Here is a 72,089-nt window from a genome sequence, read left to right on the forward strand (position 1 = left end):
CCTGGAAGACTCCCACCTCCCAATCCGCCGGATACAATCCTCACTCAAACCCCACCTGGCGGCTTCCGTTGCCGCCCCAATCCGGAAGGAGTGAGACCCGTATTCACTTGGCTCCTCCCCCACCCGAGCTAAGGCCATCTTCAGCACCGCAATGAATTGGTAACGCGACAAAGCCAATCCGTCCGCATGCCGCAGTAAAACGCCAGGGTAACCTCCTCGCACCTTTAAAAACTCCGAAACCTGGACCACCGGGCACAATTGGTGTCCCGGTAACGCAAACAACACCACTAAGCGCCCCCGCCCCCTCTGATCCGTCTTCGAAAAACGAAGCCGACATTCCACTCTATCCTCCCCCAGCATTACATCCTCCATCATCAAACCACCCATTGCTTGCTTAGTCGGGCTGACCAATTCACCAATGCGAAAGGCCCCAAAAAACGCCAATACAAAAGCTACCGAAAACAACCCCCTCTCAAAAGGAGACGAACACAATTCCCCCAAACATCCCACTAAACGCCCCAACAAAGGCAATGACACCGGCCGCCTCATGTCACGCGACTGGGCCCCTTTCCGAAAACCCTTCATTGCCTGCCGCACCAGAAAATCCTTAGTCGCATCCCGGACCCCTTGCATCTGAAACAGGAAGGCCAATGCCGCCAGCTTGCCACCCATCACCGAAACGGACCGACCTGCCGAAAAATCCCCACTAATTAACATCAGGACCCCCAACACTCGGTCTTTGTAACCCGACTCCACGAAGTCCCTTCTTTCCAACTCTGACCATTCCTTCCACCCCGCCTGATATCGGCACCAAGTAGCCTCAGACACCGATCTCCTAATCCCCTCAAAAGCTACACCGATGCCAGGTCCCACAGCCCGTCCGGGCAAGGTTCTCCATCCGCGTCCGCTCCCGGCACCAGCTTCCTGAACCTGCAAAACTGAAACTGTGATAGCGCGTCAGCCACCTCGTTTCGAAACCCTGGCACGTGCCGAGCCACCACGCAAATGTTCAACTCCAAACAACGCAACACCAAGTGCCTTAAATACCCCACAACCGGCGGGGATTTTGCCGACAGCGCATTGATGGAATGCACCACCGCCATGTTGTCACAATGCATGCAAACCCTTCTTCCGGAAAAAACGGGGCCCCATAACTCCACTGCTACAATTATGGGAAACAATTCCAGCAGCGCCAAATTCCTCACCAGACCTGCTTCCACCCAAAGCTTTGGCCATTTTCCAACACACCAGTGCGTCTGAAAAATTGCCCCAAAACCTGTCGCTCCAGCCGCATCAGTATACAACTCCAACTGGCTATTGGACAAAGCCTTGCTCATCCAAAGAGTCCGACCGTTGTACCGGTCCAAGAACTTCTCCCAAACCAACAAATCCCCCTTCATCACTTTTGTCACTCTGACAAAGTGATTCGGAGCTCTTACCCCCGCGGTTGCACTTGCCAGCCTCCTATTAAATATCCGCCCCATCGGCATGATGCGACAAGCGAAATTCAATTTCCCGAGCACTGACTGCAAGTCCCGCAACCACACCTTCTTGGCCTGATACAAAAACCGCACCGACGCCTTCAAATCCAGAAGCTTCCCCTCAGGCAATCGGCATTCCATTGCCAGTGTATCAATTTCAATACCTAAAAAACATAGAGCAGTCACCGGCCCTTCTGTTTTTTCTTTTGCCAACGGAATACCCAGGCTCCGCGCAATCCGCTCTAACGTAAACAACAACAAGGAGCAAACCGAAGAGCCCGCCGGACCCACGCAAAAGAAGTCATCCAAATAGTGAATCACTGAATGGACCCCTGCCACGTCCTTGACTACCCATTCCACAAAGGTACTAAATGCCTCAAAATGTGCACACGAAATGGAACAACCCATCGGCAGGCAGCGATCCACATAGTATTCCCCATCCCACATACACCCTAAGAGATGAAGACTCTCTGGATGCACCGGAAGTAAACGAAAAGCTGCTTCCACATCCGCCTTTGCCATTAGGGCCCCCCGCCCGGCAGCCCTTACCAGCTCCAATGCCTTATCAAAGGATACATAAGAAACTGCCGACAACTCTGGTGATATCCCATCATTCACCGACAATCCCGCCGGATAAGATAAATGATGGATGAGCCGAAATTTGTTCGGCTCCTTCTTAGGCACCACCCCAAGGGGGGAAATCCTTAAATTGGAGAATGGCGGGTCCTGGAATGGACCCGCCATCCTCCCCAACTCCACCTCCTTTTGCAGCTTTTCCTTCACCACCGCTGGATGTTCTTTTGCGGACCTCAACCTCAAATTCCCCGGGCGAAACACCGGCGCCTCAGATTCAAACGGAATCCGAAAACCTTCCGTAAAACCCCGTGCCAACAATTCCGCCGCTCTAACATCCGGGTACCTATTTAGATAGGGAAGCATCGCCTCTACCCTCACTGGCGTCCTCCCTTTTTCCAGACCCCTCCCCCGCCTTTCCTTTTCCTTTCTTAAAGCACCTTGCCAGGGAGTGAGAACCTCCACATCCGGAACACTCATGTTTGAAACGACATGAGGCCCCGAACTTACACTGGCCCTCGTTATATTGCCAACAAGCCCCCTTTTTCTGTCCAGCCGGGGACCCGCCGCTCGCACCCGGGCTCCCGGCACCACCTCGAAAGGGCTGAGCCGGAGCCATCATTAGCCGCATCCACAAAGAAATATCTTTGTCTCCCCACTGAACACCAGGCCGCAGAGCCTTCCGTTGCCGGAACTGCTCGTCATATCTTAACCACCCTAATCCGCCGTATACTCTATACGCCTCCCCTATCGCGTCCATATAACCAAATAGAGCAGAACAATGCTCCGGCTCCTTTTCCCCAATCACGCTAGCCAAGATCGCAAAGGCCTGCAGCCAATTGGTAAAGGTCCTCGGGATCAACCTATACCTCCGTTTTTCCTCGTCCTCCTTCTCCTTTTTTGTATCACTGGGCTTCACCTTATCCAAATTAAACTTCTCCAGGGGAAGCAGGGAAAAAATTTCCACATACTCCCCTTTCCAAATCTTGTCCCTCACTTCCTTTTTTAAATGAACCCCCAACTGACCTTCAAAACACACATAAATTTCACTCCGCGCCCTTTCATCCAACCGCACAACCTTATCCTCTTTCTCTTTTTCTTTTTCCGCCTCTTTACTCGCACCCACGTCAGCCGCCCCACCGGCCGCCTGTCCCGCATCTACCGCCGCGGTAGTGTCCCGCGCCGCAACCTCACGCACCGGCGCCTCTGTCTGCACCACTTCCGAGGGGGACACCCACGCCCCCACCGGGGCCCCAGGCCCAATCCGACTACCCCGTTCCGCCGACAACCCCTGCAACACCCCCAAAAGCTGCCCCCAAAACTCCGGGCCCGGTAGACCAGATTGACCGACCGCACTCGCCCCTTGCGCAACACTTCCCGCGGAGGAACCCCCTCCCCCGCCCGCACTACCCACAGCATTAAACATTTCTGTCCCTCGCTCACCAGGCTGCCGTGGCACCGACGTCGGCACAGCCGTGCCCCGATCATCCTGCTGTCGCTCCGTCCGACCTGTCGCTGCCATCGACTCTTCATCCCCTCCGGAGTCCGAGCTGCCGCTGCCGGCCACAGGGGGGACCAGCGAGGGGACAGCCCGCACCTGGCGGCCGTCGACCCCCACGGTCACCGCACCCCGCTCCTCCGGGCGCCTCCTGCTGGACCTCAGTCTCTTGGCACGACGTGGCGCCGTACCGCCGTCCATCCCTGCTGGCCTCCGGTATCCTTGCTGCGCCGCTGCTGCGTCCTCCCTGCTCATTGGGCTCCCTCCCTGCCGACTGCGGGATCGCCGTCCCGCCTCTGACAAACGCCGGGAACCCCCCCCAGCACGATCCTCGCCGGAGGGGACCGTAATCCGGGACCGCACCATGCCCACCGGGCCACCGCACTCTTCTCCCGCTCGTCTCTGCCCGCCGCCGCACTCCACCTCCACTATCCGTCCTGAGTCGCTCCCCTGCCGTCTGCAGGGAGTCTCCACCGCCAATCCGATATGCTGGGCTCCACCCCCGGCCCGCACATCACCGGGGGTTGCCGCTACTCCGCTCCGGGACCTTGCAGGCCGAGGACCGGAAGTAGGCCTCGCCGAAGCTCCGCCCACCTCCGACCCGCGGGATCTCCGGCGAGGATTCCTCCCGGCAGCCGGCAGCTCCACTACAGCAGACGCGGGGCTCCCTCGTGCCGGAGGGTCCCCGAAGGGGCTCCTTGATCTCCTTCTCCCCCCTCCACTGGGGGAGTAGCGCACCGGCGGCCGTGACCGCCGAGCACGTAGAACAGGCCCGGGCGCAGGATCAGCAGGAATCACCGCTCCAGCACCGCAAACCGCCGCCAGCTGATCCCGCAGTACGTCAGCACCCGGGACCTCAGCAGCCCCACGCACTAAATCCAGTAAAGCGGCCAGGTCAGCCATCGCAGTGGGCTGCAGCACAGACGTCCTGGGGCACAAAGTTCAAGCGACGAAAGGGGAGGTAACACACTTTACATTCTCTTTATACCTCAAACTACGCCCCCACCCCTTTCTTGCTCTCCACCAATCCCCCCTGCAGTACCAACCACCAATCCCATGCCCCCATCTATCTCCCTCATCCCCAACCAAAACCTTTAACTCCTTACTACCCTGCACCCTCCCGATCGTCATGGGCCTGCTCACCCCTATGGGGCTCACTGCCCTTCTTTACTATGGTAAATTGAGATACTTAGCACACAAAAATGGCCAGTTTTATGTGAGCCAAACAACCAACAGCAAGGTGACTTTTTTTTGTTGGGTCCCAATTAAGCTAATGCCTCTCTTTGGGTTAAAGAAACAAACGATTTAAGGGCGGACAAAAACCTGCAAATGGAGAATTAACATTGCCTAAGGCTGAAAAGCAGGAGTGCTCAATCAGAAGTCATGACCCTGTTATCTAAGAAAAAGTCTGATGCCACATCCTACCTTTCTAATGTGAACAGGTGCAAACTGAACATGAAACATAGTGACAAAAAGGAGACAGTTGCACTCTGTAGTGCTATGATATATGGAACAATGAATAAGTTTATATAGACATGCATTACTGCTATGAAAAACATGTAAAAATTGAATATCTCTTTGGGTTAAAAAACCTACTATGTTTCATGTTCAGTTTGCACCTGTTCACATTAGAAAGGTAGGATGTGCCATCAGTAATTTAAAACTAAAAGTACAACAAAAAAAAGTAATGGCTCTTAGAAGGGTAGGAAAAAACTAGTGCAAAAATGAAAATTGGTTGCTGTGTGAAGGCATGAAGGTATGAAGTTTGTATTTTGAAGTCTGGGAAGATATATCCTTTAGGGCAGACCTGGGCAAAGTATGGTCCAAATGGGGAAAAAACAAGAGGATGGAAATGGCACCACAACGTGTGTCCCCCCCTAACCCCGACCACCTGCCTGGCATCTTAATTTCACTGGTATCTGCATCTTTAAGATGCAGATACTGAGAAATACAATTGTGTAGGAGCTGTCGGTTTCCTCTTTCACCATTCAGATTGTTCGTATTAGGGTTTGATTGCTAGCGATGTCGAGCGCGATAGCACCCGCCCCCGTCGTATGTGCGACCTTTGGTGATCGCTGCCATAGCGAATATTATCGCTATGGCAGCGTCACACGCACATGCCTGTGCAGCGACATCGCTGTGACCGCCAAACAATCCCTCCTTCAAGGGTGAGGTGCTTCCTCACTAAGCGGCCATCCAATAGAAGCGGAGGGGCGGAGATGAGCGGGACGTAACATCCCGCCCACCTTCTTCTTTTCTCATTGCCGGTGGACGCAGGTAAGGAGATGTTTGTGTGACGCCCTGGGCAAGCCAGGGGTCACAGGTCATGACACCACCACACACACCCCATTCCCTGCAGGAACACCAAGGTCAGAACACAAAACCCTTGTTGCCTTCCTCCAGGGGCTGATGTCCACACCAGGGGGTGGGCCAGGCGGTTGGCTCCGCCCACCAAGGAGTTCACAGTCCTGGAGGCGGGAAAACCAGAGCAGATTAGTTGGAGCTGAAGTTGAGGTTAGAGTGAAGTGGTAGAGGAGCTAGAAAGGAGTAAAAGTGGAAGAGAAGGTGACAGCAACAGAGCCTGAAGTTGGTCCGGGTGTGTGCCCCGGGCTGAGACAGCAAGGTTGGCAGACGGCGGTGACCGTCTGCAGGAGAGGCTGATCGGAGGTTGCCGAAAGGACCGTGGACGGGTGGTGGCCCGGCGGTACCGGAGCGGTATACGAAGAGAAGCCAGCACCATTGGCAGGCGCCTTTCGGATCCCGGCAAGGCTAGGAGTCGCCGTGAATTTCCCAAATCCGTCAGTGAAGGGGACCTCCTGGGTCTCCCAACAGCCAAAGTCCCGATTGAAGGCAACCGTCCAACCATATTGGAGAGACACCGCCACCGCCAAGGCACCAGTTTCTCAGGGCCAGGCCTGCGGGCAAAAGAGGGGCTCCTCCGGCTCATATCCAAGCTGGGGAGCGGGTTACCGGTGGGAATCCATCGCTACCAACAACCGTATTTAGGTGCAGGAAAGAGACAGTCACCGCTAACTTGCAGAGAACATCAACACCGCAGCCGTCCGAGGGAGCCGTCCAACCAGCCGCTTGTTTACCATGAACTGTGTCATCATCCTTGGGCTGTGTGAGTACCTCCGTGCCGTGCGGCACAGCGCTGCCCCTGTGCCCCTGCACCTCAACAGGCCCCATAACCCGCCTGTCAACCATCCTAACTCTCCATCATCGGGCCCCGGGACCACCAACCCCCCTACCCACGGAGGGGAGGGCCAACATCTAGCTGCTCCATACCATCACTCCCGGGATCCCCATACAGAGCAGCGGTGGTGTCCACACAATCACCACAACCATGGGTGGCGTCACGGACAATAAATCCCCCCAAAACAAACCCCCCCTTTTCACTCACGGGTGAGGAGCGCCGCTCGAGTCCCCGGGATCCGGCCCATCGCTCGAGCCACCGAGCAGCAGAGGCCGCAGCAGCAGCGGCAGCCGGACCCGAGCAGTGGGAGAGCGCTGCGTCCCCTCCTCCGCCCGCGACAACTTGGCGTCATGAACAAGATCTTACCGCTCTGCCGTCTGGTAGAGGTGCGCCTTGTTACCGCCGGAGGTGTCCGGCCGCAAAATTTCAGAAGCCGCCATCTTTGGCGCGAAAAGTCCCCGCTCGAGCGTCTTCTCGAGTAGTGGAGGCGCGAAGGCCAAAACCCCGCCCAGATAGAGGAGGAGCCGGAAAAAGGCTAAGGGGGACGAAATGGCGACTGGTCGCATGTAGCCGCGGCTATAAAAGCAGGGACGCCAGGACTCTGCAGCGATATTGGGTTCCTGGAAGACCTCGTCACCAAGATGCATAACCCAACTCCCAACGAGGAAGCCCCCGCGCCCGGCACGGCGACGTGGTTGAGGGACCGGACCGTCCCGCTGAGTAACCGTCTGCAGGCCCACATGCAACTCCTCCTGGAGGAGTGGGAGACCGACATGGCGGACGTGGTGGCTGCTATGCGGAGACGCGAGGTGGAAGAGGATTTGGAGGACCGGGTAAGAGACCCACGCCCCTGTATTCCCGAGGGATCGGCCATTGAAGCTGAGGAGCCCGGCCTGCCTCCGCTCACCCTGCCTCTCGCCCCGCTACCCGTGTTAGCTGCTGCCGCTCCGCCACTAGGCCCGCTACCTGCCCAACCGGTAGCGATACCCTGCCAATCCGCCCCGGCGGACCAACCGGCTGCAGACACTCAGGACGTCCCCGAATCGTTCCCGGGGGAACCGCTAGGACCGCGGCCCCTTAATAGAAATGTGCCAGAAGTCCCGGCGGTGATTGCGCCCGACCCCGAGCCCGGGACCGTAGCATGGATGAAGGCCCGGGTGATTGCGTTCCACCAACATCAACAGGATCAGATCTTCCGGATGATGGAGCAGTGGACCAACGAGGTGGAGATGCTGATTACCACTGCCCCGATGTACGGGAGGGGAACAGATGTAATAGAGTCGACTGGTGACCCACGTCCCTATGTCCTACCAGGACCGGCCGCTGCAGCTGAGGGGCCCGGCCTAGTCTCGACCGATGCATCACCCTTGCCGTTACTTATGGGGCGCCTCAGTGTTTCGCCTGACCTGCTGCCCCGTGCTACTGCAGAAGGATCTGATGCGCTGGATGTTGGAGGCCAGGAGGCTGCGGCAGCTGGCGGCAACCCGCCTGACGCAAGAATAATTGATGATGACTCCGGCCCCGGGCCCACCGCTGAGTTTGAAGGGGCAAGTGAGCGTCCCCGCTATGAAGGAGACCCAGTGGTTTTCTACACCCCGCGCACTGGTGGGAATGGGTACCGGGCACCCCTGTCACAGCAGGCATGTCAGTGCATGTTTGATATGCTGGTGGCGGAGGAAGGATCCGCCTCAGCTGAAGAATCAGAGTAAGGCAGCAGCAACCGTTGAAATGTTACCGTGACGTTTAAGCAAAGTGCCTCCCGCTGTGGGATGATGTTACTATACTTGTATGTCTTGTTTTTCTTATCTTTTTCAGAAAAATAAAACCGGTGTTGGACGGGAAGCCCGAGGACGGTCTGCGTTTTGCTAAGGGGGAATGTGACGCCCTGGGCAAGCCAGGGGTGACAGGTCATGACACCACCACACACCCCACATTCCCTGCAGGAACACCAAGGTCAGAACACAAAACCCTTGTTGCCTTCCTCCAGGGGCTGATGTCCACACCAGGGGGTGGGCCAGGCGGTTGGCTCCGCCCACCGAGGAGTTCACAGTCCTGGAGGCGGGAAAACCAGAGCAGATTAGTTGGAGCTGAAGTTGAGGTTAGAGTGAAGTGGTAGAGGAGCTAGAGAGGAGTAAAAGTGGAAGAGAAGGTGACAGCAACAGAGCCTGAAGTTGGTCCGAGTGTGTGCCCCGGGCTGAGACAACAAGGTTGGCAGACGGTGGTGACCATCTGCAGGAGAGGCTGATCGGAGGTTGCCGAAAGGACCGTGGACGGGTGGTGGCCCGGCGGTACCGGAGCGGTATACGAAGAGAAGCCAGCACCATTGGCAGGGGCCTTTCGGATCCCGGCAAGGCTAGGAGTCGCCGTGAATTTGCCAAATCCGTCAGTGAAGGGGACCTCCTGGGTCTCCCAACAGCCAAAGTCTCGATTGAAGGCAACCGTCCAACCATATTGGAGAGACACCGCCACCGCCAAGGCACCAGTTTCTCAGGGCCAGCGCCTGCGGGCAAAAGAGGGGCTCCTCCGGCTCATATCCAAGCTGGGGAGCGGGTTACCGGTGGGAATCCATCGCTACCAACAACCGTATTTAGGTGCAGGAAAGAGACAGTCACCGCTAACTTGCAGGGAACATCAACACCGCAGCCGTCCGAGGGAGCCGTCCAACCAGCCGCTTGTTTACCGTGAACTGTGTCATCATCCTTAGGCTGAGTGAGTACCTCCGTGCCGTGCGGCACAGCGCTGCCCCTGCGCCCCTGCACCTCAACAGGCCCCATAACCCGCCTGTCAACCATCCTAACTCTCCATCATCGGGCCCCGGGACCACCAACCTCCCTACCCACGGAGGGGAGGGCCAACATCTAGCTGCTCCATACCATCACTCCCGGGATCCCCATGCAGAGCAGCGGTGGTGTCCACACAATCACCACAACCGTTGGTGGCGTCACGGACAATAAATCCCCCCAAAACAAACCCCCCCTTTTCACTCACTGGCGAGGAGCGCCGCTCGAGTCCCCGGGATCCGGCCCATCGCTCGAGCCACCGAGCAGCAGAGGCCACAGCAGCAGCGGCAGCCGGACCCGAGCAGTGGGAGAGCGCAGCGTCCCCTCCTCCGCCCGCGACATTTGTCGTTCCTGCGGTGTCACACACAGCGATATGTGCTGCCGCAGGAACGACAAACAACATCGTACCTGCAGCAGCAACGATATTAAGGAAAGGAGCGACGTGTCAACGATCACCGTTTTTGGATGATTTTGCGATCGTTGATCGTCGCTCCTTGGTGTCACACGCTGCGATGTCGCTACCGGCGCCGGATGTGCGTCACTAACGACGTTACCCCGACGATATATCGGTAGCGATGTTGCAGCGTGTAAAGCACCCTTAAGTCTCAGTACAGCATAGTGCACATACTAGAGCAGCGCTTTGGTGCAACAGGGCTGGGTAAGTAGTTGAATTTTAATTTTTTTTAATTGTCAGTCTGTTGTTGGGGTAAACTGTAGGGCCATCATACAGTGTGTAAGGACCTGTGGGTACATCATTCTGTTTGAGGAGGCTTTCTATTATGGTAAATCTATACTTATTTAGGGATAAATATCAGGAGCACTATGATTTGCAAACTTTATAGAAGCAATAAACTACATTGTGTTAATTATCTGCTGCTGATAAGAATACATACAGTATTAAGGCCCAGTCACACTAAACAACATCGCTAGCAACATCGCTGCTAAGGAACAACTTTTGTGACGTAGCAGCGATGTTGCTAGCGATGTTGCTGTGTGTGACATCCAGCAACAACCTGGCCCCTGCTGTGAGGTCGTTGGTTGTTGCTGAATGGCCTGGGCCATTTTTTAGTTGTTGCTGTCCGGCTGTGAAGCACACATCGCTGTGTGTGACAGCGACAGAGCAACAACTAAATGTGCAGGCAGCAGGAGCCGGCTTCTGCGGACACTGGTAACCAATGTAAATATCGGGTAACCAAGAAGCCCTGTCCTTGGTTACCCGATATTTACCTTCGTTACCAGCCTCCGCCGCTCTCACTGTCAGTGCTGGCTCCTGCTCCTTGCACGTGTAGCAGAGTACACATCGGGTAATTAACCTGATGTGTGCTGTAGCTAGGAGAGCAGGGAGCCAGCGCTAAGCAGTGTGCGGCTCCCTGCTCTCTGCACATGTAGCTACAGCACACATCGGGTAATTAACCCCATGTGTGCTGTAACTAGGAGAGCAGGGAGCCAGCGCTAAGCGGTGTGCGCTGCTCCCTGCTCTGTGCACATGTAGCTGCAGCACACATCGGGTAATTAACCCCATATGTACTGTAGCTAGGAGAGCAGGGAGCCAGCGCTAAGCGGTGTGCGCTGCTCCCTGCTCTGTGCACATGTAGCTGCAGCACACATCGGGTAATTAACCCGATGTGTGCTGTAACTAGGAGAGCAAGGAGCCAGCGCTAAGCGGTGTGCGCTGCTCCCTGCTCTCTGCACGTGTGGCTGCGTCCGCTGGTAACCAAGGTAAATATCGGGTTGGTTACCCGATATTTACCTTAGTTACCAAGTGCAGCATTGCTTCAGTGCATCGCTGCTGGCTGGGGGCTGGTCACTAGTTGCTGGTGAGCTCACCAGCAACTCGTGTAGCGATGCTCCAGCGATCCCTGCCATGTCAGGTTGCTGGTGGGATCGCTGGAGCGTCTGACTGTGTGACCTCTCACCAGCAACCTCCTAGCAACTTACCAGCGATCCCTATCAGGTTGGATCGTTGTTGGGATCGCTGGTAAGTTGTTTAGTGTGACGGTACCTTTACAATAAGCCCTATCGTATCTTGTATTAGCTGTAGTAGTTAGTCAACATACTTAATTCTGCTCAACATAAAAGTGATACAAACAATGAGCTGAATTAAGTTTGACCCTCCACAACAGTCACCATCTCTCATGTGGCCGCTTGGGAAAATTAACAATTGCCCACTCCTTCTTTAGGGAATTGTATTTTTCAGACTATAAGATGCCATTTTTTCCCCTCAAATTTGAGAGGAAAATGTCAGTGTATCTTATAGTCTAAATGTACCTGGCTCGCTGTGGGGGGCGGCAGCAAAGGTGGAGTGGAGTTACAGGAGGCAAGAGCAGTGAATAGTTGTTTCCCCATTAAAAGGACATTAATTTTCACTGCTCCTCATACCCATAATCAACACAACTGTGAAGCACGGGGGTGGCAGCATCATGTTGTGGGGTTGTTTTGCTGCAGGAGGGACTGGGGCACTTCACAAAATAGATGGCATCATGAGGAAAGAAGATTATGTGGCAATACTGAAGCAACATCTCAAGACATCAGCCAGGAACTTGAAGCTTAGGCGGAAATGGGTCTTCCAAATGGACAATGACCTGAAGCATATGTGTCGCCCTGGACAAGCCAGGGGCCACAGGTAACAACACCACCACACCCCACACTCCCTGTAGCAACATCAAAGTCAAAACACAAAATCCTTGTTGCCTTCCCCAGGGGCTGTTGTCCACACCAGGGGGTGGAGCCAGGTGGTTGGTCTCCACCCACCAAGGAGTTCACAGTCCTGGAGGAGGGAAAAACAGGCAGTTAAGCTAGGGAAGTGAAGGAGTGAGAGTCTAGTTTGGACAGTGAAAGTGGAAGGAGGAAAAGTGAAGTGAGAGGAGAAAAGTGAGAGCTAAGAGCCTGAAGTTGGTCCGGGTGTGTGGCCCGGACAGGACAGCAAGGTTGGCAGGCGGTGGTGACCATCTGCAGTGGAGGCCGATTGGAGTCTGCCGTAAGAACCGTGGACGGGTGGTGACCCGGCGGTACCGGACCGGTATACAAAGAGAAGCTAGCACCATTGGCAGGGGCCTTTCGGATCCCGGCAAGGCTTGGAGTCGCCGTGAATTTGCCAAATCTGTTAGTGAAGGGGACCTCCGGGTTTCCAAACAGTCACGTCCCGACAGGAGGCAACCGTCCAACCGAGAAGGGGAGACACCGCCACCGCCAAGGGCAACCGTCTCCCAGGGCCAGCGCCTGCGGGCAAAAGGGGCTCCTCTGGCCCACGTCCAGGTCGGGGAGCGGGTTACCGGTGGGAACCCATCGCTACCAACATTGAACTTAGGTGCAGGGAGAGACAGTCATCACCAACCTACGGGGAAGAAGCAACCGCAGCCGTCTGGGGGACCCGTCCATCCAACCGTGTGTTTTACCGAGAACTGTGTCATCGTCTCAGGCTGAGTGAGTACCCCCGTGCCGTACGGCACAGCGCTGCCCCTGCGACCATGCACCTCGTCAGGCCCCGCAACCCGCCTGCCATCATCCCTACCTACCCCATCACCGGGCCCCGGGACAACTAACCCCCTACCCACGAAGGGGAGAAATAACAACCAAGCTGCTCCCTGTCATCGCTCCCGGGATCCCCGTTTAGAGCAGCGGTGGTGTCACCAATATCACCACAACCGTGGATGGCTTCACGGACAATATCCCTAAAACCAAACCACCCTTTATCACTCACTGGCGAGGAGCGCCGCTCGAGTCCCCGGGATCCGGCCCATCGCTCGAGCCACCGAGCAGCAGCAGCCGCGGAGCAGCGGCAGCCGGACCCGAGCAGTGGGAGAGCGCAGCGTCCCCTCCTCCGCCCGCGACACATACATCCAAACTGGTTACAAAGTGGCTTAGGATAACAAAGTCACTGTTTTGGAGCGCCCATCACAAAGCCTAGATCTCAATCCTATTGTAAATTTATGGGCAAAGCTGAAATGACTGGTGCGAGCAAGGCGACCTACAAACATGGTTCAGTAACACCTGTTATGTCAGGAGGAATGGGCCCAAATTCCTACCAACTATTGTGGGAAGCTTGTGGAAAGCTATCCAAAATGATTGACCAAAGTCATACAGTTTAAGGGCAATGGTACCAAATACTATTGAAATGTATGTAAACTTTTGACTTTGCAGAAAGTAATAAAAATGCCTTAAAACATTCTCTCTAATTATTTTGGCATTTGAAAAATATAAATAATTTTGTTTCCTAACTGACCTAAAATGGGAAAGGTTTATCCTGATTTCATATCAGATGGTGAGAAAAACATGCAGATGTGTCTTTTTAGATAGTGTATGTAAACTTCCGATTTCAACTGTATATATCAGGAAGTAGCCCAGACTGGGGAACATATATACCAGGAAGGGGGACATATATACCAGGACGGGGAATGTATATACCAGAATTAGGGATATATATATATATTTTTATATATATATATATATATATATATATATATATATATATACATATATATATATATATATATATATATATATATATATATATATATATCAATCAGGAAGGGGCCCTGGTTAGGGAACATATTGCCACGGGTGAGTAGCGCATGACAGACAGTCCTGTAGTTTGTGGCTGTAGAAGGTCGCAACGTTTGACTACACAAGGTGCTCTCTGACTTTCCCTTTTTCTCTGCTTGGAGTTATCCCCTTCTCTTTAGGACCTTGCAGATTTCCTCACCTTTTCAACTGTTAATGTTCAACACTTTCCTTTATGTTTTTAAATACCCATTGTCATGATCTGGGCCAGGCTCAGGCACTGCTGAAATTTCTCCACAGGGTTACAGTTCAGGGGAGGGGCTTATTCCAATCTGCCTGGAACATGTTACTGGAACATCGCCAATAATAGTTCCTGCTCTACAGCACATGAGTCTTGCTCCCGTGAGTGCTCCCTGATCCATCCTACATCCCATACTGACCTGAACCCTCCCTGTACTGTCTGTCTGCCCAGCTCCTCTTGACTTCCCAATCCCATCCCGTGTCTCTCCTGTTCCTTCATCTCCCTATACCATCTGTCTGCCCAGCTTCTCTTTACTTCTTGGTCTTGACTCTCCCGTCCCTGTTTGTAGCTCTGATCTCCCGGCCTCTGACCTTTCTTTTTTGTACCTGAATTCGGCTCCGCTTCTTCCTTCTGGCATTGCCATTACTTCCTGGTTCCTGACCTCTGGCTAGCACCTGACCACGATTTGCTTCTCCCCTGGTTTTTACTTGACATCTTGGTACTGACTCGGCCTCCTGAGTATTCTATTGTTTTTGTGCCCTCTAGTGCGTAGTCTGCTAACTGCATCTAGAACAGCTTCTCTAGTGTTTCTCAGTGCCCCACTAGTACAGCGTGACACCCACTTTCCCTCTTTCCTTGTACTAGTGAAGGGTCTAATACCCTTAACAAGTCTTCAGTGCAAGCAGTTGGCTAGTATTCATCTGGAGAAACTTTGCTGTTGCAGTTCCTCTCCCTGAGTCATCTAGAGATAAGTTATTTGTTTACTTTCCCCAGTGTGTTCTTAGAGCTTAGTGGGGCTGACTAAGCTCTCCATCCCATCTGTTCCCTACCTAGGACCTATGTCAGGGTCAGCCAGGTATCCGGTTCAGCTCATAGGTGTGGAAACTATCTAGTATGGGGAGGGAAGCCAATGCCACTGGTAGGTTGGGTTAGAGGTCCCCATCTCCTCCTTCCCTAGACATAGGGTTTCCATTCCCTACCCTTTGTTGTTTGCTTGGTACGTCCCCGTACCTAGCGGAACACATGTATAGCAGGATGAGGGACAAATATACCAGGAGCAGAGACATATACAGTGCCTACAAGTAATATTCAACCCCCTGCAGATTTAGCAGGTTTACACATTCGGAATTAACTTGGCATTGTGACATTTGGACTGTAGATCAGCCTGGAAGTGTGAAATGCACTGCAGCAAAAAAGAATGTTATTTCTTTTTTTTATTTTTTTTTTAAATTGTGAAAAGTTTATTCAGAGGGTCATTTATTATTCAACCCCTCAAACCACCAGAATTCTGTTTGGTTCCCCTAAAGTATTAAGAAGTATTTCAGGCACAAAGAACAATGAACTTCACATGTTTGGATTAATTATCTCTTTTTCCAGCCTTTTCTGACTAATTAAGACCCTCCCCAAACTTGTGAACAGCCCTCATACTTGGTCAACATGGGAAAGACAAAGGAGCATTCCAAGGCCATCAGAGACAAGATCGTGGAGGGTCACAAGGCTGGCAAGGGGTACAAAACCCTTTCCAAGGAGTTGGGCCTACCTGTCTCCACTGTTGGGAGCATCATCCGGAAGTGGAAGGCTTATGGAACTACTGTTAGCCTTCCATGGCCTGGACAGCCTTTGAAAGTTTCCACCCGTGCCGAGGCCAGGCTTGTCCGAAGAGTCAAGGCTAACCCAAGGACAACAAGGAAGGAGCTCCGGGAAGATCTCATGGCAGTGGGAACATTGGTTTCAGTCAATACCATAAGTAACGTACTCCACCGCAATGGTCTCCGTTTCAGACGAGCCCGTAAGGTACCTTTACTTTCAAAGCGTCATGTCAAGGCTCGTCTACAGTTTGCTCATGATCACTTGGAGGACTCTGAGACAGACTGGTTCAAGGTTCTCTGGTCTGATGAGACCAAGATCGAGATCTTTGGTGCCAACCACACACGTGACGTTTGGAGACTGGATGGCACTGCATACGACCCCAAGAATACCATCCCTACAGTCAAGCATGGTGGTGGCAGCATCATGCTGTGGGGCTGTTTCTCAGCCAAGGGGCCTGGCCATCTGGTCCGCATCCATGGGAAGATGCATAGCACGGCCTACCTGGAGATTTTGGCCAAGAATCTCCGCTCCTCCATCAAGGATCTTAAGATGGGTTGTCATTTCATCTTCCAACAAGACAACGACCCAAAGCACACAGCCAAGAAAACCAAGGCCTGGTTCAAGAGGGAAAAAATCAAGGTGTTGCAGCTGCCTAGTCAGTCTACTGACCTTAACCCAATTGAAAACTTGTGGAAGGAGCTCAAGATTCAAGTCCACATGAGACACCCAAAGAACCTAGATAACTTGGAGAAGATCTGCATTGAGGAGTGGGCCAAGATAACTCCAGAGACCTGTGCCGGCCTGATCAGGTCTTATAAAAGACGATTATTAGCTGTAATTGCAAACAAGGGTTATTCCACAAAATATTAAACCTAGGGGTTGAATAATAATTGACCCACACTTTTATGCTGAAAATGTATTAAAATTTAACTGAGCAACATAACTTGTTGGTTTGTAAGATTTATGCATCTGTTAATAAATCCTGCTCTTGTTTGAAGTTTGCAGGCTCTAACTTATTTGCATCTTATCAAACCTGCTAAATCTGCAGGGGGTTGAATACTACTTGTAGGCACTGTGTACATGGATGGAGGACAAATACACCAGGATACTAGTATGTATGAATCAAAAAGCTCCAAGGACTAAACATAACTAAGTTGTTACATTGCTGCTGTATATGTATTTTCTTTTTATAGTTTGCTTGGAAATTTTCAGGTGGGTAAAACTATACAGCCATGTGCACATACCCAAAAAATCAGTGAGTGCTGTGGACTTCATTCTACATAAATATACCACTTGTATCTCCTCCCTTACCTCTACATGGCAGATTTGTGTAGTTTTTCTTTTTGAGATATTGCATAGTCAACAGAACCTTTAAAAGTGCAATAAGGCAAACAGAAGACATCTGCAGACACTTCAACACGCTCTTCTTGAAACGTGCTGGTTATTACTACACTTTTACTAATGATGTTTGTAGTGCACAATTAATGCACGGAGGCGGCTGAAGATGTAAACTTAAAGCCACTTGAACAGTTTACTATGAAAATTATTATGATGATTATTAATCACAATATCACAGGCTGGAAGATACTGTGATCGGAAAAAAATACTTTGCCAGATGTCCTTTATTATTGCATGTTTGTCTTACTGACTGGTTTCTATAATTCTGTAAAAATTGAAATATTAGAAATGGGAATATAAGTACATGCAAGTGCAGACATATCATTGGTGCAACCTGTGCAGCTGACATGCCCACCAGGGCTGTTTGGGGGGCACCTGGAACCGGGCCGCGGTTCTTGCTTTTAGGGAGGTCACGGCAGCAGGGCCCGACTCTTTGACCCTTGCGGTGCTGTTTAAAATTAAATTAAATCGAGGAAATGATAAATCATGACGCCACCAGAATCACGGGCATATGCAGACCCATTAAAATGAATGCGTTTGCGCACATCAGCGATTTTTCACTGACCGTGTCTCGTGCAGCATACATGCGTGTCCGTGTGCTCCGCACAGATACATAAGAAAACAACACTGAATATTCCAGTCCATATTACTCATTACAGACATGGAAAGTCACCAAATATAAACTGAAAGAACCTACATTGACCTCCATATAATATAATCATACTCACTTATGAAAAAACAATAATCATATTTTTAGTTTTTTAGAAAATTTATTTATATAGTTCAAAGGGATACAAAAAGTGCAACACAGAGTGCAATGTGCATAAAAACATGTGCTGACAGTCAGGGCAGCATGTCAGAAAGGGGCAGACTAAAATGATCAAGAAAAGCCTTGCAAAACAGGAGTATACAAACAGTGTATATAGTCAGAGTTCATCAAAAGCAGCCTAAATAGACATGTGTGGTGGTCACATGAGACCTGACAAAGAGCAGGAGTATATGAGGAGTGTATATAATCCAAGGTGCACCTCACCGATGAAGCGGGTGGCGAAACGCGTCTGAGGTGCAGGGCGGCATATCAGGCAGGCTGCGACTTCTTATCCTGGTGGGCTATCATACCTTCCTGGTGTAACCCTTGCATATTGTGGATAATCTTGGTGGCTATACAAATGAGTGTTCCTGGTGGGTTACCTTGGTAACTCCTAGATAAGCATGTCTATTTAGGCTAATTGTGGAGTTTTATTATGTTATATTCGGCTGTTCATTATTCTGCTTATTGTGCATGAACTTGGATTATATACACTCCTCATATACTCCTACTCTTTGTCAGGTCTCATGTGACCACCACACATGTCTATTTAGGCTGCTTTTGATGTTTCACTGTGCTATATTTGGGTGTTCATTATTATGCTTATACTGTATGAACTCTGACTATATACACTGTTTGTATACTCCTGTTTTGCAAGGCTTTTCTTGATCATTTTAGTCTGCCCCTTTCTGACATGCTGCCCTGACTGTCAGCACTAGAGTTGAGCGCGGTTCGTGGTTCGTGGTTCTCCAGTTCGCGGCTCGAGTGATTTTGGGGCATGTTCTAGATCGAACTAGAACTCGAGCTTTTTGCAAAAGCTCGGTAGTTCTAGAAACGTTCGAGAACGGTTCTAGCAGCCAAAAAACAGCTAAATCATAGCTTGGTTTCTGCTGTAATAGTGTAAGTCACTCTGTGAATCAAACTATTATCACATTTCAGTGTATAGTGTGCGTGAACAGCGCCTTCAGATCACTGCTGTTTCTATAATGGCGATCGCCATTTTTTTTTTTTTTTTTTCTTGTCTTCCTTCCCTAAGCGCGCGCGTCTTGTGGGGCGGGCCAGCATGTCAGCCAATCCCAGACACACACACAGCTAAGTGGACTTTGAGCCAGAGAAGCAACGGCATGTGTGATAGGATCTGCATGTCACATGTCCCTGCATTATAAAACCGGACATTTTCTTCACGGACGCCATTATCTGCCTTCTGCGTCTTTGGTGTCAGACATCACTGTCGCAGCTCCGTCTTCCTGAGTCCTATAGCCGATACAGCTGTATGCGCTGCATACACAGCGTTAGACAGCTTAGGGAGAGCACTTTATAGCAGTCCTTTTAAGGGCTCCAACCGGCAGGGTCAGAGAGCCATAGGTGACAGGTCCTGCAAACAGCAACAGCGTCTGTGTAGCCCAGGTCAGGGATTTCCTACCTGCATTTCACCATTAGGAGGGAATAGAAAGGCAGTCTTCCATTCCTCTACCCAGAGCACCACAATCCTGCCACTGTACCCTCTTGTCCTCTGCACACTCCAACTGATAACTAAGCCATTATACTAGCAAACACTCAGTGTACCTAGTGGCATCCTATACGTGGCTATTGGACTTTGCTATAGTCCCACTAGTGCAAAGACATTTGCAGAGCGCGTCTGCCTGCATTGCACACTACAACTCATTCTAACCAAGCCATTATACTAGCAAACACTCAGTGTACCTAGTGGCATCCTATACGTGGCTATTGGACTTTGCTATAGTCCCACTAGTGCAAAGACATTTGCAGAGCGCGTCTGCCTGCGTTGCACACTACAACTCATTCTAACCAAGCCATTATACTAGCAAACACTCAGTGTACCTAGTGGCATCCTATACGTGGCTATTGGACTTTGCTATAGTCCCACTAGTGCAAAGACATTTGCAGAGCGCGTCTGCCTGCGTTGCACACTACAACTCATTCTAACCAAGCCATTATACTAGCAAACACTCAGTGTACCTAGTGGCATCCTATACGTGGCTATTGGACTTTGCTATAGTCCCACTAGTGCAAAGACATTTGCAGAGCGCGTCTGCCTGCGTTGCACACTACAACTCATTCTAACCAAGCCATTATACTAGCAAACACTCAGTGTACCTAGTGGCATCCTATACGTGGCTATTGGACTTTGCTATAGTCCCACTAGTGCAAAGACATTTGCAGAGCGCGTCTGCCTGCGTTGCACACTACAACTCATTCTAACCAAGCCATTATACTAGCAAACACTCAGTGTACCTAGTGGCATCCTATACGTGGCTATTGGACTTTGCTATAGTCCCACTAGTGCAAAGACATTTGCAGAGCGCGTCTGCCTGCGTTGCACACTACAACTCATTCTAACCAAGCCATTATACTAGCAAACACTCAGTGTACCTAGTGGCATCCTATACGTGGCTATTGGACTTTGCTATAGTCCCACTAGTGCAAAGACATTTGCAGAGCGCGTCTGCCTGCGTTGCACACTACAACTCATTCTAACCAAGCCATTATACTAGCAAACACTCAGTGTACCTAGTGGCATCCTATACGTGGCTATTGGACTTTGCTATAGTCCCACTAGTGCAAAGACATTTGCAGAGCGCGTCTGCCTGCGTTGCACACTACAACTCATTCTAACCAAGCCATTATACTAGCAAACACTCAGTGTACCTAGTGGCATCCTATACGTGGCTATTGGACTTTGCTATAGTCCCACTAGTGCAAAGACATTTGCAGAGCGCGTCTGCCTGCGTTGCACACTACAACTCATTCTAACCAAGCCATTATACTAGCAAACACTCAGTGTACCTAGTGGCATCCTATACGTGGCTATTGGACTTTGCTATAGTCCCACTAGTGCAAAGACATTTGCAGAGCGCGTCTGCCTGCGTTGCACACTACAACTCATTCTAACCAAGCCATTATAGTAGCAAACACTCAGTGTACCTAGTGGCATCCTATACGTGGCTATTGGACTTTGCTATAGTCCCACTAGTGCAAAGACATTTGCAGAGCGCGTCTGCCTGCGTTGCACACTACAACTCATTCTAACCAAGCCATTATACTAGCAAACACTCAGTGTACCTAGTGGCATCCTATACGTGGCTATTGGACTTTGCTATAGTCCCACTAGTGCAAAGACATTTGCAGAGCGCGTCTGCCTGCGTTGCACACTACAACTCATTCTAACCAAGCCATTATAGTAGCAAACACTCAGTGTACCTAGTGGCATCCTATACGTGGCTATTGGACTTTGCTATAGTCCCACTAGTGCAAAGACATTTGCAGAGCGCGTCTGCCTGCGTTGCACACTACAACTCATTCTAACCAAGCCATTATACTAGCAAACACTCAGTGTACCTAGTGGCATCCTATACGTGGCTATTGGACTTTGCTATAGTCCCACTAGTGCAAAGACATTTGCAGAGCGCGTCTGCCTGCGTTGCACACTACAACTCATTCTAACCAAGCCATTATACTAGCAAACACTCAGTGTACCTAGTGGCATCCTATACGTGGCTATTGGACTTTGCTATAGTCCCACTAGTGCAAAGACATTTGCAGAGCGCGTCTGCCTGCGTTGCACACTACAACTCATTCTAACCAAGCCATTATACTAGCAAACACTCAGTGTACCTAGTGGCATCCTATACGTGGCTATTGGACTTTGCTATAGTCCCACTAGTGCAAAGACATTTGCAGAGCGCGTCTGCCTGCGTTGCACACTACAACTCATTCTAACCAAGCCATTATACTAGCAAACACTCAGTGTACCTAGTGGCATCCTATACGTGGCTATTGGACTTTGCTATAGTCCCACTAGTGCAAAGACATTTGCAGAGCGCGTCTGCCTGCGTTGCACACTACAACTCATTCTAACCAAGCCATTATACTAGCAAACACTCAGTGTACCTAGTGGCATCCTATACGTGGCTATTGGACTTTGCTATAGTCCCACTAGTGCAAAGACATTTGCAGAGCGCGTCTGCCTGCATTGCACACTACAACTCATTCTAACCAAGCCATTATACTAGCAAACACTCAGTGTACCTAGTGGCATCCTATACGTGGCTATTGGACTTTGCTATAGTCCCACTAGTGCAAAGACATTTGCAGAGCGCGTCTGCCTGCGTTGCACACTACAACTCATTCTAACCAAGCCATTATACTAGCAAACACTCAGTGTACCTAGTGGCATCCTATACGTGGCTATTGGACTTTGCTATAGTCCCACTAGTGCAAAGACATTTGCAGAGCGCGTCTGCCTGCGTTGCACACTACAACTCATTCTAACCAAGCCATTATACTAGCAAACACTCAGTGTACCTAGTGGCATCCTATACGTGGCTATTGGACTTTGCTATAGTCCCACTAGTGCAAAGACATTTGCAGAGCGCGTCTGCCTGCGTTGCACACTACAACTCATTCTAACCAAGCCATTATACTAGCAAACACTCAGTGTACCTAGTGGCATCCTATACGTGGCTATTGGACTTTGCTATAGTCCCACTAGTGCAAAGACATTTGCAGAGCGCGTCTGCCTGCGTTGCACACTACAACTCATTCTAACCAAGCCATTATACTAGCAAACACTCAGTGTACCTAGTGGCATCCTATACGTGGCTATTGGACTTTGCTATAGTCCCACTAGTGCAAAGACATTTGCAGAGCGCGTCTGCCTGCGTTGCACACTACAACTCATTCTAACCAAGCCATTATACTAGCAAACACTCAGTGTACCTAGTGGCATCCTATACGTGGCTATTGGACTTTGCTATAGTCCCACTAGTGCAAAGACATTTGCAGAGCGCGTCTGCCTGCGTTGCACACTACAACTCATTCTAACCAAGCCATTATACTAGCAAACACTCAGTGTACCTAGTGGCATCCTATACGTGGCTATTGGACTTTGCTATAGTCCCACTAGTGCAAAGACATTTGCAGAGCGCGTCTGCCTGCGTTGCACACTACAACTCATTCTAACCAAGCCATTATACTAGCAAACACTCAGTGTACCTAGTGGCATCCTATACGTGGCTATTGGACTTTGCTATAGTCCCACTAGTGCAAAGACATTTGCAGAGCGCGTCTGCCTGCGTTGCACACTACAACTCATTCTAACCAAGCCATTATACTAGCAAACACTCAGTGTACCTAGTGGCATCCTATACGTGGCTATTGGACTTTGCTATAGTCCCACTAGTGCAAAGACATTTGCAGAGCGCGTCTGCCTGCGTTGCACACTACAACTCATTCTAACCAAGCCATTATACTAGCAAACACTCAGTGTACCTAGTGGCATCCTATACGTGGCTATTGGACTTTGCTATAGTCCCACTAGTGCAAAGACATTTGCAGAGCGCGTCTGCCTGCGTTGCACACTACAACTCATTCTAACCAAGCCATTATACTAGCAAACACTCAGTGTACCTAGTGGCATCCTATACGTGGCTATTGGACTTTGCTATAGTCCCACTAGTGCAAAGACATTTGCAGAGCGCGTCTGCCTGCGTTGCACACTACAACTCATTCTAACCAAGCCATTATACTAGCAAACACTCAGTGTACCTAGTGGCATCCTATACGTGGCTATTGGACTTTGCTATAGTCCCACTAGTGCAAAGACATTTGCAGAGCGCGTCTGCCTGCGTTGCACACTACAACTCATTCTAACCAAGCCATTATACTAGCAAACACTCAGTGTACCTAGTGGCATCCTATACGTGGCTATTGGACTTTGCTATAGTCCCACTAGTGCAAAGACATTTGCAGAGCGCGTCTGCCTGCGTTGCACACTACAACTCATTCTAACCAAGCCATTATACTAGCAAACACTCAGTGTACCTAGTGGCATCCTATACGTGGCTATTGGACTTTGCTATAGTCCCACTAGTGCAAAGACATTTGCAGAGCGCGTCTGCCTGCGTTGCACACTACAACTCATTCTAACCAAGCCATTATACTAGCAAACACTCAGTGTACCTAGTGGCATCCTATACGTGGCTATTGGACTTTGCTATAGTCCCACTAGTGCAAAGACATTTGCAGAGCGCGTCTGCCTGCGTTGCACACTACAACTCATTCTAACCAAGCCATTATACTAGCAAACACTCAGTGTACCTAGTGGCATCCTATACGTGGCTATTGGACTTTGCTATAGTCCCACTAGTGCAAAGACATTTGCAGAGCGCGTCTGCCTGCGTTGCACACTACAACTCATTCTAACCAAGCCATTATAGTAGCAAACACTCAGTGTACCTAGTGGCATCCTATACGTGGCTATTGGACTTTGCTATAGTCCCACTAGTGCAAAGACATTTGCAGAGCGCGTCTGCCTGCGTTGCACACTACAACTCATTCTAACCAAGCCATTATACTAGCAAACACTCAGTGTACCTAGTGGCATCCTATACGTGGCTATTGGACTTTGCTATAGTCCCACTAGTGCAAAGACATTTGCAGAGCGCGTCTGCCTGCGTTGCACACTACAACTCATTCTAACCAAGCCATTATACTAGCAAACACTCAGTGTACCTAGTGGCATCCTATACGTGGCTATTGGACTTTGCTATAGTCCCACTAGTGCAAAGACATTTGCAGAGCGCGTCTGCCTGCGTTGCACACTACAACTCATTCTAACCAAGCCATTATACTAGCAAACACTCAGTGTACCTAGTGGCATCCTATACGTGGCTATTGGACTTTGCTATAGTCCCACTAGTGCAAAGACATTTGCAGAGCGCGTCTGCCTGCGTTGCACACTACAACTCATTCTAACCAAGCCATTATACTAGCAAACACTCAGTGTACCTAGTGGCATCCTATACGTGGCTATTGGACTTTGCTATAGTCCCACTAGTGCAAAGACATTTGCAGAGCGCGTCTGCCTGCGTTGCACACTACAACTCATTCTAACCAAGCCATTATACTAGCAAACACTCAGTGTACCTAGTGGCATCCTATACGTGGCTATTGGACTTTGCTATAGTCCCACTAGTGCAAAGACATTTGCAGAGCGCATCTGCCTGCGTTGCACACTACAACTCATTCTAACCAAGCCATTATACTAGCAAACACTCAGTGTACCTAGTGGCATCCTATACGTGGCTATTGGACTTTGCTATAGTCCCACTAGTGCAAAGACATTTGCAGAGCGCGTCTGCCTGCGTTGCACACTACAACTCATTCTAACCAAGCCATTATACTAGCAAACACTCAGTGTACCTAGTGGCATCCTATACGTGGCTATTGGACTTTGCTATAGTCCCACTAGTGCAAAGACATTTGCAGAGCGCGTCTGCCTGCGTTGCACACTACAACTCATTCTAACCAAGCCATTATACTAGCAAACACTCAGTGTACCTAGTGGCATCCTATACGTGGCTATTGGACTTTGCTATAGTCCCACTAGTGCAAAGACATTTGCAGAGCGCGTCTGCCTGCGTTGCACACTACAACTCATTCTAACCAAGCCATTATACTAGCAAACACTCAGTGTACCTAGTGGCATCCTATACGTGGCTATTGGACTTTGCTATAGTCCCACTAGTGCAAAGACATTTGCAGAGCGCGTCTGCCTGCGTTGCACACTACAACTCATTCTAACCAAGCCATTATACTAGCAAACACTCAGTGTACCTAGTGGCATCCTATACGTGGCTATTGGACTTTGCTATAGTCCCACTAGTGCAAAGACATTTGCAGAGCGCGTCTGCCTGCGTTGCACACTACAACTCATTCTAACCAAGCCATTATACTAGCAAACACTCAGTGTACCTAGTGGCATCCTATACGTGGCTATTGGACTTTGCTATAGTCCCACTAGTGCAAAGACATTTGCAGAGCGCGTCTGCCTGCGTTGCACACTACAACTCATTCTAACCAAGCCATTATACTAGCAAACACTCAGTGTACCTAGTGGCATCCTATACGTGGCTATTGGACTTTGCTATAGTCCCACTAGTGCAAAGACATTTGCAGAGCGCGTCTGCCTGCGTTGCACACTACAACTCATTCTAACCAAGCCATTATACTAGCAAACACTCAGTGTACCTAGTGGCATCCTATACGTGGCTATTGGACTTTGCTATAGTCCCACTAGTGCAAAGACATTTGCAGAGCGCGTCTGCCTGCGTTGCACACTACAACTCATTCTAACCAAGCCATTATACTAGCAAACACTCAGTGTACCTAGTGGCATCCTATACGTGGCTATTGGACTTTGCTATAGTCCCACTAGTGCAAAGACATTTGCAGAGCGCGTCTGCCTGCGTTGCACACTACAACTCATTCTAACCAAGCCATTATACTAGCAAACACTCAGTGTACCTAGTGGCATCCTATACGTGGCTATTGGACTTTGCTATAGTCCCACTAGTGCAAAGACATTTGCAGAGCGCGTCTGCCTGCGTTGCACACTACAACTCATTCTAACCAAGCCATTATAGTAGCAAACACTCAGTGTACCTAGTGGCATCCTATACGTGGCTATTGGACTTTGCTATAGTCCCACTAGTGCAAAGACATTTGCAGAGCGCGTCTGCCTGCGTTGCACACTACAACTCATTCTAACCAAGCCATTATACTAGCAAACACTCAGTGTACCTAGTGGCATCCTATACGTGGCTATTGGACTTTGCTATAGTCCCACTAGTGCAAAGACATTTGCAGAGCGCGTCTGCCTGCGTTGCACACTACAACTCATTCTAACCAAGCCATTATACTAGCAAACACTCAGTGTACCTAGTGGCATCCTATACGTGGCTATTGGACTTTGCTATAGTCCCACTAGTGCAAAGACATTTGCAGCACGTCTGCCTGCGTTGCACACTCCAACTAATTATAACTAAGTTGCATTGTCAGGGATATTTATTCTTTATTATTCTGCTGTTAATAAAGCTAGACCACCACTGCAATCTTCACCACCTCTCAATTTTTACTACCACATTTTCAGTCCACAATCTTGTCGCAATCAACATGAGTGGCAAAATGACAGATGCTGGTGGAAAGGGGAAGAGGCGTGGTGGAAAAGGCAAAAAAGGTTTTGTCCGTGGGGAAGGTGGCAAAGCTCCATTATCATCTGCTGAAGATAGACCATCTACCAGCAAAAGTAAGATGTCTACTACTTACCGTGGACAATCCGATGTGCTCCCTTTTTTACGGACACGAACAACAGGAAGAAAGGTAGATGATGGGCAAAAAAGGAAAATGCTTGAATGGATCTCAAGTGGTCCAACAAGTGCCCTCTCAGCCACTTCAAGTACCGCATCCAAAAAACACCAGTCCTCTGAGTTGTCATCCCAATCACACTTGATTTCTCCCAGCTCTGAAGTCTCCATCAGCCCTGCACAGTATGGTGGAACTGAGATGGCTGAGTCTGCAGAGCTGTTCAGTCACACTATAGCCTGGGAATCAGAGGTCTGCTCCCAAGCTACAGTGAGTACAGAACAGGAAATGGTCTGCAGTGATGCCCAGAACCTTTGTGACTCAGATTCAGGCCGTGAGGACCAAGTTTCTGAGCATAATGTTGACCCTTTGTCACAAACTGTAACACCTGTGGTTATAGACAATGAGGAACATACTGATGAAGATGAGACGCAGATACCCGATTGGGATGACAACTTAAATATTCCGTCAGGGCAAGAAGAGGCTCGGTCTGAGGGGGAGGGGAGTGCAAACACAACAATTGATGATGACGTTCTAGATCCCACCTACTGTCAACCCCCAGTCAGGCACTCGAGGAGGTCAACAGAGGCGGTGGAGGAGGATGCAACCGACGACGAAGTTACCTTGCGCCTTCCTGGACAGAGTCGGAGCACTGGTAGCACGTCTACAACTGCATCCTCAGCCACCACTCTGCCTATGAGCATTATTCGGGGTGGATCAACAGGTCGCATGGCCTCTAAGCCTTGCCTAGCCTGGTCCTTTTTTCACATCGAAAAAGATCGCCCAACTCATGTGATATGTAACATTTGTCATGATTCTCTTAGTAGAGGTCAAAAGCTCAGCAGTTTGACAACTTCTTCCATGAATCGTCACATGAATAAATATCATAAGTCCCGGTGGGAAGCTCACCGTGCTGCAATGCGGCCTAGCGGAGCGAACCATCCACCGCCCGCCCCTTCCACTGCATCCGCGCGCTCTTCATCTTCTAGGACTGTGGGGACAGCTGCCACACCTGTTTTTCCACGCAAAACTTCCACCACTGTAACCGCAACAGGCAGTTTGCTTGTAAGGTCGTCAGTTGGTTTGGAAGGGGAAACAAGTGAGTGTGTACAGCTCTCTCAGACATCGATAGCACCAACGTTGGATGAAGGCAACATCATGTCTCCGCCTGCACTTTCCTCACAAACCTGCATTTTTCCAGGGACACCCTACTCAACACCGTCTACACACAGCAGCCAGATCTCTGTCCCTCAGATGTGGTCAAATAAAAGGCCACTTCCTCCGACCCATGACAAAGCTAAGAGGTTGACTCTATCCCTCTGTAAGCTGTTGGCTACCGAAATGCTGCCTTTCCGCCTAGTGGACACACAGGATTTTAGAGACCTTATGTCTGTCGCTGTGCCCCAGTACCAGATGCCTAGTCGCCACTACTTCTCTAAGAAAGGTGTGCCCGCGCTACACCAGCATGTCGCACACAACATCACCGCTTCCTTGAGAAACTCTGTGTGTGAACGGGTGCATTTCACCACCGATACTTGGACCAGTAAGCATGGACAGGGACGTTACATGTCGCTGACTGGGCACTGGGTAACTATGGTGATAGATGGTGAAGGGTCTGCTGCACAAGTCTTGCCGTCCCCACGACTTGTGTGTCAATCCTCTGTCTGTCCAAGTTCCGCCACTGCTTCTGCATCCTCCACCTCATCTGGGTCCTCCACCTCCGCCCCAAGCCTGCCTGGTCAGGCCACCAGCGTTCTCACTGCGCAGAAGGAATCACGCACCCCTCATTACTATGCTGGCAGCAGAGCGCAACGGCATCAGGCGGTCTTTAGCTTGACATGTCTTGGTAATAAGAGTCACACAGCTGAGGAGTTGTGGTCAGCTTTGCGGTCCGAGTTTAATAAATGGTTGTCTCCACTCAAACTGCAGCCTGGTAAGGCCGTGTGCGACAATGCTGCAAACCTGGGTGCGGCACTTCGCCTGGGCAAGGTGACACACGTACCTTGTATGGCTCACGTGTTGAACCTTGTCGTGCAGCAATTTTTAACACACTATCCCGGCCTAGATGGCCTTCTGAACAGGGCACGAAAACTGTCAGCTCACTTCCGCCGTTCAAGCGCCGCAGCAGAGCGACTTGCATCGCTCCAGAAGTCTTTCGGCCTGCCGGTTCATCGCCTGAAATGCGATGTGGCGACACGCTGGAATTCAACTCTCCACATGTTACAGCGACTGTGGCAGCACCGCAGAGCCCTGGTGCAATACGTCATGACGTATAGCCTGGGCCAACGAGATGCAGAGGTGGGGCAGATCACCCTGATGGAGTGGTCTCAGATCAAGGACCTATGCACCCTTCTGCACAGTTTCGACATGGCGACGAATATGTTTAGCGCTGACAATGCCATTATCAGCATGACGATTCCAGTCATTTACATGCTGGAGCACACGCTAAACACTATTCGGAGTCAGGGGGTGGGACAACATGAAGGGGAGGAACTACAGGAGGATTCATATGCGCAAGGGACAACAACATCACGAAGGTCCAGACGTTCATCATCACCAACGCAGCAGGCATGGGACCATGGGGGACAGGGATCGACAAGGGCGCATAGTAGCAGGCGAAATGTTGAGCAAGGTGCAGGAGAACATGAAGAAATGGAGGACGAACTGTCCATGGACATGGAAGACTCAGCGGATGAGGGAGACCTTGGTCAAATTTCAGTTGAAAGAGGTTGGGGTCAGATGTCAGAGGAAGAAAGAACGGGTAGCACCTCTATGCCACAAACACAGCATGGACTTGGTCCGCATGGCTGCGCAAGACACATGAGTGCCTTTTTGTTGCACTACCTCCAACATGACAGTCGTATTGTCAAAATTAGAAGTGATGATGACTACTGGATTGCCACACTATTAGATCCCCGGTACAAGTCCAAATTTTGTGACATAATTCCAGCCATAGAAAGGGACGCACGTATGCAGGAGTATCAGCAGAAGCTGTTACTAGATCTTAGCTCGGCTTTTCCACCAAACAACCGTGCAGGTGCAGGGAGTGAATCTCCCAGTTGTAACTTGACAAACATGGGACGGTCTCGTCATCTTCAACAGTCTACCCGTACCAGTAGGACCTTTTCTGGTGCCGGTAACAGCAATTTTATGGAATCTTTTCATAATTTTTTTAGACCCTCTTTTGCAAGGCCACCAGAGACAACAAGTCTGACACATAGTCAACGGCTGGAGAGGATGATACAGGAGTATCTCCAAATGAACATCGATGCCATGACTGTGCAACTGGAGCCTTGCTCCTTTTGGGCTTCAAACCTACAAAAATGGCCAGAGCTCGCAACTTACGCCTTGGAGATTTTGTCGTGTCCAGCTGCCAGCGTTGTCTCTGAACGTGTATTCAGTGCTGCTGGGTGTGTGCTGACAGATAAGCGCACGCGTCTGTCCAGTGACAATGTGGACAGACTGACGTTCATCAAAATGAACAAGTCATGGATCCAGAAGGAATTTACTACCCCTGTGTCATCCTGGGGAGAGTAAATGCTTGTGGATTTGGAATGTGCTTGATGCAAATCAAAACATCCTGTTTGCAACTAGGGCCCAAGTGCTGCCACTGATGGGGTGGGTGTCTGTGTGGCCCAATTTTTGGAAAAAAGGGAGACTCCGCTTGGAGTAACCCTTGCTTGCTGTGTTTTTAAAAGAAGCCAAGATGAACAGAGCTGGGATCAGGAAAGACTTTGCTACCTACCCCGGTGTCATCCTGGGGACGGCTAAGAATAGCGTATTTTTGAATGTGCTTGATGCAAATCAAAACATCCTGTTTGCAACTAGGGCCCAAGTGCTGCCACTGATGGGGTGGGTGTCTGTGTGGCCCAATTTTTGGAAAAAAGGGAGACTCCGCTTGGAGTAACCCTTGCTTACATTGTTTTTAAAAGAAGCCAAGATGAACAAGTCATGGGTCAGCAAAGACTTTGCTACCTACCCCGGTGTCATCCTGGGGACGGCTAAGAATAGCGTATTTTTGAATGTGCTTGATGCAAATCAAAACATCCTGTTTGCAACTAGGGCCCAAGTGCTGCCACTGATGGGGTGGGTGTCTGTGTGGCCCAATTTTTGGAAAAAAGGGAGACTCCGCTTGGAGTAACCCTTGCTTACATTGTTTTTAAAAGAAGCCAAGATGAACAAGTCATGGGTCAGCAAAGACTTTGCTACCTACCCCGGTGTCATCCTGGGGACGGCTAAGAATAGCGTATTTTTGAATGTGCTTGATGCAAATCAAAACATCCTGTTTGCAACTAGGGCCCAAGTGCTGCCACTGATGGGGTGGGTGTCTGTGTGGCCCAATTTTTGGAAAAAAGGGAGACTCCGCTTGGAGTAACCCTTGCTTGCTGTGTTTTTAAAAGAAGCCAAGATGAACAGAGCTGGGATCAGGAAAGACTTTGCTACCTACCCCGGTGTCATCCTGTGGACGGCTAAGAATAGCGTATTTTTGAATGTGCTTGATGCAAATCAAAACATCCTGTTTGCAACTAGGGCCCAAGTGCTGCCACTGATGGGGTGGGTGTCTGTGTGGCCCAATTTTTGGAAAAAAGGGAGACTCCGCTTGGAGTAACCCTTGCTTGCTGTGTTTTTAAAAGAAGCCAAGATGAACAGAGCTGGGATCAGGAAAGACTTTGCTACCTACCCCGGTGTCATCCTGGGGACGGCTAAGAATAGCGTATTTTTGAATGTGCTTGATGCAAATCAAAACATCCTGTTTGCAACTAGGGCCCAAGTGCTGCCACTTATGGGGTGGGTGTCTGTGTGGCCCAATTTTTGGAAAAAAGGGAGACTCCGCTTGGAGTAACCCTTGCTTGCTGTGTTTTTAAAAGAAGCCAAGATGAACAGAGCTGGGATCAGGAAAGACTTTGCTACCTACCCCGGTGTCATCCTGTGGACGGCTAAGAATAGCGTATTTTTGAATGTGCTTGATGCAAATCAAAACATCCTGTTTGCAACTAGGGCCCAAGTGCTGCCACTGATGGGGTGGGTGTCTGTGTGGCCCAATTTTTGGAAAAAAGGGAGACTCCGCTTGGAGTAACCCTTGCTTACATTGTTTTTAAAAGAAGCCAAGATGAACAAGTCATGGGTCAGCAAAGACTTTGCTACCTACCCCGGTGTCATCCTGGGGACGGCTAAGAATAGCGTATTTTTGAATGTGCTTGATGCAAATCAAAACATCCTGTTTGCAACTAGGGCCCAAGTGCTGCCACTGATGGGGTGGGTGTCTGTGTGGCCCAATTTTTGGAAAAAAGGGAGACTCCGCTTGGAGTAACCCTTGCTTACATTGTTTTTAAAAGAAGCCAAGATGAACAAGTCATGGGTCAGCAAAGACTTTGCTACCTACCCCGGTGTCATCCTGGGGACGGCTAAGAATAGCGTATTTTTGAATGTGCTTGATGCAAATCAAAACATCCTGTTTGCAACTAGGGCCCAAGTGCTGCCACTGATGGGGTGGGTGTCTGTGTGGCCCAATTTTTGGAAAAAAGGGAGACTCCGCTTGGAGTAACCCTTGCTTGCTGTGTTTTTAAAAGAAGCCAAGATGAACAGAGCTGGGATCAGGAAAGACTTTGCTACCTACCCCGGTGTCATCCTGTGGACGGCTAAGAATAGCGTATTTTTGAATGTGCTTGATGCAAATCAAAACATCCTGTTTGCAACTAGGGCCCAAGTGCTGCCACTGATGGGGTGGGTGTCTGTGTGGCCCAATTTTTGGAAAAAAGGGAGACTCCGCTTGGAGTAACCCTTGCTTGCTGTGTTTTTAAAAGAAGCCAAGATGAACAGAGCTGGGATCAGGAAAGACTTTGCTACCTACCCCGGTGTCATCCTGGGGACGGTTAAGAATAGCGTATTTTTGAATGTGCTTGATGCAAATCTAGCTGTGAAGTGTACAACTGGGGCCCAAGTGCTGCCACTGAAGGGGTGGGTGTGTGTGGGGCCCAATTTTTGGAAAAAAGGGAGACTCCGCTTGGAGTAACCCTTGCTTGCTGTGTTTTTAAAAGAAGCCAAGATGAACAGAGCTGGGATCAGGAAAGACTTTGCTACCTACCCCGGTGTCATCCTGGGGACGGATAAGAATGGCGTATTTTTGAATGTGCTTGATGCAAATCTAGCTGTGAAGTGTACAACTGGGGCACAACTGCTGCCACTGAAGGGGTGGGTGTGTGGGGCCCAATTTTTGGAAAAAAGGGAGACTCCGCTTGGAGTCACCTTGCGGTGTTTTACATGACTTTAGAAGGGCGTGCCATGCCTATATCTGTGTGTCCTCCTCTTTTTCCTTGTCCAGCTGTTTTGTTTTCGCATGAGTACATGTCCTTGTCACTTTCCCATGTGTTTGTGTTGTGTTGTGAGTTGTTTGTCACCTTTTGGACACCTTTGAGGGTGTTTTCTAGGTGTTTTACTGTGTTTGTGATTGCCTGCCATTGTTTCCTATGGGCTCGAGTTCGGTTCGTCGAACGTTCGACGAGCCGAACTCGAGCCAGACCCCCCGTTCGGCGAACCGCCTCGAGCCGAACCGGGACCGGTTCGCTCATCTCTAGTCAGCACATGTTTTTATGCACATTGCACTCTGTGTTGCACTTTTTGTATCCCTTTGAACTATATAAATACATTTTCTAAAAAACTAAAAATATGATTATTGTTTTTTCATAAGTGAGTATGATTATATTATATGGAGGTCAATGTAGGTTCTTTCCGCACAGATACATGTCTATTTTTTTCTGGCATCACTGATGTCTCACGGACCCCACTATGGTGTGATCCGTGAAACACGTACCAGAAAAACATGTACATTTAAAATGAAAAGCTTTTTATACTCACCTTCTCCAGCGACGCTGTGTTCGGCCTCTGCTGCCTTCTCCTTCTAGTCCGGCTACTTATTCTCATGCATACTCATTTATGCACGGAACAGTTGACCCGGAATTAGCTGCAGCAGGGGAGACAGTGGCGGCCGGACACAGGAGAGACTCAGTACCACGGACAGCAGGAGCGGGGACAGGTGAGTTTAATTCCATGTGCTATCATTGATCACGGATGACGGCTCACAGATAGCATATGGCAACCCACGTGTGCCGTGAATCATATATGCGTTTTTAACACGTCAGTGAAAAACACGGACGTTTTTCACTGATGTGTGAAACAGGCCTTAGCTGTATGGAGTTACCACCACGGGGTTCCAGTCTTCTAATCAGGGCATAAGACATCATCACTGCCTTCAGTGAATTTTTTCACACTTCACCCAAATATTAAAATGAGCTTTTGAAATAGGACAAGTTCTTTTTCATTTATATTTGACACATTAAACTGGTAAATGCATATAATATTTGAGCAATTAAAACCATATTATGCATTCCTAATAATTTATTTTATAATAAACATTGCAAACTTCAACATTTTCAAGAATATTATGGTATTTTGCAAAATTTGAACTTATAGGATACGTTTAATCTAGCATATTACATGTAGTCTCATTTGGGCATGTACACTGTGTGCAGAATTATTAGGCAAATGAGTATTTTGATCACATGATACTTTTTATACATGTTGTCCTACTCCAAGCTGTATAGGCTTGAGAGCCAACTACCAATTAAGTAAATCAGGCGATGTGCATCTCTGTAATGAGGAGGGGTGTGGTGTAGTGACATCAACACCCTATATAAGGTGTGCTTAATTATTAGGCAACTTCCTTTCCTTTGGCAAAATGGGTTAGAAGAGAGATTTGACGGGCTCTGAAAAGTCCAAAATTGTGAGATGTCTTGCAGAGGGATGCAGCAGTCTTGAAATTGCCAAACTTCTTGAAGCGTGATCACCGAACAATCAAGCATATCATGGCAAATAGCCAACAGGGTTGCAAGAAGCGTGTTGGGCAAAAAAGGTGCAAAATAACTGACCATGAATTGAGGAAAATCAAGCGTGAAGCTGCCAAGATGCCATTTGCCACCAGTTTGGCCATATTTCAGAGCTGCAATGTTACTGGAGTATCAAAAAGCACAAGGTGTGCCATACTCAGAGACATGGCCAAGGTAAGGAAGGCTGAAAAATGACGACCTTTGAACAAGAAACATAGGATAAAATGTCAAGACTGGGCCAAGAAATATCTTAAGACTGATTTTTCAAAGGTTTTATGGACTGATGAAATGAGAGTGACTCTTGATGGGCCAGATGGATGGGCCAGAGGTTGGATCAGTAAAGGGCAGAGAGCTCAACTCCGACTCAGACAGCAGCAAGGTGGAGGCGGGGTACTTGTATGGGCTGGTATCATCACAGATGAACTTGTGGGAACTTTTCAGGTTGAGGATGGAGTGAAGCTCAATCCCAGACCTACTGCCAGTTTCTGGAAGACAACTTCTTCAAGCAGTGGTACAGGAAGAAGTCGGTATCGTTCAAGAAAAACATGATTTTCATGCAGGACAATGCTCCATCATATATTGTACTTCCAACTACTCCACAGCGTGGCTGGCCAGTAAAGGTCTAAAAGATGAAAAAATAATGATATGGCCCTCTTGTTCACCTGATCTGAACCTCATAGAGAACCTGTGGTCCTTCATAAAATGTAAGACCTACAGGGAGGGAAAACAGTACACCTCTCGGAACAGTGTCTGGGAGGCTTTGGTGGCTGCTGCATGCAATGTTGATCGTAAATAGAGCAAGCAGCTGAGAGAATCTATGGATGGTAGGCTGTTGAGTGTCATCATAAAGAAAGGTGGCTATGTTGGTCACTAATTTTTTGGGGTTTTTTTTTTTCATGTCAGAAATGTTTATTTCTAAATTTTGTGCAGTTATATTGGTTTACCTGGTGAAAATAAACAAGTGAGATGGGAATATATTTGGTTTTTATTAAGTTGCCTAATAATTCTGCACAGTAATAGTTACCTGCACAAACAGATATCCTCCTAAGATAGCCAAATCTAAAAAAACCCACTCCAACTTCCAAAAATATTAAGCTTTGATATTTATGAGTCTTTTGGGTTGATTGAGAACAGTTATTGATCAATAATAAAAAAAATACTCTAAAATACAACTTGCCTAATAATTCTGCACACGGTGTAGTCTGATTTTGGTTGGAGTTTCCATTTCCACTTCAGTGCCATATTACATGGCCGGGCCAGTACCAGGGATTTTAATGTCCTCGTCAGATGAAGCAAATTGCCACCCACATTCCCTCATTATTCAATTATGAATTGTGCATATTAATACCCAATCTATTTATAAAATCAACTTTTATCATACCACAAAACAATACATATCACATCGTTACAGATCAAATAAAGAAATATAAAAGACACAAACAAATGATTCAGCTGCTGTATGTAAAAGTAAAGGACACCACTGTATTTAATAACAGATGACTAGGGATGCGCGAACGAACCCGAACTGTAAACAGTTTATTTGAATAAACACTCAACCACACCCTCTGTTCCACCAATTTATTAATCACAAAAAAATCCTGAAAGTTCCGGTGTAAACTAATAGAGTAATGTCCCACTATGCCCATCAACTCCTATGGAGCTTTGTTCTGAGAACATTCTCAGAACAAGGCTCCATAGGTCACTGCCAATGAATTTACATTCAGTACCTTACCTACTTTTGGACTGCATATAAGCTATAAATGTCTAAGCAGTCCTTGTTATGCACTACAGTGGCGTTCTAAAATGTCACTGCATAGCACAACAGCTGCATGACATTGTGCAGCTGTCACACACAGCCAGACTCCACATAGAGACGACAGAGATGGTTTATTAACATTCCCTATTGCTATATACACATCACTGAACAAGTGTGTATACAGATAAGGAAGTGCTAATAGTCCAGTAATCATATGATCGCTGGGTGTAGGGAGGAAGCAGGAGCAGCTGAGTCCTAGGAGACCAATTTAGCTCTGCTATACAGCCAGGAGGCTGAATTTCACCTGTAACTAAGGATCCAGCACCAGTTACAGGGAGAACTGGATGAAAAAAAGTATGTAAATGTTTAAATACACCTCAAAGGTATTTTATAACGTTTTGGGTGGTACAATGCATTAAATAAATTAAAAATATATTTGTCCAATCCGAATTGCTGTTACTAGCCCTGCTCCCATGGAAAAAAAAATCCTGATGTGTCCAATATATATATATATATATATATATATATATATATATCTATATATATATATATATATATATATATATATATATATATAGATATATAAATGCCACGGTAACGGGCCTAAAAAAATGAATAAACATGAAGAACAGAGACATTTCCTTTATTTTCACACTGAGTTTGACAGAAAATAAAAAGTGTATGAAAATAAAATAGGCCCCACATATCACAAATAAAGGTACAAAAATTATTTGAATATCTGAAAAAGAAAAATTGTCATAGGTCTTTAAACCACATGTATAAAAAATGTGAAAATGAGCCTGGTCAGGAACTGGGGTAAATGTCTTGGTCTTGAACAGGTTAAAGGTGATGTCTACTGTGGAATAGGGAAGCATTGAATATTTATGAAGGATAATGAGCCGCCCTGGAAATAGCATTAGAGCCGCGTGGTGATTGGTAAGTATAAAGCGCCTGCTCTTATCTCTCTATCCCTTCTGCCACCATTTTTAAGCTCCTGATTCTGGTCCTGACTTATAGACTTATATGGGGTCCGGCGTCCAGCCAGATATCCAGGATCAATTCCAGGCCCAAACTGTATTTTTCTTTCTTTAACTTGGTTGGACCCACCAATCCAGGGTATATGTGAGTACAGGCATCACTACTCAGGAGCCACATACAGTGCAGGTTTTTAGGATTTACTTATTGTTCAGGTGATAAGTCCATTATCTGGGCAATACTAGAGGAATCCTGAAAACATGATCTGTTAGAGGCTCTTGAGGACTGAAGTTGGAGAACATTACTATGTACCAAGATTCCCACCAATGACTGGTTAGGACCCCCCAATGGACTCCTAGGGTCAGAAGAACAAATGTAAAAGCCTTAAATATAAGCCATAAACATATATACTATGCCTTGCGAAAGTATTCGCCCCCTTGAATTTTTCAACCTTTTTCCACATTTCAAGCTTCAAACATAAAGATAAAAATTTTAATGTTATGTGAGTGATCATGGGCCTCTTGACTGCATCTCTGATCGGTCTTCTCCTTGTTTGAGATAAAAGTTTGGATGGACGGCCGGGTCTTGGTAGATTTGCAGTGGTATGATACTCCTTCCATTTCAATATGATCGCTTGCACAGTGCTTTTTGGGATGTTTAAAATTGTGGAAATCTTTTTGTAACCAAATCCAGCTTTAAACGACTCCACAACAGTATCACGGACTTGCCTGTTGTGTTCCTTGGTCTTCATGATGCTCTCTGCGCTTTAAACAGAGCACTGAGACTATCACAGATAAGGTGCATTTATACGGAGACTTGATTACACACAGGTGGCTTAAGGTACCGTCACACTAAGCAACATCGCTAGCAACATCGCTGCTGAGGCACAACTTGCTAGCGATGTTGCTGTGTGTGACATCCAGCAATAACCTGGCCCCTGCTGTGAGGTCGTTGGTTGTTGCTGAATGTCCTGGACCATTTTTTAGTTGTTGCTGTCCCGCTGTGCAGCACAGATCGCTGTGTGTGACAGCGACAGAGCAACAACTAAATGTGCAGGCAGCAGGAGCCGGCTTCTGCGGACGCTGGTAACCACGGTAAACAGCGGGATGTGCGTCACTAACGACGTTACCCCGACGATATATCGGTAGCGATGTTGCAGCGTGTAAAGCACCCTTAAGTCTCAGTACAGCATAGTGCACATACTAGAGCAGCGCTTTGGTGCAACAGGGCTGGGTAAGTAGTTGAATTTTAATTTTTTTTAATTGTCAGTCTGTTGTTGGGGTAAACTGTAGGGCCATCATACAGTGTGTAAGGACCTGTGGGTACATCATTCTGTTTGAGGAGGCTTTCTATTATGGTAAATCTATACTTATTTAGGGATAAATATCAGGAGCACTATGATTTGCAAACTTTATAGAAGCAATAAACTACATTGTGTTAATTATCTGCTGCTGATAAGAATACATACAGTATTAAGGCCCAGTCACACTAAACAACATCGCTAGCAACATCGCTGCTAAGGAACAACTTTTGTGACGTAGCAGCGATGTTGCTAGCGATGTTGCTGTGTGTGACATCCAGCAACAACCTGGCCCCTGCTGTGAGGTCGTTGGTTGTTGCTGAATGGCCTGGGCCATTTTTTAGTTGTTGCTGTCCGGCTGTGAAGCGCACATCGCTGTGTGTGACAGCGACAGAGCAACAACTAAATGTGCAGGCAGCAGGAGCCGGCTTCTGCGGACACTGGTAACCAATGTAAATATCGGGTAACCAAGAAGCCCTTACCTTGGTTACCCGATATTTACCTTCGTTACCAGTGTCCACCGCTCTCAGCTGTAAGTGCCGGCTCCCTGCTTTCTGCACACGTAGCTGGAGTACACATCGGGTAATTAACCCGATGTGTACTGTGGCTAGGAGCACAGGGAACAGGAGCCGGCACTGACAGCTGAGAGCGGCGGACGCTGGTAATGAAGCTAAATATCGGGTAACCAAGGGAAGGGCTTCTTGATTACCCGCTGTTTACCGTGGTTACCAGCGTCCACAGAAGCCGGCTCCCTGCTGCCTGCGCACGTAGCAGAGTACACATCAGGTAATTAACCCGATGTGTACTGGGGCTAGGTGTGCAGGGAGCCAGTGCTAAGCGGTGCGCGCTGATAACCAAGGTAAATATCGGGTTGGTTACCCGATATTTACCTTAGTTACCAAGCGCAGCATGCTTCCAAGTGTAGCGACGCTCCAGCGATCCCTGCCAGGTCAAGTTGCTGGTGGGATCACTGGAGCGTCGCTAAGTGTGACATCTCACCAGCGACCTCCTAGCAACTTACCACTGATCCCTATCAGGTTGTATCGTTGTTGGGATCGCTGGTAAGTTGTTTAGTGTGACTGGGCCTTTATATTTATCATCATCAGTCATTTAGGACAACATTGGATCATTCAGAGATCCTCAATGAACTTCTGGAGTGAGTTTGCTGCACTGAAAGTAAAGGGGCCAAATAATATTGCACGCCCCAATTTTCAGTTATTTCTTTAAAAAGTTTAAAATAAGCAATACATTTCATTCAACTTCACAATTGTGTCCCACTTGTTGTTGATTCGTCACCATAACATTAAAATTTGTATCTTTATGTTTGAAGCCTGAAATGTGGGAAAAGGTTGAAAAATTCAAGGGAGCCAAATACTTTCACAAGGCGTATGTATATATACAGGCGGTGTATATATACAGTACAGACCAAAAGTTTGGACACACCTCATTCAAAGAGTTTTCTTTATTTTCATGACTCTAAAAATTGTAGATTCACATTGAAGGCATCAAAACTATGAATTAAAACATGTGGAATAAAATACTTAGTGTGAAACAACTGAAAATATGCCTTATATTCTAGGTTCTTCAAAGTAGCCACCTTTTGCTTTCATTACTACTTTGCACACTCTTGGCATTCTCTTGATGAGCTTCAAGAGGTAGTCACCGGAAATGGTTTTACAACATTCTTGAAGGAGTTCCCAGAAATGCTTAGCACTTGTTGGCCCTTTTGCCTTCACTCTGCGGTCCAGCTCACCCCAAACCATCTCGATTGGGTTCAGGTCGGGTGACTGTGGAGACCAGGTCATCTGGCGTAGCGCCCCATCACTCTCCTTCTTAGTCAAATAGCCCTTACACAGCATGGAGGTGTGTTTGGGGTCAATGTCCTGTTGAAAAATAAATTATGGTCCAACCAAAGGCAAACCGGATGAAATAGCATGCCGTTGCAAGATGCTGTGGTAGGCATGCTGGTTCAGTATGCCTTCAATTTTGAATAAATCCCCAACAGTGTCACCAGCAAAGCACCCCCACACCATCACACCTCCTCCTCCATGCTTCACGGTGGGAACTAGCCATGTAGAGTCCATCCGTTCACCTTTTCTACAAAGACACGGTGGTTGGAGCCAAAGATCTCAAATTGGACTCATCAGACCAAAGCACAGATTTCCACTGGTCTAATGTCCATTCCTTGTGTTCTTTAGCCCAAACAAGTCTCTTCTGCTTGTTGCCTGTCCTTAGCAGTGGTTTCCTAGCAGCTATTTCACCATGAAGGCCTGCTGCACAAAGTCTCCTCTTAACAGTTGTTCTAGATATGAGAACGAGTGTCTAATCTTTTGGTCTGTACCTTACATATATATATATATATATATATATATATATATATATATATATATGTTCATACTTCTCCTTTATAAAATGCTGCCCTTCCAACTGCATTTTCCATGTGTTAGGTTCCCTTTAAGTGTGTTTCTGATTAGAATGTTTTCAGATGTCTTTTTAGGTGGCTGACTGGATAATTGTAATAAATGCTTAGATTGGTTCAGGTCTCCGAGAACTACAGTCCGCATTATCATTTGTTATTGTTTCTTTGATTAAATCACATTTCATCTAAATCAGCAGTTAAACAACAAAGCAGAAAAACATGGAAAATCTAGTTTTAGCTAAATCGATTCACTTATTTCCTTATGGAATGCTTGAATTAATGTAGGCCTTAGGAACACATAATGCTGCTGGAATAAAGCGTTTAATATTGACAGAAGGAAGGTGTCTGACTGTGGGCTCTATACCTTACAGTGGCCTACAATTATATTACTGCGTGATATATTTCTAGGTTTCAACTACCCCTTGTTATGGGTAAATTGTATAATGTAATCCAGTCCCTCTGGCAAAAGAACAGTTAAGGGAAAGTGGGAGTATTAATCCCACACCTTGGGGCAATCAATGTAATTACTCTTTTCCTCAATGTAATTTTCTGACTACACGTAAACCTTAATAGATTTGTAGTGATCAAGAATTTGATTTCTTTTTCCCTTAAGCTTCATAAAACTGTGTTTTGTAGCTATTGAGATAATGAATTCAGACAGAGCAGTTACACGTGTCTCTGCCCTGTTTCCTCTAAGGTTAATATTGGAGGTGTTATTATTACCAGATATTACAGAATATGATAGCATATTATGGTACTATGTTACAAGCTCTACATGCATTTAACTCCTTGGCGACATCATCTGTACATGTATAGTAGGTATGCAAAGACCTACTATACATTCAATCCTGTTTTTGTCTAGTTCTGTGTGCTTTTATGTCTTTTTTTTTTTTGCTTGCAGCCAATTCATTATTGTAACAGGAGTGTCATGGGTGACAGACAGTTCTGTAATTTCCGGCTATAGAAGGTCACAGCTTTTGGCTGTGCAAATTGCTACTTGACCTTCTATTATTTCAGTTTAGTTTTCATCCCTTTCCCTTTAGGACCCTGCAGAGTTCCTCAGCCTTTCAGCTACTTTTCATCAGCACTTCCCTTGGTGTCTTTATATATCTTCAGTTCCTATTACTCGGTGCTGGTGATAGCTCTAATTCCCATACCAAATCTTCAGTGCAAGCTGTCAGTTTGCATACATCTGGAGAATCTTTGTGGTTGTTGCCGTTCCTCTCCATGAGTCATCTGGAGATAAGTTGTTCGTTCACTTACCCCTGCTTGTTATCCCTGTGTCTTCTTTAGCACTTAGTGGGGTTGACTAAGCGCTCATCCCATCCGTTCCCTATGTAGGGCCTATTTCAGGTTCAGCCTAGGGCCAGGTATTTGGCTCGGCACCTAGGTGTGGAACCTACCTAGAGTGGTGAGGAAAGCCAGTGGTAGGCTTGGTCAGGGGTCAGCATCTCCCCCTTCCCTAGACACAGGGTTTCCTTTTCCTTCCCTTTCGGTGTTCACTTTGTACTTCCCCGTACCTAGCGTGACAATTAATCTATTTTTTTCACTTTATGGGCATTGATTCTCAATATCAGATGTCTTCGCCTGATTCAGTAATTGCAACTTTGATGCAACTTCACTCCAGTCCCATCCCTGTAATATTAAAGGGAAGCTATCAGGTGCAATATACACTCAGAACCACGAGCAGTTCTGGGTGCATATTACTAATCCCTGCCCAAATGTCCCTGTATACACTAGCATAGATAAAGGGATCTTTAGAAAAGATCTTTTACGAGTATCTTATGATAATGAGCGCAGGAACTAGTCACAAGGGCGTTATATCCCCTGACTAGTCTGCCCTCTTAGCATGTTAGCACTCACACAGTGGTGTACTAACATGCTATTCAATGCAGCGTTACCAGCGGTGATGCATGTACCTGTGTTCGCTGTCACCGCACTTCTAGTCATGTGCAGTAGACCTTTCTGCAGCGACACGTACACCCAACTTCATACTGCGCATGACCGGAAGTGCCCGGCATTCAGAAGCGTGGTCACAGCAAACACAGGTACGTGCGACACTGCTGGTGATGCTGCATTGAATAGCATGTTAGTACACCCCTGTGGGCGTAGTAACATGCTAAGAGGACTAGTTGGTGGATATAACGCCCTTGTGATTAGTCCCTCCGCTCATTAGCATAAGATACTCATAAAAGATCTTTAGAAATACTTTTTCTAAAGATCTTTTATCTATGCTAGTGTATACAGGGACGGTTAGGCAGGGATTAGCAATATGCACACAGAACTGCTCATGGTTCTGGGTGCATATTGCACCTGACCGGTTCACTTTAAGTACCAAAAGGTAAATTAAGAGAATATTTTGTTGTCATTTTGTGAAATGTGCAACTTTTGACATTAACAACATTGCAAAACCAGTTAAAAAAAAAAAAAAGATCATTTTTCACATTGCACCAAATCCATGAATCACGTATATCATTTTTAAAAATGATGTGCCTAAACTGTAACTAATACCAAAATCAAATAAGAAAAGTGACTTAAAAAACTCCTGCAAACAAAGCATCAGGGTCAAAATGTTTGCTGTTGCTCAGCTATGCAAAAGAACCATAATAAAAAGTGTGGTAATAACTGCGCTGCTGGGAAGAAACAGAAACAAATGCATTTTGTCCAGTTGAAGAGTGGGTTTTTTTTCAACGCGTGTCGAAGTAGTCACACTTCTTCCTTAGGAGAACCAGTCCCTGGCTGCCAGTTATAGCCTTTCTACTCTGGTTTAGTTACTACTGTGTTTCCCCAAAAATAAGACCTACCCTAAAAATAAGCCCTAGTTATGGTTCCATAATTAAGTGTCCATGCAGCAAAAAAAGTTAAAGAATACAGCAGGACACTTCATTAAAGAAAGCAGACACTGCCAAAAGAAAGAAGACATGGGCAAAATAGAGAAGACAGCCCTAAAAGAGAATACAGCCCTAAATGAAAGCAGGCAGCCCCCCAAAAATATATTTCACTCACCAGACCACAAACAACTACAACTGGCAAGTACTGATGATTGATGGGCTCTCCCTCAGTGATCTGTGTCGCTGTTAGCTCCCTCACCATTTTGCTCATACACACATCGGGTCAATTATCCCTGCACTTTCACTCTAACACAGATCGATTTCGGTATCTCTCCACCCTCACACACACACACACACACATATTCAGGTCCCAGTATTCCTCCGCTCTTATATGTAAAGTGCAAAAGTGAGATTTAAAAAAAAATACTTTTTATTATATTAAAAGCTTAAAAATACTAATATGAAATCCCACAACCAAAATTATAAATAATTTCACTCACGCCGTAGATTTTAGGTGATTCACAAAGGCCCTGTCACACGCTACGATATATCTAACGATATGTCGTCAGGGTCACGGAATTCGTGATGCACATCCGGCATCGTTAGTGATGTCGTAGTCGGTGACACCTCCGAACGACTGTTAACGAGCAAAAATACTCACCTTATCGTTGCTCGTTGACACGTCGTTCATTTTCAAAATGTCGATCCTCCTTCTGCGCGCTGGTTGTTCGTAGTTCCTAGGGCAGCACACATCGCTACGTGTGACACCCATGGAACGACAAACACAGCTTACCTGCATCCCGCCGGCAATGCGGAAGGAAGGAGGTGGGCGAGATGTCACGTACCGCTCATCTCCGCCCCTCCGCTTCTATTTGGCGGCCGCTGTGTGACGTCGCTGTGACGCCGAATGTCCCTCTGCCTTCAGGAAGAGGATGTTTGCCGCCCACAGCGACGTCATTAGGGAGGTAAGTATGTGTGACGAGGGTAAACAACTTTGTGCGCCACAGGCAACTAATTGCCCGTGACGCACAAACGACGGGGGCGGGTGCGATTGCTCATGCGATCGCACAACATATCGATGCATGTGATGGGACCTTAAGCCAAATAAGTTCTCCTAGGCCCTTTAACAGTCCCAACCAATCAATGGGAGATAAATCAAAAAAGGCTAAACCAATATGATTTTATACCATTTAGGCACGCAATATAATCAGGACATCTCGTGTCCAACATATGACCACAAGAATGTAGAAAGACATGACATGATCTCACAACATCTCTACATCCATCCAGCAGTAAATAGCCTCTTGATAACCAGTCAAATAAGCCCTAGTGCATTTTTTAGAACAAAAAATATCATATAAGACACTGTCTTATTTTTGGGGAATTATATTTCAAATTTCATTGACTTTGGCCTGTTTTACAACTATCCACTTGTGTGATGTTTATGCTACTGTTCTGGACATCAAAGTTTGACGTGGCTCTCTAACTACTCTTTGGCAGCCAGTCACTCTGACTAGCTATCACATACTGTCCTCTATGACATAGAATTGCTATGGGACAGGCAGGGCAGCTTGTCCTGGAGAGTCTGTAGCGCAGCGACGTTACTGAGAAGAGGAGGCTAGAGCTGGACACCAGAGAGAGCAGCTGTAGGTGAGTATGTCGCGGGCGGGGAGGGCGCTGCGCTCACCACGCTTGGGTCCGGCGCTGCTGCTGCTGCTCGGTGGCTCCAGCGGTGGGCCGGATCCGGGGACTCGAGCGGCGCTCCTTGCCCGTGAGTGAAAGAGGGGAGAGTTTGGGTTTGGGGAGTTGGTCCGTGACGCCACCCACAGTTTGTGGTGAGGTTGGGACACCACCGCTGCTCTGGACGGGGATCCCGGGAGCGATGACAGGGAGCAGCCGAGATGTTTCGCTCCCCTCCGTGGGTAGGGGGGTTTGGTGGTCCCGGGGCCCGGTGAGGTGTCGGGGAGGCAGGGTTGGCGAGGTGCAGGGTCGCGGGGGCAGCACGGTGCCAGATGGCACGGTGGTACTCACTCAGCCAAGAATAGATACAGAGTCTCTGGTAAAACAAACGGCTGGATGGACGGGTCCCGCAGCCGGCTGCTGTGGTTACTCCCGGACGGTTGGTGGTGGCTGCCTTTCCCTGCACCTTTTGTGTATCTTCGGTCCTGATGGCTTCCCACCGGTAACCCGCTCCCCAGCTTAGATATGTGCCGGAGGAGCCCCTTTTGCCCACAGGCTCTGGGCCTGGGAACTCTAGCTGTGGCAGTAGCTGTATGTCTGCCAACCTTGCTCTCGGTGCCCGGGCCACGTACCCGGACACGGTCAGTCTGCTCCTCTACTACCACTTCACTCCTTCTTAACTGCACTCCTACTGACTTTCTTTTCCCGCCTATAGGACTGTGAACTCCTCAGTGGGTGGGGCCAACCACCTGGCTCCACCCCACCTGGTGTGGACATCAGCCCCTGGAGGGAGGCAACAAGGATTTGTGTGTGACTGATGTGCCTATCTCGGGGTGTGGGGTGTGTTGTTGCAGTACCTGTGATGACCTGGCTTGTCCAGGGCGCCACAAGTATATTATCACACTACATCACATGCACACATTCAGTAAATACAAAATTTAATGGGAGGCTTTTTTAACAATGGAAAGGTTTTTACTAGAAAACAGATCTACCTCTCGATACTGCCCCCTATGCTCCCACCTCAACATGTACAGTAGTTCCCCTACTTCTCTACACTATCCCCCTATGCTCCCACTTTTCCTTACAATTTCCCCTATGCTCCCACTTATCCATACTGTCCCCCCTATGTTCCCACTTATCTATACTGATCCCCCTATGCTCCCACTTATCTATACTGATTCCCCTATGCTCCCACTTATCTATTCTGATCCCCCTATGCTCCCACTTATCTATACTGATCCCCCTATGCTCCCACTTATCTATACTGATCCCCCTATTTTCCCACTTTTCCATACTGCCCCTCCCATGCTCCCTCTTATCCATACTGTGCCCCCATGTTTTTAGCTCTCCATACTAATTCTCTCTTTTTCATACTGTTCCTTCACCTCTTAATACTGTGATCCCCATTTTCCATGTGATCCACCCACCCGGGTCTCTCTCACACTGTGTACTTGCAGTCTCTGCAGTCTGAAGCTGAGTCGATTGAAATCTCCGCGGCACAGTGTGATGCAGTAAGCAGTGATGGCCGTTAAACATCGCTGCTATGCACCGCACGCTGATTGCAGTTCCAGGCACTTAGCAGGGATGTTTAATCGGCTGCTGTACTATCAGAGACTTCTTGCAAACACGCGCAATCGTTGATAGGCCGGTGGCCATTAAACATCACAGCTATGTGCTGCATGCTGACGTCACTGCTCGGTGCATAGCAGTGATGTTTGATGGCCCATAGCCCCGTTCAAACAACTGTGGTTATTGGCGGCGGGCCCTTCTATATCAAGCACAAGGCACTCGCTGAAGACCCAGAGTCCACGCTGTCTAGCCAGGCCAGTTATACCCTAGTTGTGAAGGGGGTCTCTTTCCCCTCTGGGCCCCTGTGCAGTCACACCGGCTGCAGCGACTATATGTCCGCCAGTGCCTTCCCCCCAAAAAAAAGAATAAAGGGATCAGAAAGCTGTATGCACACTAAAATAGTACTTACAGGTCCCGCGATGCGTCCTGCAGACTCTGTCTCCCGGCCACTTCTGCTTCCGGGTCCAATTATTGCTGTGCCCTACTGGTAACCAACATTGACTAAAAGGACCTTCCGTGATGTCATAACCATGTGACCAGTCAGGTGTGAATGTTGTATTACCTCATTGGCTACAGAATGGTCCCATGGCTATGACGTCTCACAGGTCCTGTTATCTGAACTTGAATTGTCACTGTGCGAGTGTTGCAAGGCAACACGACACACACTCTCCATACAGCAGCGAGTCAGCGGCAATTATTTACATGCAGCTGATGCGCTCCTGTCCAGAGAGTGTCAGGTGCAGAGTGATGCAATGCGAGACTGCACGAGTCATACCCTCACTGTCAGCCTGCTTGATGTAGCAGAGCTGACATAGCTCTCTCTGCTTCTCAATGGGTATATGTAATAGAAAGGCCTGGCTCACTAAGAATGAGAAACTTTAGGTGCTCGGAAAAAATAAGTCCAGTAAATGTAAAGAATCCGGCACACTCAATGAAATGATTTCCAAAGATAATATTTCGTTTCAATGATTTTATTGTTCTTGTGAGGATATCAGAAAAGTGGTATATGTACAAGTCCAACGTTTCAACCAAAACATATGGTCTGTTTCAAGGACTGTGAGATAGAAAACAATATGTCAGATAAGACAATTTACATTAAATAAAAATTAGAACATATAGTTACATGGAGAACTATTGCATGATTTTTCATAAAAGGGGGAAATTAAATATATATCCCAATGGGAAAGAGAAAAAGAAAACAGGGATTACATCGAGTTTCTCCACAAGAACTCACGATTTTTATGAAAATAACAGTAATATTTCATTACAGCAGTATACATCAAATTTTCAATGAGAGGAAAATCAAGGAAAAATAACAAAGGAAGTTTATTGAGTAACACAAACCTCAAAGGTTATGGTATGATATGTATCACATGAGATATTCACTCGCGTGTATTTTAGGTTACTCTTATAGCCTAAGACCAAAAGAAGGACAAATCAGTGATCATATGAGAATATGGTTAGATATATAGCAGGAGATGAAGTCATATAAGTCATCAAAGGACAATGTCACTATAGGGGATAAGTGTAATTACCTTAATACCCTCACATAAGTAGATAGGATGACTAGCGTCCTCTTTAGTGGATTAGATTTAATAAGAAGCTGTATAACCAATGACATAAAGATTAGATATAAGGCATATGTATGTATGAGCAACATGAGTAATACATTGAATGTTGTCATATAAGGTGCAAAAAATGTACGTACATGGTCGTCTAACCATCCAAGACGGGAGAAAGTAATATTCCTCACGGCTTTACACAATGTGCAAAAAATGCAATCATGAGAGAATCAGCAACTTAATTGGATTAAATCCACAGGTAGATATACCTATAGCTCATAATCTAGAACGTATAAGGAAAAATTATAATATAGATAGCTGCCATATTACCAAGAAAACACATCAGTGTAATGGGGGCATCTGCATCAAATAGCAGTTTGACATGATCACCTGTAGTTGGCTTGTCTATGTATGGCACCTATTAAGGGCTGAATAAGATTCGACTGGATAGGTACAATAGGGCACCTAGGTATAAGCAGGACACAGTATTAAGGTATGGACCGGTCATTTTATCAAAAACAGGGGTGATAGAGTGCTTACCCACGATGTGAGATAATAGGAAAAGTCCTAGGTATGAAGGTGGGGCCTGTTATATAAGATAAGATAGATAGGGTTTAGTGTATATAAAATACACAAGAAATTAGGGGGTCTGGTCCAAAAACATACCTTGTGTCTGTCCTGATAAGCGTTGTGCCCAAGAGTGCCTGGAGGTGGCTGGTGATCTGCCACGTGTGGGATATATATACTACAGCTAATGAGGAAGCCGGCGTGTAACTTGTGTATTTCCGGTCTGTATTAGAAGTGAGGCTTGGAGCGCATGACGCGCAGGCGCCTCCCGTGGTGTCCGGAGGGCGCATGCGCGGCAGGCAGGACCAGGCGTCACTGTGGGGAAGGTGATTACCAAGTGAAGCGCACACAGCGCATGCGCCGCCCACGTCAGGCAACGCATGCGCATCGGGCACATCACTCGGCATGTGAAGTGAGAGGCTTAGGGGAAAGCAGGGGATGAGTGCGTCATGCACATGCCCTGTCCGGTAATCGGGCAGCGCGTGCGCAGAAGGCAGCTCACTAGCTGCGTGTGTGAATGAAGTGGGAACTAGACGGGGAACGTGAATGGAATAAGTCTCATGCATGCGTCACCAAGTAATTGGCAACGCATGCGCAAAAGTAAACCATCATAGTATACAAGAGGAACCAATGTGAAACATTATGAGAACTTGTGAAGCCAGTACGTGCAACATCAGGGACAGGATTAGCCGCGTGCTTGTGATGCGTGACGTGAAGAGATGGGGTCAGGAAGGATGAGCCTAAAAGGAGAAAAAACAAGATTTAGCAAAAATATATATTAATAAGCAGCATACGACCATGATATGTGTTTGGCAATATATCAGCTTTACATAACATAAGAGATACAGATAATGGGATATTTACTGATCATGAGAGGCATCTGTTAAAGGAGGAAATCATATATCTGTAAAATGAAACAAGTTAGATGAGGACAAATGGTAAACTGCGATATGACATGGGCGGAAGATAGATCATGTTTCAATGAAAGGTCTCATATTCCCTATTCAGTCCCCTGGGCTCCAGGGTCTGTAGAGTATGTATCCAGTATGCTTCCCTGTGTTTAAGCCTTTGTATCCTATTGCCCCCACGTCTTAAGGGGGGTACATGCTCTATAATCTGATAGCGGAGTTGAGCTACAGAGTGGTTATGCATGACAAAATGGTGGGGAATAGGGAGTAGGGTCTGTTTACAACGGATAGTCGATTTGTGTTTGCTAACGCGGTCTCGGATATGCTGGGTTGTCTCTCCAACATATCCGAGACCGCAAGGGCACTTGATCAAGTATACTACAAAGGATGAATCGCATGTGAAAAAGTCATAAATGGGATAGCTCTTTCCAGACAAGGGATGAGTGAAAGAGTCACCACGTGTCAAGTTGTTACATTGTAAGCATCTAAGGCAAGGGAAATTGCCTTTTCTGGGGGTTGCAAGGAACGTTTGACGAGAGAGGATCTTTTCTGACCCCATATCTGCTCGTACCAGGTTATCCCTTAAATTTTTTGGCCTTTTATTGCAGAACAAGGGTGGTACGGAAAATTCCTTAATCGAAGGGTAGGCTTGTTTCAATAAGGGCCAATGTTTAAGGATGGTATTTCTGATCAAAGGTGAATATGGGTGGTAGGTATTTACACAGGCCACCCTAGGAGAAAGATCCTGATTACTAACTGGCTTACGAGCTATGCGATTATTTGCTACATCACTTGGGTATCCCCTGGCAATAAATTTCTGGCCCATGTCATGCTGTCTTATTTCACGTTGTAACGGGTCCGATACGATTCTGTGTACCCGTGTATGTTGTGAGATTGGTAATGACTTTTTGGTGTGCGGAGGATGGCAACTTGAGAAATGTAAAAGGTTATTCCTATCCGTTGGTTTAACATACAGGTCCGTACTAATGTAACCATCCGGGGACACAGACACCATCGTGTCCAGAAAGTTAATCTTTTCTCTGTCATGATGCATTGTGAAGGTTAACCCAGGTCTAATGGTGTTCAAATCACTGAAGAAATGATTAAAGGACTCTAGATCCCCTCCCCAAAGAATAAAGACGTCATCTATGTATCTTTTCCATGAAATGATATTTGCAATCCATAATGGATGGCAGAACACGTGTGATTCCTCAAAATGGGCCATATATGCATTAGCATAGGGTGGTGCTAAATTAGACCCCATAGCTGTTCCCCGTTTCTGGAGAAAAAACTTATCTTGAAACATAAAAAAATTGTTCTCCAACACCAATCGTAACAAATCAATACATAAAGACTTTTGTGTAGGGGAATATGAGCTATATTTGTCAAGCAGCCAATTGGTTGCCAACAGTCCATCCTGATGCTCTATACTCGTGTATAGACTATTTACATCGATTGTCGCCAAAAGTGTGTCTGGTGGAACCGTGCCTAATCCACGTAAGTGGGATAAGAAATCGGAAGTGTCCTTAATGTAGGCCGGGATCTGTGGAATGAGGGCCGTCAAGATTTTTTCTACGGTCATGGCTAGTGGGGATAAAATCGAGTCAGTTGAAGCGACTATTGGGCGGCCAGGAGGTGTATTTAGGTTTTTATGGATTTTTGGTAATATGTAGAAAACCGGAATGATGGGATGCGTGTTAATCAAGAATTCTGCTAATTTGCTATCAATAGTTTGTTGTTTAGAATGAAAATCCACTGTTTCCCTAATTAGGGTCATGATACGGGATGTGGGGTCTCTAGGAGTTGGTTGATACGTGGACAAATCATCCAGCTGTCTGTGGATCTCAGACATATAATATGTCTTGTCCATTACGACAACTGCCCCACCTTTATCTGCCGGTTTGATTACGATGTTTTTATTATTTTTCAAATTTTGTAAGGCCCTATTTTCATCAGTTGACATATTATTTTTGACTCTAAGATCGCCCTGTTCCACGGATTTCAGTGTTTTTTGTACATCATTGGAAACAAGGGAAATGTATGTTTCGATAGGATGATACAGTTTTGGTGGATTAAAAGAACTTGGGATTCTTAAATTCAGACCATGTAACGAAAAACCTTGTATATTGGTGGTTTGGGAAGATGGTGTATTCTCTCTATTCAAGAAATGTGCCTTGAGTCGCAAGGTTCTGAAGAACCGTTGTAACTCTTGATCCAATGAGAATGTGTCAAACCTGGGAGTTGGGCAAAATGACAAACCCTTTTGCAATACATTAATTTCCAATGGTGATATATTACATGATATCTACATAAAGAAATAGAGGTTACCAATCTCAAAATTGTCTCTATAGAGGAACAACTGACTAATACGCTTCCAAGCACAGAGTGGGACAAGATAAGGACCAAGACTTAAGAAATCATCGAGGAGTTTCAAAAAACTCTTCAAACAAGAAAAAGAATAAAATTTATTAGAGATCAAGAGGATTATAACAACAACCGTGTGTACAGATGGCGCTCTACAGAGGACTCATCCAGATACCGTACCAGATCAAATCGCTTTTCCAACTCATCTGGCTCAGACTCAGAACAATATCAGGCCCGCTCGAGTCATTTTTTAGGACCCAGACAAGGCCCAAAAGGAAGACGAGGCGTAGTAAGAGGAGGCGCCACGGGGACATCAATACCCTATCAAGTTCAGACACGGTCTCAGGTACGATGAGTCTAGTTTATAACATATCATCATGTAATCTATCACCATTGGAAATTAATGTATTGCAAAAGGGTTTGTCATTTTGCCCAACTCCCAGGTTTGACACATTCTCATTGGATCAAGAGTTACAACGGTTCTTCAGAACCTTGCGACTCAAGGCACATTTCTTGAATAGAGAGAATACACCATCTTCCCAAACCACCAATATACAAGGTTTTTCGTTACATGGTCTGAATTTAAGAATTCCAAGTTCTTTTAATCCACCAAAACTGTATCATCCTATCGAAACATACATTTCCCTTGTTTCCAATGATGTACAAAAAACACTGAAATCCGTGGAACAGGGCGATCTTAGAGTCAAAAATAATATGTCAACTGATGAAAATAGGGCCTTACAAAATTTGAAAAATAATAAAAACATCGTAATCAAACCGGCAGATAAAGGTGGGGCAGTTGTCGTAATGGACAAGACATATTATATGTCTGAGATCCACAGACAGCTGGATGATTTGTCCACGTATCAACCAACTCCTAGAGACCCCACATCCCGTATCATGACCCTAATTAGGGAAACAGTGGATTTTCATTCTAAACAACAAATTATTGATAGCAAATTAGCAGAATTCTTGATTAACACGCATCCCATCATTCCGGTTTTCTACATATTACCAAAAATCCATAAAAACCTAAATACACCTCCTGGCCGCCCAATAGTCGCTTCAACTGACTCGATTTTATCCCCACTAGCCATGACCGTAGAAAAAATCTTGACGCCCCTCATTCCACAGATCCCAGCCTACATTAAGGACACTTCCGATTTCTTATCCCACTTACGTGGATTAGGCACGGTTCCACCAGACACACTTTTGGCGACAATCGATGTAAATAGTCTATACACGAGTATAGAGCATCAGGATGGACTGTTGGCAACCAATTGGCTGCTTAACAAATATAGCTCATATTCCCCTACACAAAAGTCTTTATGTATTGATTTGTTACGATTGGTGTTGGAGAACAATTTTTTTATGTTTCAAGATAAGTTTTTTCTCCAGAAACGGGGAACAGCTATGGGGTCTAATTTAGCACCACCCTATGCTAATGCATATATGGCCCATTTTGAGGAATCACACATGTTCTGCCATCCATTATGGATTGCAAATATCATTTCATGGAAAAGATACATAGATGACGTCTTTATTCTTTGGGGAGGGGATCTAGAGTCCTTTAATCATTTCTTCAGTGATTTGAACACCATTAGACCTGGGTTAACCTTCACAATGCATCATGACAGAGAAAAGATTAACTTTCTGGACACGATGGTGTCTGTGTCCCCGGATGGTTACATTAGTACGGACCAGTATGTTAAACCAACGGATAGGAATAACCTTTTACATTTCTCAAGTTGCCATCCTCCGCACACCAAAAAGTCATTACCAATCTCACAACATACACGGGTACACAGAATCGTATCGGACCCGTTACAACGTGAAATAAGACAGCATGACATGGGCCAGAAATTTATTGCCAGGGGATACCCAAGTGATGTAGCAAATAATCGCATAGCTCGTAAGCCAGTTAGTAATCAGGATCTTTCTCCTAGGGTGGCCTGTGTAAATACCTACCACCCATATTCACCTTTGATCAGAAATACCATCCTTAAACATTGGCCCTTATTGAAACAAGCCTACCCTTCGATTAAGGAATTTTCCGTACCACCCTTGTTCTGCAATAAAAGGCCAAAAAATTTAAGGGATAACCTGGTACGAGCAGATATGGGGTCAGAAAAGATCCTCTCTCGTCAAACGTTCCTTGCAACCCCCAGAAAAGGCAATTTCCCTTGCCTTAGATGCTTACAATGTAACAACTTGACACGTGGTGACTCTTTCACTCATCCCTTGTCTGGAAAGAGCTATCCCATTTATGACTTTTTCACATGCGATTCATCCTTTGTAGTATACTTGATCAAGTGCCCTTGCGGTCTCGGATATGTTGGAGAGACAACCCAGCATATCCGAGACCGCATTAGCAAACACAAATCGACTATCCGTTGTAAACAGACCCTACTCCCTATTCCCCACCATTTTGTCATGCATAACCACTCTGTAGCTCAACTCCGCTATCAGATTATAGAGCATGTACCCCCCTTAAGACGTGGGGGCAATAGGATACAAAGGCTTAAACACAGGGAAGCATACTGGATACATACTCTACAGACCCTGGAGCCCAGGGGACTGAATAGGGAATATGAGACCTTTCATTGAAACATGATCTATCTTCCGCCCATGTCATATCGCAGTTTACCATTTGTCCTCATCTAACTTGTTTCATTTTACAGATATATGATTTCCTCCTTTAACAGATGCCTCTCATGATCAGTAAATATCCCATTATCTGTATCTCTTATGTTATGTAAAGCTGATATATTGCCAAAAACATATCATGGTCATATGCTGCTTATTAATATATATTTTTGCTAAATCTTGTTTTTTCTCCTTTTAGGCCCATCCTTCCTGACCCCATCTCTTCACGTCACGCATCACAAGCACGCGGCTAATCCTGTCCCTGATGTTGCACGTACTGGCTTCACAAGTTCTCATAATGTTTCACATTGGTTCCTCTTGTATACTATGATGGTTTACTTTTGCGCATGCGTTGCCAATTACTTGGTGACGCATGCATGAGACTTATTCCATTCACTTTCCCCGTCTAGTTCCCACTTCATTCACACACGCAGCTAGTGAGCTGCCTTCTGCGCACGCGCGTCCCGATTACCGGACAGGGCATGCGCATGACGCACTCATCCCCTGCTTTCCCCTAAGCCTCTCACTTCACATGCCGAGTGATGTGCCCGATGCGCATGCGCTGCCTGACGTGGGCGGCGCATGCGCTGTGTGCGCTTCACTTGGTAATCACCTTCCCCACAGTGACACCTGGTCCTGCCTGCCGCGCATGCGCAAGCCTCACTTCTAATACAGACCGGAAATACACAAGTTACACGCCGGCTTCCTCATTAGCTGTAGTATATATATCCCACACGTGGCAGATCACCAGCCACCTCCAGGCACTCTTGGGCACAACGCTTATCAGGACAGACACAAGGTATGTTTTTGGACCAGACCCCCTAATTTCTTGTGTATTTTATATACACTAAACCCTATCTATTTTATCTTATATAACAGGCCCCACCTTCATACCTAGGACTTTTCCTATTATCTCACATCGTGGGTAAGCACTTTATCACCCCTGTTTTTGATAAAATGACCGGTCCATACCTTAATACTGTGTCCTGCTTATACCTAGGTGCCCTATTGTACCTATCCAGTCGAATCTTATTCAGCCCTTAATAGGTGCCATACATAGACAAGTCAACTACAGGTGATCATGTCAAACTGCTATTTGATGCAGATGCCCCCATTACACTGATGTGTTTTCTTGGTAATATGGCAGCTATCTATATTATAATTTTTCCTTATACGTTCTAGATCATGAGCTATAGGTATATCTACCTGTGGATTTAATCCAATTAAGTTGCTGCTTCTCTCATGATTGCATTTTTTGCACATTGTGTAAAGCCGTGAGGAATATTACTTTCTCCCGTCTTGGATGGTTAGACGACCATGTACGTACATTTTTTGCACCTTATATGACAACATTCAATGTATTACTCATGTTGCTCATACATACATATGCCTTATATCTAATCTTTATGTCATTGGTTATACAGCTTCTTATTAAATCTAATCCACTAAAGAGGACGTTAGTCATCCTATCTACTTATGTGAGGGTATTAAGGTAATTACACTTATCCCCTATAGTGACGTTGTCCTTTGATGACTTATATGACTTCATCTCCTGCTATATATCTAACCATATTCTCATATGATCACTGATTTGTCTTTCTTTTGGTCTTAGGCTATAAGAGTAACCTAAAATACACGTGAGTGAATATCTCATGTGATACATATCATACCATAACCTTTGAGGTTTGTGTTACTCAATAAACTTCCTTTGTTATTTTTCCTTGATTTTCCTCTCATTGAAAATTTGATGTATACTGCTGTAATGAAATATTACTGTTATTTTCATAAAAATCGTGAGTTCTTGTGGAGAAACTCGATGTAATCCCTGTTTTCTTTTTCTCTTTCCCATTGGGATATATATTTAATTTCCCCCTTTTATGAAAAATCATGCAATAGTTCTCCATGTAACTATATGTTCTAATTTTTATTTAATGTAAATTGTCTTATCTGACATATTGTTTTCTATCTCACAGTCCTTGAAACAGACCATATGTTTTGGTCGAAACGTTGGACTTGTACATATACCACTTTTCTGATATCCTCACAAGAACAATAAAATCATTGAAACGAAATATTATCTTTGGAAATCATCTCACTGGGTATAGACTGTGTTTGTACAGAGTGATGAAGCTGACAATGCTCTACCTGTGGATTACGTCGGACTAAGGAGTTTTTTTTTACAATAAAGATGGAGTCTCTAATTTTTGTTTTATTTCTAATAAAAAAAAATTCTATGTGTTGTGTTTTTTTAATGGTGGCCATGTCTAATTTGGCGTGACACCAGGAATTTTGGGCTTAGTACCATCTGAGAATACAAAGCTGGTATTAAGCCCTTTGTTACCCAGAGTGCCACCGCATTAGGGCCGCTGGACGAGCCAGGTAAAGTGCCTGGAAATGGCGCTAAGAAACAATGTGCCATTTCCAAGGGCGGCTGCGGGCTGCAGAGAATCCCAGCCCCCAGCTGCCTGGCTTTACCTGACTAACGATCAAAATACACAGAACCCACGCATTTTTTTAAATTATTTTTTTAAATAGTTAACAAAAAAATAAACATAATGGGCTTCCCTGTATTTTGATTGCCAGCCAAGGTAAAGCCAAACAGATGGGATTGGCTGCCCGTAGTCGTCCACTTTATCTGCGCTGAGAATCAAAAATACTGTGGAGCGCTATGTCATTTTTTTTAAATTAATGATTTTCATACAACTATATATTGTGTACATTATATATAATAAAGAGTTTTCTTTATTTTCATGACTCTGAAAATTGTAGATTCACATTGAAGGCATCAAAAGTATGAATTAACACATGTAGAATGAAATACTTAACAAAAAAGTGTGAAACAACTGAAAATATGTCTTATATTCTAGGTTCTTCAAAGTTACCACCTTTTACTTTCATTACTACTTTGCACACTCTTGGCATTCTCTTGATGAGCTTCAAGAGGTAGTCACCGGAAATGGAATTCCAACAGTCTTGAAGGCGTTCCCAGAGATGCTTAGCACTAGTTGGCCCTTTTGCCTTCACTCTGCGGTCCAGCTCATCCCAAACCATCTCAATTGGGTTCAGGTCTGGTGATTGTGGAGGCCAGGTCATCTGGCGTAGCACCCAATCACTCTCCTTCTTAGTCAAATAGCCCTTACACAGTCTGGAAGTGTGTTTGGGGTCATTATTCTGTTGAAATATAAATGATGGTCCAATTAAATGCAAACTGGATGGAATAGCATGCCGATGCAAGATGCTGTGGTAGGCATGCTGGGTAAGTATGCCTTCAATTTTGAATAAATCCCCAACAATGTCACCAGCAAAGCACCCCCAAACCTCCTCCTTCATGCTTCACGGTGGGAACCAGGCATGTAGAGTCCATCCGTTCACCTTTTCGGTGTTGCACGGTGGTTGGATCCAAAGATCTCAAATATGGACTCATCAGACCAAAGCACAGATTTCCACTGGTCTAATGTCCATTCCTTGTGTTCTTTAGCCCAAACAAGTATCTTCTGCTTGTTGCCTGTCCTTAGCAGTGGTTTCCTAGCAGCTATTGAAGGCCTGCTGCATAAAATCTCAAGCTATGAAGGCCTGTTGCACAAAATCTCCTCTTAACAGTTGTTCTAGAGATGTGTCTGCTGCTAGCACTTTGTGTGGCATTGACCTGGTCTCTAATCTGAGCTGCTGTTAACCTGCAATTTCTGAGGCTGGTGACTCGGATAAACATATCCTCCGCAGCACAGGTAACTCTTGGTCTTCCTTTCCTGGGGAGATCCTCATGTGAGCCAGTTTCTTTGTAGCGTTTGATGGTTTTTGCCACTGCACTTGGGGACACTTTCAAAGTTTTCCCAATTATTCGGACTGACCTTAATTTATTAAAGTAATGATGGCCACTCGTTTTTCTTTACTTAGCTGCTTTTTTCTTGCCATAATACAAATTCTAACAGTCTATTCAGTAGGACTATCAGCTGTGTATCCTCCAGACTTCTGCACACCTGATGGTCCCAACACCATTTATAAGGCAAGAAATCCCGCTTATTAAACCTGACAGGGCACACCTGTGAAGTGAAAACCATTTCCGGTGACTACGTCTTGAAGCTCATCAAGAGAATGCCAAGAGTGTGCAAAGCAGTAATCAAAGCAAAAGGTGGCTACTTTGAATAAACTAGAATATAAGACATATTTTCACACTTGTTTGTTAAGTATTTCATTCCACATGTGTAAATTCATAGTTTTGATGCCTTCAATATGAACTTACAATTTTCAGAGTCATGAAAATAAAGAAAAATCTTTGAATGAGAAGGTGTGTCCAAACTTTTGGTCTGTACTATATATAAATATATATATATATATATATATATATATATATATATATATATATATATATATATATATATATATATATATGTGATCAGCTGAGGAAGACTACATGCCTGTCCCCTGTCAACAATGTACCATTGAAAGGGCATCCAGATTTCCATTTTGTTTCCAAGGCCTATGCTCGACCAAAAATCCCTTTTTTTGCCCGCATCCATTTAAGCTGGGCATGGTCAGAGACTAGCTCAAACTAGAATCCCAGTAGCTAATATCTTAAGGGTTCCAGTGCCCACTTGATGGCCAAAACATGTTACACAATAGGGTTGTTCCACTCACAGGAGCACAACTCCCCGTTTATCTACAGTGACATGACAACACCCAACCCGATATCTGGAACATCTGTCTGGAATATGAATTACCTTGTGAAGTTGGGCACTACCAATACTGGCTATCTACAGAGTGCTAACTTTAGCTCCTGAAATGCCTCCTCAGCCTCCGATGACCACTTAGCCAAGGCTGACTTTTTACCCTTTAGGAGGTCTGAAAGAGGAGTGGCTTTCATAGTGAAATTGGGGACAAACCTCTAGTAATAAACCACTATGCCCAGGAAGGCTCTGATCTGCCTCTTGGGAGGGGTTGTGGCCAACTCTGTATTGCCTCTATCTTATTTATCTGAGGTTTGATTACACAAATGCCTACTGCATAGCCCAAATATTTGGCTTCCTCCATATCCATGGCACATTTCTTCGGGTTGATGATAAAGCCTGCCTTCCACAGAAGATCAACTACTGCTTGGACTTTGTTCAGATTTCTTCCACCAGGGAGGTTAGCCGGCTTGTGGGACACAACTGACAGTAACTCTGGATTTCTGGGTCTAGTCAGTAATAGTTCAATAGTAGTGATGTGCAGGTTGGCCCTTTTTGGTGATCTATTTCACTTGGCTCTGCTCATCAAATAGAGGAGACTGGATTCTAAATCTTTTACATATGTGTTCATCCCAATCAAAGACATATTTAAAATAAAGTTAACAAGGCCGAAACCCTGCCCACCCGAGGCTGAAACCTTGTCTACTTGCAGCCAGCCAAGTAAATAGATGAGTGGGTGAGGTTTGGTTTAGGTGGACTGGTTTTTGGCCTCCAAACACCGTAATTTTGTACCCAGTGAGAGCCGTTCAGAGAAGTTAGTGGCTGTCACTAGGGTGCTTCCTCCCATTGTTCCCACCTGAAAGCTAGCTCTTTTTGTCAGTTCAGTCACAAACAATCAATAACTATACAATAGTGAGAAAAAAAGGTTACATTGACAAACCAGCATTTGGGATGGTGTGTATGTATATTAAACAAGAAATCTGCACATGCAGGCAGCAAGCAAACCACTGGATTAAGAAGTGACAGACATATCTGAAGACAGCAGGCAAGCAACCGAGGTGTCTTGTGTGAGAAGGGAAGTAATAGTCTAAAGAGCTCAGCATCTGGAGTACAGAGCCAGAAGTCCAGCATGTAGCTGTGGGTTGTGGTAGCCCTTAAACAGAAAATGGTGAAGAGGAACTGAGGCTCATGTGTAGACGAGACTTGGGAGCATTGGTGAATGAATGCTGTGCTTGCTATGCTGGGGAACGTGTATAACAAGGGATCGAGCTGAGGAAGTCAAGAGTTCAAGATGGAGACCCCCATTAAAGTACTGTATGTTGCATTTCCATAATGTTTTTCACAAGATATGAGCCGCTACTGGAAACCATAAAGCATAAACCTCGGTATATTGTAGAAGATGCGCTTAATTAAATTTGATTCCTACCTACTATACTTACTGTCAATGTCACTATCAAGGCATTAATGCCCTTACTGCTGTATGGGGCCCGTGGGTGCAGGGGTCCTGCCGACCCCAGCTCCTACTTCAGCTGAAAGTGAGTCTGTAGTGCACATCTGATTGAAATACATTGTGGCACAGAGACCAATCGAGTTCCTGCTTTGCAATACCCTCTGCCGGTCAAACAGGGGCAGGCAGCTGACATGGCTGGCTTGTAGGTTTTTTAAGATACTTTTATTTTTTGTTTTGTTTCATTTGTTGCCTTTTTTTGCATAAAATTCTTCAAAAATGTTGGACAGATGTTACTTGTCATTGTAAACCTGCCTTCGATGACCAGAAGCCTTACTGAAACTTTCCTGAAAGGAGAGGAAGTATGAGTTTAAGTGGTCAGCGTGAAAATTTCAAGACTCATTTTTAAAATATTATTACAATGTCAATTTTTTTTTCTAAATATATGTAATATATGTTACACAGAAAACTGATTTCCATAGGTGTTTTTCTCATGATAGCTTTCCTTTAGGAGTGCTATGGTCACACTGTAAATTGTAATATGTTCACATAACAAATAATTTTTTTGGAGATAAAGTATAGCTGTATAATAAAAATTCTGAATATAAAAATAGATTAGTTTTAAGAACAGTTTAATAATTCATAAGCAATTTACATTTTGCTGTAAGATTTATTATTATGACATTTGCTCTAAAAGAGACATTGCCTAAATGACTGTAGCAATATGACTAACTTAATTGAACTGTGGAAAATCTGAATTTACAATCTGGCCAAATGTAGAGCACAGACAAAAATAAACTGTTGATTCAATTTACACATTAACTAGCCTGCTAACGATGTGATAGAATTCTTATGTATTGTGGCTTTCTAGAAGGTTTTGAAAAGTGTTGGGAAAAGGATGTGTGGCTGCGGCAGAGTTTATAAATAAAGTTGATCCAACGGCCAATAATCCGGGCCGGTGGATCACTGACAGATAGAAAAAAGAATCCGATACTCTCCGGAATCCGGTGCCCATATAAGTCAATGGGGACCGGAATCCGGAGGGTAAAAACTTTTGTGGAGGGGCTAGAGGGCTAGGAGCGAAAGCGGCATACTCACCGAGGCGCTGTCATGGCGGCACACTCCTTCCGGGTCACGCTGTTACCTTCCGGAGCTGACAATTCAATATTCATGGTTTTCCCTACCCACCGGCACATGTTGGTTGCAGCTAGACACGCCCCCATCCTGAGTGGCAGCGTGTCAGCTAACTGCAACCAATCACAGGCGCCAGGATGGCCGGTGGGCGGGGAAAGCAGTGCACTGTCGGTCAGGGTGGTAAACACTCGGCAGCACAGCTATAGCACGTGGCTGCAGCCCCAGCCGTCGTGCTGTGTCTGTGCCCAGAGTCACACGTGCGAGGCTTTGCCGGGTGCTGCCATGGCAGACTCGCGTGAGCCCCTTGCACGTGTGATTCCGGTGAAAGTAAAAAAAAAAAAACGACGTGCGGTCCCCCCCTAATCTTCACATCCAGCCATGATAACGCTGGCTGGGGGCTGGTATATCCTCAGCCGTCCGGTATGGTCGCATCTGTTAGATGCGACCATACCGGTGTGCGCTACTGGCTCTTCCCGCTGGCGTGATGTGGTGCCAGTCGGGGTAATAGCAGGGGTTAGCAGCGGTGCACGGCTGCTGCTAAACCCTAGGTTTGTGTGATGGTACAGGCGTCTATCAGATACCTGCATCACACAAACCTGTAAATGACAGTAAATAAACACAGACACACAGAAAAATCCTATATTTGAAATAAAGTACAAAACACTCCTCCTTCACCATTTTATTAAGCCCCCAAAGAAACCCTACAGCTCCGACGTAATCCACAGGAGAAGTCCCGCTGCGACACATACAGCTCTGCTACATGTCAGAGTGAGCAGCTATAGAGCACGGCTGCCCGCTCTGAGTGCACCCCATTACTGAGCCGCGATAAGCGATGACCGCGGCAGAGACTGTCACAGGCTGGGGGCGCGTCAGCCAGGAACCAATCACAGCTGAGAGGATGGCCAGTGGGCGGGGAAAACACGGAAAGCTGTGTGATTGCGTGCACAGCACAGGAAGTGAAAGCGCAACCCGGAAGCATGGGCCGCCATGAGACCGAGTCTGGTAAGTATGAAATGCTCATTTATTTATTGTTTTTTTTTTTTTTCATTTTTAGTAATTGCCGATTCCGGATCGTGCAGCCGGAATCCCGCGTCCGGGTCCGGCTCGGGGATAGCCCTGAAACCGCGCGGATCCGGACGTTTACAGCCCGGGTCCGCTCAGCACTATTTACAAATCAATAATGTCTAAACAACTATGCATGGATTGTCCGCAAATTTTCTGGATCAAATTCATCAGCCTCATATACTTCATGAAAAATTGAGCCAAAATTTTGGCTAGAAACATTGGACTAATGTAAGCTAAGCAATGCAGAAAAGTGTTTAACGCATCTAGCAAATGTGGTAAATTTATCATAGAGAGTGAGCTGCTTTGGTAAACTTTGTCCATCTTCTGTTAGCCTGGTCAAGTTTTAAAATGTCTAATTTTAGAACAGCAATAATAAATCTGCATCAATATGTCTATTCTTTATCAAAATTTTTTGTCTATACAAACTGGGTGGGTTTTACGAAGACTCCATCTGGTGTCCAAGAGTTGCCCATGATGTTGCACACTGTTTTTGCTCTGTATAAAGTATATTTTAAATTGAGCATAGTTCGCTATGCAATCGAGCTGTTACCTAAGCACCATGTTATGTATTTATGTATGTATGGGTATATCTGACTCCATTTGCAGAGCCCCTAAGTGCCAGAACAGCAGAAACCCCTTCAAATGCCAATATTTTTAAAATTACACCGCTCTGGGAATACATATATGGGTGAAGTGAAGATTTAGTGTCTGGGAAACACCTCAGGAGTCAAATGCAACAAAGTTTGCAGAATTAAAAATGCAAATAAGTTCTTGTGGTGCCCAGTACATTGTAATTCCCTTACATTTTACCTAGCTCTTAATTCTGGAGGCACACACCCATTTAATTAAGTGGACTCTCCTCACTACAATAATGCCAAACTTTTTTGAGAGGTTAGCCATAGCGGTTTTTGCAGAGCCTTTTTGCAACCAGTAACATGGAAGTGTAACACCCCAGGGTCAAGGGGGTTTTCACCCGACATGTCGCCGGGCCGGGGGTGCAGATGCTCTGCGTTATCACAGGCTGGCCTGGCCCAGTTTTGTGACTCCAAGACATATAGAAGGGAGGGTAGGCGGTGGATGGGAGGCAGGATGGAGGATGGGGTGGTAGTGACGGTTAGGAAAGTCTATTATGATCATGACGCCACCTTTGGTATGCGGCCAGAGATGGGCCCCCGCTGCGGGTGCTGCTCTCCAGGGCTGATGGTGAAGGTCGCAGCCGGGATGGTGTCGCTCCTCAAAGGCGGAGTGGGATTACCCCGGGGAGGAGGATGGAGGATGGATGGGGGTGGTGGTAGTCCCGCTGGTGCCGCAGCGCTGGGTGACAGCGCCAGCAAATGAGAGGCAGAGGCTGGGGCTGCTGTTCCAGGTCTTTTACTCACTGATAGTACTGATCTCTGCCACGATGGGCTCCAGCCGATCCTGGATAGTCGGCAGTTACCGCCGGTGCCCGTGAAAGTCTTTCTAGTGAAGTGGTCCTCAGTTGCTATCCGGAACCCGGGCCGAGCCTCCAGCTCCAAGCCACAGGTCTCAGAGAGAGAGAGAAACACTAAACTCCTGTTGTCCGTGTGAGATGTTATCCCAAGCTGTGCCCAGGAAGGTCTGCTCTAAGTGTGATGGTTGCACCTACTTCTACCCCAAGTGGTGCCCGCCCCTGGTGGTTGTCCTAGAGACTGAGGAAAGTCCCATGCTTCATGATGGCTAACTACATTGTCTGCCCTAGTCCAACCCCTTGTGAGTAAGCACTTTTCTGTTGTTTGTGTGTGTTTTGTGAAGGCACCGGCAGTTAACTCCCTCCTGACTTGGGATAGATATTACCTCTAAAAAATGGTGTAATACCCTATGGTGCCTGAAGGCCAGGGGCGCCACAGAAGCTCCCTATATCACTGTTAACAGATGATAGATCAGAGTGGGGACTTTTGTGGGTGGGGTTGAATGCTATTTGGTGGCGATTTGGGTACAGAACATTTTGAATCAGTCCACATTTATCCTGTGTCCTATGCTGAGCACACATACATTGGGGTTTCTATCTACAACTTTGAAATATATGATTCAGGTGAAACCCCTCGATGGATCCATTCACTATAATGGACTATAATGGATCCATTCAATATACTTGCCAAAGGTGGCGCTACCAGGTACTAACCATGCAGGGTGTCCAAAGTTTTGCACAGGCCCTTTTTCATATTTCTGTTAATTTTAAAATGTAAAAGATGAAAATATTTTTTTTTGCCTAAAATACAAACGAAATGTGTCATCTTTAACCTTATGACTTTTAAAGAGCATTTAATCTTCAACTTTCTTAACTATTCGACATAACAGTAATTTTGACCAGGGATGCCCAAACTTTTGCAATGATAATGGTTCAGGTAATGAAGTCATGTACTGATGGTGGTTCTGGTGATTTATTAATATGAATGTGTAATTTTTAATTTATTAGACATGATACTTGATCATTATAGGTTCACTGTGCACTGGGCTAATAATACAGCCATCTGAATTAGGCCATATTTGTCAGCTGATCAAGTATTTATCTAATGCCCCGATACATATAGACAGCTGTCTGATTCTTTGTCCAACAGCTATCCAGCTGAAAAAGTTATTGTGTGCACATACCCCTAGTCTGACATTCCAGTAAGGGTGTGACAACCTAAAGTGTCTACAGCAGCATGAACACCAAATATGGCAGTGGGGAAGTCCCAAGTCTCTTCAGTGGACAGACATTGGAGGAAAGAAGCGTCAGGCATGTCAAAATTCAACATGTTGTCACGCGTGTGTCAAGTGTGACAGGCATTCATGTGGTTTCTGGCCATAGAAGGTCACAGCGTCTGGCTGCACAGAATGCTCCCTGACTTTCAATTGTTCCTGCTGTCAGTATTCATTGGTATGGGTAGCTTTCCTGCTGGTTTAATCTCTCTCCCTTTTGGATCCAGCAGGAGCTCAACTTCCACCTAGCTGTTGAGATTCAGTATTCCCTTGGTATTTAAATACCCCTTGCTTCCTTTGGACTGTGCTGGTGATATTTTCAGTTTCTTCAAGCCTAGCTTGCAAGCAGGTAGTTTTTACTCCTGTATAATACCATTGCTGTAAACTCTGCTGAACATCTATCTGAGTTATCTAATGATAAGTAGTTCATTTTTTGGCCTGTTGTGTCCCCCTTGTGTCTTCTATAGTTGTTTAGTGGGGTTGATGAAGAGCTCATCCCAACCATTCCCTATTTAGGGCCCTTCACTAGGCATAGCTAGGGTCAGGTATTTGACTCAGCGCATAGGTGTGGAACCTATCTTGGATGGTGAGGGACCCCAAGGACCATCATTAGGTTCAGTCAGGGGTCATCATCTTTCCTTTCCCTAGACACAGGTTTTCCCTTCCCTTTTGCCGTCCACTTGGTACTTCCCCGTACCTAGAGTGACACATGTTCAATCATTTTGTTCTAAAGGAAGAAAGAGTTGTTGCAGCAGCTTACTCCCCTTATTGAGGACATATGCCAGCATGCCTATGTAATGTCTAGGACATTTGGGCTAAATCTAATATATGACCAGCTTAAAATATACCAACACAGACAAATGTTCCCTTTACTTCATATATAATATGAATAATGTCTATTCTTCAAATGTAATTAATATATAATTTAAATCTATTTTCAAAACATTTCTAATGTCAAGTGAAGTGACACCGATATCAGCTGTCTGCATTTCATTAATGGCAGATAAGAATAAACCTCTGAGACAGCTAATCATTTAGTCAGATCCTGTCAGTCAACAATTTCCCCGGCTGTTTTTAGACGTGCCCCATCATCAACAACAACTTTAACAGAAGAAGTTAAAAAAAAAAAATCATTTAATATCATATTTTATTTTTTGATTGTATATTTTCTGGGTGCAGTCCTGATGCCTCAGTCCCCAGACCTAAGAAAAGTAAGTAAAAAAATAGATTATTGCGTTATTTTCTAGTGTTGGGAACATGGGCTGTGATATGTACAGAGGTCATTATCTAGAAAAAGGGAGGAAGACACAGCACAAACGTAGATCATTCACTTATGACTCTAAAGGCCCCGTTACACGTAAAAACATCGCTAACGAGATATCGCTGGGGTCACGGAATTTGTTGCTTGTGACACCTACGAGCGACCGCTAACGATCCGAAAAATGGCAAAAATTGTTGATTGTTGATCGTCGTTCCTTTCCCAAATATCGTTGCTCATTTTGGACGCAGGTTGTTCGTTGTTCCTGAGGCAGCACACATCGCTATGTGTGACACCTCGGAAACGACGAACAACAGTATTCTTGCATCCTCCGGCAACCAGGTGAGAGTGACGTTAATGCTGCTGCTCTCCGCCCCTCCGCTTCTATTGGTGGCCTGCTGTGTGACGTCGTTGTGACGCCACACGAACCTCCCCCTTAAAAAAGAGTTTGTTTGCCGACCACAGCAACGTCGTTAGGAAGGTATGTTCGTGTGACGCGTACTAGCGATATTGTTCGCCACGGGCAGCGATTTGCCCGTGACGCACAAACGACGGTGGCGTGTGCGATCGCTACCGACATTGCTAGCGATGTCGCAGCGTGTAAAGCGGCCTTTAGCTAGTGGGCTGCTCTCCTGATCTATTCACCTCAACTTGATGAAAGACATTACGCTTGGCCAAAGCATTGTATTCACTGATATGAGAACAAGAGGCAATGAGCAAAAATGTTATAAACACAAATATATTGAGGATTGTCCTTTATTTCAGGAGTATAAAATATTAGCTGTCACCATTAGGGATGAGCAGTTCCGTGGAGGTTCGGTTCGCTGGCAGGCAAGGATCCGAGCCTCCACTGGCTCCAGCTTGACCTGAACCCCAGAGCAAGTAATCGATTGGCAGTTTGAGTCTCCACCCACAAACAGCCAGTCATAAGCAGATCACTTCCAGAGAAGAGTGGACAAGCTTTTTCAAACAACTTTTTGGGTTATACACTACATGTAATCGTGCTGATGTTACCCCCAGTATGCACCATTCAAACACTGCAAATGGCTCACAAAGGGCTGAGAACCAAGCGTACCTGAGCACAGTGTTGCTTGCACAAGTGAAGTTCGCACGTAAAGCATCCGAACCCAAAACCTTGATTTTTTTATGTTGTTGTTGGGTTCAAAAATCAAACCTCAGGTTCGCTCATTTCTAGTCACCGTCATCTGTTGTCAGTGATGGATCCTGTATTACCTGTCTCTTACTGTATAATAAAAGTAAAGATGAACAAAACATTTCTAAACTGACTTTGCTATGAATTTCCACAAAAATTTGGATTCTAATGAATCCGAATTTGGGGAAATTTAATTTACATGCAGCTAACTACCGTATTTTTCGCTTTATAAGACGCACCTGATTATAAGACGCACATAGGTTTTAGAGGAGGAAAATTAAAAAAAAAATTGAGCCAAATAGTGTGCTAAAACATTTTAATAAAATTAAAAAAAACATTATTTTAACAGTTTAGACTCAACAGGAGGGTCTGTTATGGGGGGATCTGTGGATGATGCACTGCTGTGGGGGACCTGTGGATAACGCACTGCTATGGGGGACCTGTGGATGACACTGCTATGGGGAACCTGTGGATGGCGGACTGTTATGGGGGACCTGAGGATGATGCACTATTATTGGGGACCTGTGGATGACACTGCTGTGGGGGATCTGTGGATAACGCACTGCTATGGGGGACCTGTGGATGACGCACTGCTATGGGGGACCTGTGGATGGCGCACTATTATGGGGGAAATGTGGATGAAGCATTGCTATGGGGGACCTGTGGATGACGCACTATTATGGGGACCTGTGGATGACGCACTATTATGGGGGACCTGTGGATGATGCAGTTATGTGGGATCCGTGGATGACACGGCTATGGGGGACCTGCATGATGCACTTTTATGGGGGACCTGTAGATGAGGGTCTGTTATGGGGGATCTGTGGATGATGCACTGCTGTGGGGGACCTGTGGATGATGCACTTTTATGGGGATCTGGGACTACCACCCCCCTCATCCTTAGGAATACACCCATGTACTGTATACCATACATGGCTGTATTCTGAAAGATGAGGGGGGTGGTAGTCACATTTACACTTTGGCCACTACATTAGTCCCTCCCAGGAGTGTTTACACTAAAGGACTACAGCCCCCATCATCCTTCAGAATACACCGATTGATACAGTATATTCTGAAGGCTGATGATGGGGGTTGTGTTCCCCTTCAGTGTTTTTTGCCCATCTATTAGGACCTTTCGTTCAACTGATAACATTTTTCAGGCTCAGATCACTGATTGGTGGAGGCAGCTCTGCAGAAGTTGTCTCCACCAATCAGCATCCAGCCCTAGCGAGGAGAGGGAGAATCGTTCTTCTCTCTCTCCTCTTTCTTATGATAGTCTCCGTCTGCTGCGGAGATCTAACATGGAGCCCGCGCATGCGCAGATCGCGATCTTCGAGAGCCGCGATCTCTATCTGCGCGATGGACTTCAGGAAAATGGCTACGGAAGGCAGCGCATGCGCAGATGGAGATCTCGCTTCTCCGAGATCTCCATCTGCGCCTGCGTCACCTCCGCAGCCATATTCCGGAAGTCGCGTTGGAGGCAGCGCAGGCGCAGATAAAGATTTCGGCTATGGTGACCGCCACCGCAGCCGATTGCCGGGGGATCCATGGCGGCCGCCACCGCAGCCGATTGCCGGGGGATCCATGGCGGCCGCCACCGCAGCCGATTGCCGGGGGATCCATGGCGGCCGCCACCGCAACCGATTGCCGCGGGATCCATGGCGGCCGCCTCCGCAGCCGATTGCCGGGGGATCCATGGAGGCCGCACCAGCCTCCTGTGACTCACTCCACCGCCGCATTACTGCCCGGTAAGTTACATTCACTTTGTAAGACGCACCCCTATTTCCCCCACAATTTTGGGGGAAAAAAAGTGCGTCTTATAAAGCGAAAAATACGGTAACTACCATTTTCGGAATTCTGAGAGCGGGTAGGAGGTTAAAAAAACCCAAACTCTTATGCTGATCTGACTCGCCCCCATCGGGGCCTGGGGTTACTTGTTACCGGGCCAAGTTTCTGGTCGTCTGGATGCCGCAGTGGCCAGGCCCGGTTCCGTGACCCTGGCAATGTCATTAATTAAAGATGGTGGTTGGTTGTAGGGATTATTTACAGGGGAGATGTCGTGATGCCACCTGTGGTATGCGGCAAGATAGGTGCCGCCACTGCTGTTCAGTTTTCCCTGGGGTCGATGGTGACGCAGCAGAGTTTGAATAGCTCTCCATAGGTAGAGCTGGGCTCCAGGGCTGTTGGGAGTAGAAGTCTGTAATGGCAGGGCACAGGGCCGGAGGCACAGGGAATAACCAGACGACACAGGGATGCAGTCACAAGGTCACAGTTCAGAGTGCCAGGTTAGCACATCTAGACAAATGCTGCCTTTGGAATGCCAGGTCCTGCTGTGATGGGCTCCAGCCAATCCTGGATAGTTCAGAGACACAACCCGGTACACCCTTCTGTGTTCCTTTCCTGGTCGTCTTCCTGCGCTGACCTTTCCCGCCTGTTCCGCACCTGCACACACAGAGCCCCGAGCCGGTCTGCGCAGACCCTGTCGGGTGGCTTGAACCTCTTTTCCTTGGCCCTATGTGGTCCCCTTTTCCCTGGTTGTTTGTGGATTTGGCTTCGGCACTTGAAGTAACCTCAGCCTCCGGTTAGCTAGCCGAGTCTTGAAGTTCTCCACTAGTTGAGGGGCCGGTCCCCTACCGTGGCCAAGTCCCTCCACTCCGGTATGTCATATATGGAACTAGGACACGAGAGTATGGTCGCTCCTTTGGGCTCTAGGACCCTTTCTGTCGTGCTTCTGGGCTGAGCTGCAGCAGCTCCAGACCACAGGTCTACACTGCTCCTTCCTACTGGCCAATATTTTACAGTATGTGTGGCGCCCCTGAGGCTTCCGTCGCCACAGGAACATTGCACCCCAGCCAGAGGTGTGATGTCCCATCCAGGGTAAGGAAAGGAGTGAATGCCAGTCCACAGGCAAATCTGCACTACACCCATTGTTTGGTACACACAGGGACCAGGGACAGTGGCAGCTACCCTCCCAT

This window comes from Anomaloglossus baeobatrachus, chromosome 2 (genome assembly GCF_048569485.1).
Source record: "Anomaloglossus baeobatrachus isolate aAnoBae1 chromosome 2, aAnoBae1.hap1, whole genome shotgun sequence".
Taxonomy (NCBI): domain Eukaryota; kingdom Metazoa; phylum Chordata; class Amphibia; order Anura; family Aromobatidae; genus Anomaloglossus; species Anomaloglossus baeobatrachus.